Consider the following 72089-nt stretch of genomic DNA (forward strand, 5'->3'; position numbering starts at 1 on the left):
GCAAACCTGCCCCATGGAATAGGGTGTCCAAAAAATACAGAGTACGAGACGTGAGCATAAAACGCTCAGTGCGAGAGTATGAGTATACATGCATGCAAAGTGAACTCCCTATAGACTCGAGGTCAAGGATCAGATAACAGAGACAGACCGGGCCCTGGTATGTAGCACGCTGTGCCGTCGCTTCAGGAGGTGGCTCCCATACCGAGATAACTGTGGATACGCCGGACCCAAATCGATGGAAGTCCATCCACTAACAGGATAGGGTACAACCCTACTACAGACATCTCGAAGGAGATACAGCAAGATGCAAATGAATGCAGCATAATATCATGACATATAAATCATGCAGTCATATAATACATGCATACTCAGTCAGGATATCTCGAACAGTACTTTCGTACCTCAAATACCAGGTAGGCACTACCAGCTCTAAGTCCAAGCCTAAAGTCCGCCTACACAGCGAAATGATACTACTATCATTATAGCGCCCTAAAAGCCTTAACTAAGCTATTGCATACTCCTAAATATTTATAGGAAGCAAAAGCTATACCTTCGTCCGTCGTTAGCCCTTTGATGTCGATGCCTCCAGAACTTGGGCACAACTCCGCTACGACTATCGAACGCCTCTCCGACCTCCGGACCAAGCCTAAGAAGACTAGAACAGCTCGAATATGACTAGAAATAGGGAGGAAATCCGGAATTGGCAAGGAGAAATGAAGTCTCGGCCTTCTATTTATAGACAACGATCGGAGCCTCCGATCCTCGATCGGAACGTCCGAACCTGGATCGGAACGTCCGATCCTGCCATCGGAGCTTCCGAAGATCCTGATCTGCCACGTGTCAAAATATCACTTGATGACTCCGGATAGGGGTGATCGGAGCCTCCGGTCCTGATCGGAGCTTCCGATCCAGCCACACGTCATGGATGACGTAATATCATCGGTGCCTCCGATCCTCATCGGAGCTTCCGATCCCGATCGGAGCTTCCGATCGTCCCTTCGGAGCTTCCGATCCGTCCAATCCCCAATTTATTTAATTAGCATTAATCCTTTAATTACTCAATTAGGGTTCGGGCTACTACATTCTCCCCCACTTAAGATATTTCGTCCTCGAAATCAGATCTTAAGTACCGAATGCAAATACAGAAATCAGAAACATTCTTTATTCAAACAAACGTTTACAGAGTTTGCAACTGAATACAACTTAAAGAATGAAATCAAAACAACTCAGGATGGTCTTTACGCATCCTGTCCTCAAGCTCCCAAGTAGCTTCCTTAGTGCCTCGGCGCTGCCACTGAACTAAAACCAAAGGAATGACTTTGTTTCGTAAAACCTTATCCTTAAAATCAAGGATGCGAAGAGGTTTCTCAACATAAGTCAAATCCTTGTCTACCTGAACCTCAGACCGCTGCAGAATATGAGATTCATCCGCCACATACCGTCGCAACAGAGATACGTGGAACACGTCGTGAATACTGGATAGATGCGGTGGCAATGCTAGTCGATAAGCCAAATCGCCAATACTCTCCAAGATCTCAAACGGACCGATAAATCTGGGAGACAACTTGCCCTTAAGGCCAAATCTGAGAATCTTGCGGAAAGGTGACACTCTCAGAAACACTTTCTCCCCGACCTCGAACTGCAAAGGCCTACGCTTGATATTAGCATAGCTGGCCTGACGATCCTGTGCAGTCTTAATCCGTTTCTTGATTTGATCAACAATATCTATCGCCTGCTGGATAAACTCCGGTCCCTCAGCCTGTCTCTCCCCCACTTCTTCCCAGAAGAGTGGAGTACGACAACGTCGCCCATACAACGCCTCAAAAGGTGCCATCCCAATACTAGTGTGATAGCTGTTGTTGTAAGCGAACTCGATCAACGGCAAATGATCCTGCCAGGCTGAACCAAAATCCATGACGCACGCTCTAAGCATATCCTCTAACGTACGGATAGTGCGCTCGGACTGACCATCAGTCTCTGGATGATAGGCTGTACTCAAACTGAGAGTAGTACCCATCGCACGCTGAACACTCCCCCAGAATCTAGAAGTAAACCTGGGGTCCCGATCGCTGACAATGCTCACAGGCACTCCATGAAGTCGAACGATCTCCTGAATGTACAACCGAGCCATACGATCCACATTGTACTCCCGACTATAGGCAATGAAATGCGCTGACTTGGTGAGTCGGTCCACCACAACCCAGATAGCATCACAGTTCCTCGGGGATACCGGCAAATGGGTCACAAAGTCCATAGTGATAAACTCCCATTTCCATTCAGGAATAGGCAGACTGTGAAGCAATCCTCCAGGTCGTCGGTGCTCTGCCTTGACCTGTTGACACACCAAACATCTCGAAACAAACTGATAGACACTGCGTTTCATTCCCTTCCACCAGAAACGAGTACGTAGATCCTTGTACATCTTGTTGCTCCCAGGATGAATACTCAACTTAGTGCGATGTGCCTGAGATAAAATCTCCTCTCGCAACTCTTCATCCTGTGGAATCACAAGCCTACCAGACAAACACAGAAAGCCATCTGACTGATAATGAAATCCAGACGAGCTACCCTCGTTAGCTAGACGAGCTAAACGCTGGGTCTTCGAATCAGACATCTGAGCATCTCGGATCCGCGAGTACAAGGCTGGCTCAGATAATATCGCAAACATCTGGATACTCTGCATACCTTTCTTATGCTTGAAGGTATAACCTGAAGTACAACAGTCACTGATCGCACTAGACATCGAACAAGTCTGAAGTGCGGATAGTCGCACCTTGCGACTCAAAGCATCAGCGGTGAGATTAGCAGCTCCCGGATGGTACTTAATCTCGCAATCATAGTCCTTAAGCAAGTCCATCCAACGTCTCTGTCTCATGTTCAATTCTGCCTGAGTGAACAAATACTTGAGACTCTTATGGTCGGTGAAGATCTCAAATTTCTCGCCATATAGATAATGACGCCAGATCTTCAAAGCGAACACAATGGCTGCCAACTCCAAATCATGGACTGGGTAGTTGTCCTCGTGAAGCTTCAGCTGTCTAGAAGCGTATGCGATCACATGCCCATTCTGAGTCAGGACACAACCTAACCCCTGAAGAGAAGCATCCGTGTAAACTACATACCCTCCAGATCCTGACGGTAATGCTAACACCGGCGCAGAAGTCAATCGCCGTCGAAGCTCACGGAAATTCTCCTCACACTCGGAGGACCACTCGAAATCCATACCCTTGCGGGTAAGCTGCGTCAACGGTCGAGCTAACTGAGAGAAATTCAGAATGAAGCGACGATAATACCCTGCTAGACCCAGAAAACTACGGATCTCAGCAACCGTCGTCGGACGCGACCAATTAAGTACCGCTTCAATCTTGCTTGGATCAACAGAAATCCCCTCCCTGGATATGATATGGCCAAGAAAGACCACTCTATCCATCCAGAACTCACACTTGCTCAGCTTGGCGTACAATTGCTCGTCTCGAAGAGTCTGCAGTACCAACCGCAAGTGAGAAACATGCTCTTCCGTATTACGCGAATACACCAAGATGTCGTCAATAAAGACCACGACAAACTTGTCCAAATACTCCCTGAATACACGGTTCATCAGATCCATGAATATAGCCGGCGCATTGGTCAAACCGAATGGCATCACTAGGAACTCGTAATGCCCATAGCGAGTACGGAATGCAGTCTTGGCTACGTCCTGATCACGGACTCTCAACTGATGATACCCAGATCTCAAGTCAATCTTGGAGTAAATTGATATGCCCTGCAGCTGATCAAACAAGTCATCAATGCGAGGCAACGGATACTTGTTCTTCACAGTGACTCGATTCAGCTGCCGATAGTCAATGCACAGCCGCATCGACCCATCCTTCTTCTTTACGAAGAGAACAGGAGCTCCCCAAGGAGATACACTAGGACGAATGTACCCCTTGTCCAAAAGATCCTGTAGCTGATTCTTCAACTCACGCATCTCTGACGGAGCCAGACGATACGGTGTTCTAGAGATAGGCGAAGTACCCGGCATCAACTCTATGCCAAACTCGACTTCCCTAGCAGGAGGAAAACCCGGAATCTCATCAGGAAACACATCTGGAAATTCATCCACAACAGGAATGCTCTCTATCCCAATACTCTCAGCGGACAAATCAACTGCATAGATAAGGTAGCCTTCCCCGCCAGACTCTAGAGCTCGACAGGCTCTCAAAGCTGATACCAAAGGCATCGGGGGTCGCGCTCCCTCACCATAGAAAAACCAACTCTCACTCCCTTCCGGATGAAAGCGTACTAATCTCTGATAGCAGTCCACTGAAGCTCGATAGGTAGTCAGCACATCTATTCCCAGAATACAATCAAAGTCGTCCATCGCCAGGACCATGAGATTCGCTAACAGAATGTTCCCTTCGAACTCTAAAGGGCAACCCATCACTAGACGCTTAGCCAAAGCAGATTGGCCCGTCGGAGTAGAAACAGACATCACTACGTCTAGTGCAATGCATGGTAACTTATGCCTCTTAACAAAACGTGCAGAAATGAAGGAATGAGATGCACCAGTGTCAATAAGTACAAGAGAAGGTATACCATAAAGCATAAATGTACCTGCGATGACTTTCTCATTCTCCTCCACAGCCTGATCATGTCTCAGGGCAAACACCTGGCCAGAAGCTCGTGGCCTCAAATGAGAACTCCCAGCAGACTGTCCCTGCGACCTCTGCTGAACGGTGGCCTGAGAACCCGATCCTGAACCAAAACCAGAACCGCCTCCCCCAGACAGTGGACAATCCCTCCGGATATGACCAGTCTCTCCACAACGGAAACAAGCTCCAGAAGCTCTGCGGCACTTGTCGGATGGATGGTTCTTCCCACAGTGATCACACTTGTCCTTCTTACCGAAACGGACAACACCTCCAGAACCAGAGGAAGAAGTAGACCCGGACTTCTTGAAAGTTTGGGCACGGGGACCCAAAGAACTAGCAGGTCTCGACTGAGAGAAAGACCTGTTCCGCCGAATGCTGTCCTCCGCCTGGTGACAACGGCTCACCAAACCCTCGTAGGACATGTCGTCACCAACCGCCACACGGTCATGGATCTCAGGGTTAAGGCCCTGAAGGAACAGATTATACTTCATCTCTGAGCTATCAGCAATCTCGGGGCAATAGGATAGCAGATCAAAGAACCTCTGCTGATACTCATCAATAGACATAGTTCCCTGTCGCAGACTCAGTAGCTCGCCTGCCTTCGACTGTCGGAGTGCAGGAGGAAAATACCGCTTTTGGAAAGCTGTGCGAAACTCGGCCCAGGTGGCCACTCCTCTCGCCGCAACAAAAGGTGCAGAAGTAAACCTCCACCACCTGCGCGCACGCCCATCCAGAAGATAGCCAAGGGTCTCCACCTTCTGCTCATCGGTGCATTGGAAAGTCTGAAAAGTCGTCTCCATGCGGTCTAACCAGTTCTCCGCATCCTCCGGAGACTCACCTCCAACTAAGGGCTTAGGACCCATAGCTAAGAATCGACGCACAGTGAAACGCTCGTCGTCATGGTGACGATGACGCCGTTCTCGACGGGGCTCCCGGTCGGCATCACCCCAACGCCCACCAACACTGCCATGAGAACTCTGGTCGTCACGATTTGACATCTACAAAAATACCTCAAGATGAGACTAAATCCCAAGAAATCTTTTGCATGCTCTGATACCATAAATGTAGTGACCCTTACCCGGATCATCTACTAAACAGAACTTATGCATGCAATTTACTTAATAAAACAGATATCAGAATAAAACTGCGGAAACCAATAACATTATACAATCCCAAGTAAAGGAATCTGTAATTATCCAAAATTATACAACCAAATCGAATAGCTGTATAAACCCAAACAACAGTAATAAAGCCTAGACGAAGCTCCAGCTGGCCAACCACTGACTAGCCTCTCCTGGATCCACCCTCCTCGTCCAATCGCAAACCTGCCCCATGGAATAGGGTGTCCAGAAAATACAGAGTACGATACGTGAGCATAAAACGCTAAGTGCGAGAGTATGAGTATACATGCATGCAAAGTGAACTCCCTATAGACTCGAGGTCAAGGATCAGATAACAGAGACAGACCGGGCCTGGTATGTAGCACGCTGTGCCGTCGCTTCAGGAGGTGGCTCCCATACCGAGATAACTGTGGATACGCCGGACCCAAATCGATGGAAGTTCATCCACTAACAGGATAGGGTACAACCCTACTACAGACATCTCAAAGGAGATACAGCAAGATGCAAATGAATGCAGCATAATATCATGGCATATAAATCATGCAGTCATATAATACATGCATACTCAGTCAGGATATCTCGAACAGTACTTTCGTACCTCAAATACCAGGTAGGCACTACCAGCTCTAAGTCCAAGCCTAAAGTCCGCCTACACAGCGAAATGATACTACTATCATTATAGAGCCCTAAAAGCCTTAACTAAGCTATTGCATACTCCTAAATATTTATAGGAAGCAAAAGCTATACCTTCGTCCGTCGTTAGCCCTTTGATGTCGATGCCTCCAGAACTTGGGCACAACTCCGCTACGACTATCGAACGCCTCTCCGACCTCCGGACCAAGCCTAAGAAGACTAGAACAGCTCGAATATGACTAGAAATAGGGAGGAAATCCGGAATTGGCAAGGAGAAATGAAGTCTCGGCCTTCTATTTATAGACAACGATCGGAGCCTCCGATCCTCGATCGGAACGTCCGAACCTGGATCGGAACGTCCGATCCTGCCATCGGAGCTTCCGAAGATCCTGATCTGCCACGTGTCAAAATATCACTTGATGACTCCGGATAGGGGTGATCGGAGCCTCCGGTCCTGATCGGAGCTTCCGATCCAGCCACACGTCATGAATGACGTAATATCATCGGTGCCTCCGATCCTCATCGGAGCTTCCGATCCCGATCGGAGCTTCCGATCGTCCCTTCGGAGCTTCCGATCCGTCCAATCCCCAATTTATTTAATTAGCATTAATCCTTTAATTACTCAATTAGGGTTCGGGCTACTACAGCAGTAGCAGTGGCAAGAAGAAATTTTGGCAAGCTCGAGGAAAGTAGTTTAAGAGGTCTGGGAGCAGTTCTTCGAGTTCGAGTGGGTCAAAACCGAAGTCTGGCATGGTTTGTAATAGTTGTGGTGGAAGTCATCCGACTGATCAGTGCCGAGGCGTATTTGGGAGTTGCCATATATGCCATCAGCCGGGACATTTTGCGAGAGTGTGCCCTCAAAGGGGTTCCGGACAGTCACGAGGTACAAAGTCATCACGATCAGTGGCTCAACCTGCGAGGCAAGCCTCATCTGTCCATTCCTTCCAACCACCACACCCACAGCAACAACCAAGGCCAGGAGGGAGTCAGACAGGTAGCCAGCCTTCGAGACAACAGGCTTATGTCTTTGCACTGACAGAGGAACAGGAACAGGGAGCACCGGATGATGTTATTGCAGGTAACTGTTCTCTTTATGGTTATCATGCCTATGTATTGATAGATACAGGTGCATCCCATACATTTATCTCTGAACGGTTTGTGTCATTACATGTTTTGCATGCTGAATCTTTACCTGTTGTTGTATCTGTCTCTTCTCCTTTGGGGAGAGGTTTTATATCAATTCAGACAATTAAGAATTGTTTATTACAGTATGACGGTAGTGAAATAGAGATAGATTGTATTGTGCTTGGTTTGTTTGATTTTGACTGCATTATCGGAATTGATATGCTAACCAAGTACAGAGCTACCGTAGACTGTTTTCAGAAAATGGTGAGGTTCAGACCTGAGATGGCTGGAGAATGGAAGTTTTATGGTAAGGGTTCTCGTGCTATGATTCCTCTGATTTCTGTATTATCTATGACCCGACTTTTGCAGAAAGGAGCGGAGGGATTTATTGTTTATACAGTTGATGTTTTAAAAGCTAGCCCGAATCTGGCTGATTTGCCAGTGGTTAGTGAATTTGCGGATGTTTTTCCTGATGAGATTCCAGGACTACCTCCGTACCGTGAGATTGATTTCAACATAGAACTGATGCCAGGTACTGCATCGATTTCTAAAGCACCTTATCGAATGGCACCAGTTGAATTGAAGGAGTTGAAAGATCAGTTGGAAGATTTACTGGCCAAGGGATACATTCGACCTAGTGTTTCTCCTTGGGGAGCTCCAGTACTGTTTGTTAGGAAGAAAGACGGTTCAATGAGATTGTGTATCGATTACCGGCAACTGAACAAGGCAACGGTAAAGAACAAATACCCTTTGCCTTGTATTGATGATTTATTTGATCAGTTGCAGGGTTTTTCGGTGTATTCCAAGATCGATCTGAGATCTGGGTACCATCAGCTGAGAGTTAGAGATTCTGATATTTCGAAAACTGCTTTCAGAACCAGGTATGGCCACTATGAGTTTATAGTTCTGCCGTTTGGTCTGACAAATGCTCCAGATGTGTTTATGGCTTTGATGAACCGTGTGTTTCAGAAATATCTCGATGACTTCGTGATTATTTTTATTGATGATATTCTGATTTATTCGAAGAATTTAATTGATCATTCTGAGCATTTGAGAACAGTGTTGAAGACTTTAAGAGCTGAGAAACTGTATGCTAAACTGTCGAAATGTGAGTTTTGGCTGAAACAGGTTGTTTTTCTTGGACATATCATATCCGAAAATGGTATAGCTGTTGATCCAAGTAAAGTCGAGGCAGTGATCAATTGGTCGAGACCAACATCTGTTCCTGAGATACGTAGTTTCATGGGTTTGGCTGGGTATTATCGTCGGTTCTTTAAAGATTTTTCCAGTATTGCGAAGCCGATTACTCAGTTGACTCAAAAAAATGCTCCATTTATCTGGCCTGAAGCTTGTGAATCCAGTTTTTTTGAGTTGAAGAAACGACTGACCAGTGCACCAGTCTTGACAATTCCTTCAGGTACTGGTGGTTTCACTGTTTATTGTGATGCATCTCATCGAGGTTTGGGATGTGTATTGATGCAGCTAGGGCATGTGATTGCTTATGCCTCACGACAGTTGAAGCCTCAAGAGACCAGATATCCGATTCATGATCTTGAATTGGCCGCCATTGTATTTGCTTTGAAGATTTGGCGACATTATCTGTACGGGGAACAGTTTGAAATCTATTCTGATCACAAGAGTCTGAAATATTTGTTTTCACAGTCAGAACTGAATATGAGACAGCGGAGATGGCTTGATTTGCTGAAAGATTTTGATTGTGAGATTAGATACTATCCGGGGAAATCGAATGCAGCAGCTGATGCATTGAGTCGAAAGGTATGTTCTTTATCTCTATCGACGATTGGTGTATCTCATTTGATTGAAGACTGTTGTTGTTCTGGATTAGTATTTGATACAAATTATCAGCCTCTGCGACTTTATCAAATTCGAGTTGAACCAGAGTTACTTTTGAGAATTAAAGATGCTCAGAAACTTGATCAGAATGTGCAGAATTCGATTGAGAAAGTCCGATCAGGGCATGTGTCCGAATACCGGGTTAGAGATGATCTTTTATATGTAAACAATCGCCTTGTAGTGCCTGATATTTCTGATGTGCGACAACAACTACTGACAGAGGCGCATTGTAGTCGTTATAGCATTCATCCTGGTGGTAGGAAGATGTATAATGATCTGAAAGCTCATTATTGGTGGAAGCAAATAAAGACAGATATCACTGATTTTGTAGCTCGATGTCTGAATTGCCAATAGGTGAAAGCTGAGAGGAATAAACCGCATGGTTTGTTACAGAGTTTGTCTGTGCCTGAATGAAAATGGGATCATATTTCCATGGACTTCGTGACGAGATTACCTCGATCTTCTAGAGGTTGTGATGCTATCTGGGTGATTATCGATAGATTGACGAAATCAGCGTGTTTCATTCCTTATCGCATGACGTATAGACACGACCAGATGACAGAGATTTATGTCCGAGAAGTTGTCAGATTGCATGGAGTGCCGAAATCTATTGTATCATATCGTGATCCTCGGTTTACATCACATTTCTGGCACAGCTTACAGAATGCTTTGGGTACTCAGCTACATTTGAGCACAGCATATCATCCACAGACCGACGGACAGTCTGAACGTACCATTCAGACCTTGGAGGACATGTTGAGAGCTGTAGTGCTTGATTTTGGCACTAGTTGGCAAGAATCACTACCACTTTGTGAATTCTCGTACAACAACAGCTATCAATCGAGTATTGAAATGGCTCCGTTTGAAGCTTTATATGGAAGAAAGTGTCGATCTCCTCTGTACTGGGATGATATTTCTTATGTACCTGACACTGGACCTGATATGATTCGAGATATGACTGAACAAGTGAAGCTTATTCAGAAAAGAATGAAGACAGCTCAAGACAAACAAGCGAAGTATGCCAATGTTCGACGCCGACCTTTGTCTTTTGAACAGGGGAATATGATGTTTTTGAAGATTTCTCCATTCAGAGGCACTGTACGTTTTGGCAAGCGAGGGAAGTTGTCTCCACGATATATCGGTCCGTATGAAATTCTGGAGAAAATAGGCAATCTCGCCTATCGATTAGCTCTTCCTCCGGCTTTATCTGGAATACATGATGTCTTTCATGTATCGATACTTCGAAAATATCTTGCTGATGAATCTTATGTGCTTCAATCTGATGAGGCTGAACTCGACAAGACTTTGAGTTATTTCGAAAAGCCAATTCAGATTCTTGATCGTAAGGAGAAGCAACTTCGAACGAAGACTATTCCACTTGTGAAAGTCCAGTGGAGTCGTCATGGTATTGAAGAAGCAACTTGAGAGACGGAATCAGATATGAGGCAACGATTTCCAGAGATGTTTCAATGATGTGAGTCTCATTTAGTTTTCTGTTATCTGATATACATTATGTGTTGTTTATACTTGAGATTTCGAGGACGAAATCGTGTCTTAGTGGGGGAGAATTGTAACGCCCGGAATTATTTAATTTTGATCCGAAAATATTTAATTTGAGAATATTTGGAGTTTTGATTTAAATTCTAATATTCTTAAATTATTTAGGATTGAAATTGAATGAAAAGAGAAATTGAGGACTGAATTGCAATTATTGAAGACTTGAGGGGCCAAAATGCAAATAGTTGAAAATGAGCTGGACACTTGTTATATTTCTGATTATTCACGTGTAATATCAGTATTTTCCATCAAATCTTCAGCAAAAGAATCGAGAGAAAGAACAGGGGAAAACTTCACAATTTTCTTCATCTTCCAATTCACATATCTTGAGTTCCGGATATCCGATTTCGATTCCGAAAGATGTTCTGGAATCCTTGCAAGGAGACCTTCGATTTGATGTAAGTTTTATCTTAGTTCATCATGATTTGAGAATTCGAAATTGACAGAGATCAGAACTTTGTATGGAATTGTTGTTGATGAGCTTCTATACTTTGTTATGTTGAAGTTGGGTTGAAGAATGGATTGTTGGATTAGTTCTTATGATTTCCCAGCTATGATTCAACTTATATGTTTGCTGATATGTTGAGTTTGGATTGATATACAACTGATATGATTATAGAATTGTTATAGTTGCATTCGGGATTGCCGAGTTTATACCGATATGCCGTCGAACTTTTGATTTGAGGTGTTTTACTATCTTATGCTTGAGATGCTATTGAGATGAGCTTAAGCTGATGTTCTTTGGCAATGATGTTGTGGTTTCAGCTTATAAACAAGAGCCATCGAGCTTGAGAACATCGACTTCGAACCGGTAGAGAATTGAAGCAAGGTTTGAAGCTATGCTACAATAGAGTTGTATGGTTTTGAGCAGATTTTGAGTCAAGGCTTATATTGGTTTATTGTACAGCTTTGGACAGTTAGAAGACACCATAAACATCACATTTAAAAGGTAAAAGTGGACTACTATTTGAATGGAATTATAACTCGAGATGGTTTGTATCGAGTTCCTTAAATCACATACTTATTTGCTTATTTGCTTTTATATGTTTCCTATGAATGTTTGAATAAGTCTTGATGTTAATGAATGTGGTTTGATTGATATATATTGCATTCATCTTGAAAGACTTGTTCTTTGATTTCGAAATGAACGAAAATGTTCGATTAGACGATTTGAAGGATTGTATATGTATGACCTGGGTGGTTGTTTTAGCCTAGCGTCTGATTTACATATATAATGGCTTCAAAGTCTAGAGAAGCAAGATAAGTAGCCCCACCTCGATTGGGAGAGTCGGTGTTTAGTTATGATATCTTCTTCTCGGGATCCCAACCGACGAGATAAGAGATGAACCTTGTTTTAAAACATGCATGGAAGTTATGATCTTTTATATCATGAGTTTGATATATGTTTTATATGCATGTTTAGTTGCTTTTACTGGGAAATATATTTCTCACCGGAGTTATCCGGCTATTGTTGTGTTGTATGTGTCATGGTAATAGGCGGGAGTGGAACAGGGCAAAAGCGATCTTGAAGAACAAGGGATGAAAGAGATGAGAGAATAGCATGATGATCCGAGTTTAGGTGGTTTATTGAGCTGCCAATGCTAGAGTTGAGTCCAAATCATGATCTTGTTAGAGCTATTTGTACCAAGACTTGTTGGTGATTAAGTTGTTGTCTTGTTGATGTATATAGGATTTGAGATGATGTGTAAATCCTTGAGACAACATGTTGTTGTAGCTTAATGCCTTTTCTATAACAATGAATCTTGTATGTTATATGAGTTTATATGGAGATAATTTTAAGGTCTTGTGATGATCTATTCCTATCAACTTTATTATGTTTAAGAATGCATGCTAGCTTATAGTGTGGAATAGGCTTTGTATAAGTTGATAGTAGATGAAAAAAGCATGGAAGAACACATTTTGACAGCAAAAGTTTATGTTCCTTTTTCTGGAAATGTGCTCGCTCGATCGGTGAAATATCACGGATCGAGCGAGGCCATCGTTGCAGGGACAGAAAGCTTGGAGATTGTGGCTCGCTCGATCGGTGAAATATTGCAGATCAAGCGAGGCCACCTATTGATTGCACCCGAGAGTTGGGCCAAGGTGCTCGCTCGATCGGCAGCTTTTCACCGATCGAGCGAGGTGCTCAAATTTTAAATTTTTTTTTTATTTTGTTTAGACTTTGATTCTTGTCTATTAATTATGATGATTTGATTAAATGAGAGATTAGAACTCGGGTCGTCACATAGATTGATCAATCGCTTAGTATGATGTCACCGACATGGATACGACCTATTGAGAACTAAGAAATCATGATAAGTTATTTTATGAGATTTATTAAATATGATGATATATGTTTAGCATTATGATAAATCAGTATAATTATTTTATTTTAAGTTTATATGCATATAATTTTAAGATCATGCACGTATAATTATTATTCATGTATTTTATATGATGTGTGCTTGTGTGTGGTTTTATTTTGTTATATAAGGATAGAACGTGCTGAGCCTCTAGGCTCACTAGATTTAAATGGTGCAGGTGAGCGGAATGTTAATGAAGTTAATGTGTTCCTGACTGGCGACGAGGGCGTATGAGTATCCAGGCGGCTAGAACCCGTGACCATAGCTTTATCACGATATTTATGTTGAGATATAAAATATGTATTTCCGCACATGTTTTATTATTTTGGATTGTTAGTATATGCATGGATTTTAGATTTAAGTATTTATTTTCTATGTTTTCATGAATTTTTGTGAAAGAAATATTATTTAGGAATTTTATTATGACATTCTTATAAATTATTATTTAGTAATTAATTTAAAGTATTTAATTGCATGTGTGTTCTATTATTGTACTTATTGTGTTTATGTATATTAACTTAAGAAAAATTATTTTTAAGTATGATATATATATGTATGGGCATATATATATTTATATTCATTAATTATTATATACGCTTTTGTGAAACATTTATATATATATCTTTACTATTTTATAATAGTTTAGTAGGTTAGAATAATTGTTGCTTTGAGGACACCAACTTTCTTTCCCATTTTACCCTATCTTCACATTTCTACCTTAATAATTTTTATACATCAATCCTCACTCTCACAACTTTGCAATTACGTGAGTCATGATCACCCAATCCATAACCTCCCCACTATCCCACTAAATCTTCCACTTATTTCATGTTTAAAAATAACTTTTATTTTATACATGCATAGCGTGTGCATTTTTTTACTAATATATATAAAAGTGCCCCTCAAAGTTCTAAGTTCCCTAAGATGCACATCGGTTTTTGTTTTAAAATCATAATGAACTTCTATTTAATTATATACGCTTTTGTGAAACATTTTATTCATTCTTCAAATTACATTTAAATAAACTCGTTGTTCCAAAAAATATTTATGTTTTCATTCATCCAATGATCTGAGCTTTTCCATAGCCGTCGAACGGCAAGTGGGATACCACATTTTTAATTGCTCATTTGGTTATTTCCTCTCGATTCCCGAATGTTTGTGAATAAGAGATTTTTTTTTTGGTAAATATTTTATTCATTATTATTGATTAATAAAATTACCATAATTAAAAAAATTAAAATAAATCGCTCATTCAAACATTCCTTTCTCTCATTCAATTTTTTTTAGAAAAAAGCAAACAAACATTTCCTACTTTTCCATGACATCACCGCTTCCGGCCACAGGTCACATATTCTTCCTTTAAATTCTCGCATTTTATTGTTGGTCATTGGAGCAAATATTTTGTAACCTACTATTTTCTTGTTTTTTTTCCCCTCCCGAATCCATAAAATTTTGGGCGATTAATTATTTGATAAATAAATAACTGTATCTGAATGGATCGATGGAAAAAAAAATGGAAAGTAGGATATAATTTGTGAAAATATTTGTATCGACTTATTTAACATACAATGCCGTGAAATGAAGTGCTGAAACGTCGATAAAGTAACTTAAATATGAACTGTTAAATGCACAACTGAGTTATTAATGTTTGAGAGAGGTTCTTTGAGATAGGTTCTTTGAAGCACTTCTCAACTTTTTCGTTAATAAAAATTTGAAATTTTGTGAATTTTTGTTAACGAAAAATTGAAACCCAAATACTATATAAATATAGCTTAAAATACAAACATTGTCTTTGTGCTGACAAGTTGTACCATCTCAAACAACTATTCATTCGATCCTAGTATAAAGACAATGTTTGTATATAGATCCAAAGATCTCCTTTTATTTGGGGTCACGAGTCCACAACTCTAAATATATTGGGCTCGTTGAATCTGGTCCCAAACACAAGAGAAACTATAAACTCCAAGAATGAAAAATTATAATAAAATTTTTCAAGAATTTGATTCAAATTACCAAGTAGATTTTACGCTCCGTGCCTAAAATCGATGTGTGAAATGAGTATGAAATAACCCAGAATTAAAAACGAGGGTATGCATAAGAAGGGTTAATATGCAAATTTCACCTCAAGAGTCAACTTAGAATAATTGGCGCAATAGTCCAATAATCAAGTCACGAATGACCAACGATGGACAAGACCACCTTCTTCACACTCTTTTTTGTGTAGAAATAACCCCTGAACCTCCTCAAACCCACGTTTATAGGACCAAAACACGTTGTTGAGCTAGAAGAAATCTTCCTCGAGTAGTCATGTCCAATGTCATGTAACTCGTTACCCGCGGTCGAGCTCGGACTAGTGGCTGAGCACACAAGATGCGAGCATGCAGACGATGATGATGATGATAATAATGATAACGACGAAGATGACGACGAGGGCGAGGGCGAGGGCGATCCGTTGACTTTCTTGGATGGGATTCTTGAGAGAATTGAGTTCGAAAAATGGGAATTCTTTGAGTTGTTTTTATGGGAAGTGATATTCATGTTTGTCCGAGGGCTGGTGATGAATTGGTGGGATGGTGGCGGAGTGAGTGGCGGCGGAAGACTTGGGGTGTGGCTGGATTTGTGCTTAGGGGTACCCGGCTGAGACTCCCACACAAATGGCACGGTACCCGTGGCTCCGCCGTAGTACACTGCCGGAGAATCATCACCGCCATGGTCGTCGGCGGAGATGCGATCTTCATTTGTCAAGATTTTGATTTGTTGAGATTTAGGAGGGAAATGTGGAGAACCACTTGCATTTGCCATTTCTCTCGGGATATTATTAATGTTGGAAAACAAAGAATTCTAGCTAGTTCAAGGTACTTGGGATTACAATATATAAGATAGATAGATAGTGAAGTAGGGTGGTTAAGATCATTTTCAACCATATCTAGTTCCATTATTTTAATTTAAAATTTACTTTGAAAGCCATGTTCACATAATATTTTTTTTATTTCTTTTATAATATTAAATATTGAGTAGGTCTAATAGACATGTCAACAATACTCATATTTATAATAAATAATAATATTTTAATATCAAAAGTAATACTTAATTTATCATAGATGAATCGATTAAGAGACTCGTATCACAAATTAATTTACCTGGAGACCGTCACTGGAAATTTTGTTTACGTTTTAGTTTTTTAAAAAATTTCCGTGAAATGTATTGAGTTATACCAAAGAAACGTATAAACGTTTAGCCAAATTGTGTAGGTTCTTGTCATTAATAATTGTCCTCATAAATTTGATCTTCTGATCAGTTATAAAAAAATTTAAAATCATTTTTTTTAAAAAAAATTAAAAGTTTATTCTTAATACCATCTCATGATTTAAATTTTATGACGGATATTTGACCGACCAGATCACTTATAAAAAAATATTATTTTTTATGTCAAATATATTATTATTTAATTTTTCACTACAAATATAGATTGGATTGACTTATTTATATGTGCAAGACTGACTGTGCCTAGCTACTCTGGGCTTAATATGAAGTCGACTTACTATTCCAAGTTCCTAATACATAATATGTATAGATTAATATTATTGATATAATGATTAATAAAGTGATATTTTATGAACACAAAATAATGTTGGAGACTTGGAGTGCGTGACTTGGGGACACATATAGGTATTTAATTTATTAATTAAGATGACTAAATTAGGTTGGGCCAAACCAAATGTAAGTAAAAATAAGATTAAAAAAATTGTGAGTAGTGGTGAACGACTCAGATTGTGTAACATTAATTAAACGTGAAATTCACAATTTTAATAGTAAAAACTGAAATGCCGAAACGCATTAAAAAAATAAAATATAAACATGGTTACATTAATTTTGCCTAAGTCTTCACTGGGAACTTGAGTAAGGAGTAGATCTTTTTGTTTTTGAGCTAGTGGATCTCGAACTTGTTGATATGATGAACTAGCTGGAAGCGAAGTCAATTTGCATTTGGATGAAAAGAATTAATTTGAAAAATAATATAAGAACTAGATTTCAAGTTATAAAGAGAGATATATGAAAAATTTTTGAAGCAAAAATAATGTTCGTCCATCTCACTCCACTAAAATTCACCTTGAAATCACGTGGCACATTAGATTATAGGTAACCAATCATGTACATATAAATAAAAGAATGAAACACTTCATGAGTGGGATTTTTAATATTTGTGAAATTAATTATTGAATCAATATTTTTTTAAACCATGATTGAATCAATCACGATGATGAAGATTGGGGTGACAAATTTTGGAATGTGACTGCATGTGATTACCCTAAATCCAGGAGGCAAAATATATAACTCCCTTTGCTAAGTCATGTGCGTTTCAAGTTTCAACAAATTAATTCTATGCTCTTTTTTTTTTTTTTTTTTTTTACTCGATTTTTAGACGATTCTATACTCGAACTATTTCATAATAGGAATCATATATGAACCATCATATTTTAACTTCAATTCAAGGTCCTGTTTTAATTAATTTCAATTAACACGAAACCAGTACTTTTTGGATCAATCGATTTTGGCGATCCGCCTCATTAAATTGTAGGGATACGGTGATAGAATGTGAAGAATAATCTGTTTTCCGGTGGAGTAAACCATGTGCTGGGATTTTAAGATTTTTAATTAAAAATCGTAAAAAAAAAAAAAATTTAAATTAAAATGGAAATCTATAAATCAATTATTTCAATAGAAGGGCACTATGTGTCTATGTCAATATGACGTTTTATAATATGTGAAATATATTAAATGATTTGTTACCGATGGACCATTTGAAATTTTTTGTATTGATTCCAAATAAATAAATAAATATCATGTTTACATCTTCTCAAAAAAAAAAAAAAATCATGTTTACATGAATTTTTCCTTGCCCAATATTTTTTAATAAATGTATTGAAAAAACATTTGTTTCAAATTCTATGTTTTATTTATTTTGTTGATGAAGACCACCTTCGCGACTATGATATAATAATAATAATAATAATAATAATAATAATAATAACTATGTTTTATTTATTTTGATGATGACGACCATCTTCGCGACAATAATAATAATAATAATAATAATAATTTAATAACTATGTTTTATTTATTTTGATGATGACGATCACCTTCGCGACTATGATATATATTAAAATTATTAAAATTATTATTATTATCGTAGAAAAATGAGAATCATATGATCGGATTTTGATCCCAAATTAAACATATGATCCAGTCCATTTACAAGAATAAAAAAATATTTGATCGGGTCTTCAATCTTGGTGTTCACAGGCCCAATATTTCAACGAGACTGGCCCAAATTTTGATCCCAAATTAAACATAAGAGGGAAGTTTTTTTCAATGTAAAGCTCAGAGCGATTTGAGGTGGAATGAGTATGGAAGATAATTATAAAATATAATATTTCGATGTTTTTAATCTTTTATAAAATAGAATGCATTATATCAAACAATTATAGAATATAATATTTCGATGTTTTCAATCTTTTATAAAATAGAATGCATTATATCAAACAATTGGCAATGTGAGAACCTATGAGTAATATTAATCCAAAGGTATATATATTTTATATACATACACAAACATAATATGTTGAGAGCTTGTCGAAAAGATAAAGATTGGCTTTATTGTGAATGTCAAAGACAATATCATAAGCATGTCGAATTTGTCAAATGTCAACAAATTAAAGGTATATATATATATATATACACACATTTAAAAACAAGTCAACTATTAACCGACGACCGGCTATTGTAATGAAGAGGGAAAAATTATTTTTCGATTTCTATGAAAATTTTGAATCTGACAATTGTCCTAACCTGTGTCCACATATTCCATTATGACAAAAGAGGGGATAATGTCTAAAAAAAAATATTTGAATTGGTAGAGTATGTGAACGTTTGAGTGATGATTATGAACTCGATTTTACTTACCAATATCTATATCTTGAGTGAGTTTGTAGTGCAGTTTATGTGACTACCTTAGTTTGCGTAATAACCCGAATGTTTATTCAGGACGAACAGATAAGTAAGGGCCTAATGGGAAATCTACAAGTTGTACAGGACAAAAGTAATTCGGGTTGGCTGATATTGCATTCCCTTTTTTTGCCATGTGCTCCTGCAATCACGCAAAAGGTTTCGGGCATCAATTGTGTACCAAATAATGTGTTCGCAAAGTGAAATGAGTGTTTGTGTTGGTGTGCTTTATTTTGGTGAAAAAGAATGTTAATTAATATATAGTTGGTGGTGTGTTTTGCCTTTTTGGGCATGGCATCTATACACCCATACCAACCTTGTTATTACATATGTATAGGTGAAAGTAAGTAAATGGGTTAATGGAATGGATACCCCAAAAACAAAATGATTCATTGGGTCTCCACAACACGGCATCACCTGTGAAAGCTGGTTGGTCGAAACCTTCCATTTCATTCCTTTTGAATCAAAGTTAGCAAATAATCTATAGTTTTAAATGCTATAAAATTGATGAACTTTATGATAATCTTGCTTAGCACTTAGTTGGGGTTACGTTCGGGAGTTACGAATCTATTATGTAAAAATGTCTCAATCCGATCCCGACTCGAACCCGAATCAATCCTAAAATGATCAACTCGAACCCGAACTCGACTAACACGAACAACCCGATTTTTTTAAAATTTCTTTAAAAACATAATTAAATTAAAATTAAAATACACAATAATAATAGTAATATTTAATTTAAATACATAATAACAAATTAAGCTTATATATACTTTAAATTTGAAAGTCTAGTGGTAAAAAATTTAAAGTATACTTACTAAAAAATAAAAAAATATTTTTAAAAAAATAAAATTGTACAAAATAAATATTAAATGAGAAAAATCTATTATATCAATACACAATAATTTTTTTTCAAACATACAAAATATAAAAATATAACAAATTTTTCTTAATTTTATAATAATAATAATAATAATAATAATAATAATAGTTTTCTGCTCAACCTTGGGTTTAACCCGAACCCAACCTGAACCAGATTAATTTTTTCGGGTTACACCAATTCGACATGAACCAAAAAACTCTCAACCCTAACCTGATATTTTTCGGATCAATTCGTGTCGGATTGACGAGTTGAGTTCATTTTGACACACGTAACGTTCATCGCTTCGTGACACCAAGAACAGATGGATGATATTATACACCAAAATAATGCTAAATGTACATTTAAATTGACATGACACACAAGATTACGTACACATACACTAGTATTGTATTTTCAGTAGCAGCATGAAATTTCCCAGAAATCGAGATTAAAAGGGGACCGCTGTGCGGCATGCATGCTCCGGGGTACAAATCATACTTTGAACTTTAATAAAACAATACAAATAGCTGGTCGATCTGTGTATATATATAACTAGAACTCATGTAAATGGTCCTTATAAGTTATATCTCCCGGCCATTTCACATTACAACCCAACCAGCAGTGCATACAGTATTCACATTAAACATCATCATTATATATCAAATTTCAATTTCTAAACTCACCAAGTTTCTATTTATGCACCACTCAACCAATCAACACTCTGAAACAGAGCAAAGTTCACCCTCATATTGAGCTAGTTTTTTTATTTATTTTTTTCTTGAACCCTTTTGGTAGTAATAACATAATCAATGGAGGAAACAGCAGAATCTGCTGGCGTGAGTGAAACGAAAAAGATCCTGGATAACCCGAGAGTGGAGATCGACACTTCGCCGCCGTTTGAGTCGGTGAAGGAGGCGGTGGACTGGTTCAGTGGCAGTGGCCCCTGGATGCAACATCACCTGCTTCGTTTTGCTGCTGCTCATCACCGTGTAGTAAGTTTTCTCCATCACTCTCTTTGCATGTTATAACTTATATATATATTCTGGTACGTACCTTATAAGTTGTATCTATACATTATATTATATCATTTGTCATTTAAATGTGAGAAATAGTGTTGTTGATGTAATTAGAAAAATGGGGATTTCTTGTTTTTGTGAAGTAAAGTAATTATAGCAGAGATAGTATAGAATGATGCAATTAATATATATATATATATTTCAAGATTTTGATGATACATATGAATGTGTGATTGCAGCATGAAACGGAGCCTCTGGGGAAAATGGAGGAACAGGCTGTACAACTGGAGAGGGATTTAATGTTGAAAGAACAAGAAACACTCAATCTATTGAAACAGCTGGAGGCAGCGAAGAGATTAGTGGAGACTTTGAAGTGTCACTTGATGCCTGAATTCTCTCCATTCTTGCCAAGTCCTCGTCAAAATATGGAAACAGCTCGTGCCAATGATTCCACAGAAGATTTGAGCAGCTGGTTCCCTGTCCTGTCTCCTGGTTTGATGTTCATGGAGCTGAATCGTGCGAAAACGAACCTGAACAAAACGTCGGTAGACCTTGCTGCGATTCAGGAATCCGTGGAGTCGTTAAACCAGAAAATGAGAAGAGACAAGGCTTTGCTGGAGAGGAGAATGGAAATGGAAGAAGCACCCGACTGCGCGAAAGGGGAAGCAAAGGGGAGGTTGGAGAATTGTGCTAACATTAGTTTGGGGTACTTGGAAAGGTCTGGTTTTGAAACAGAGCAGTTCAAGAAAATGACAGAGGCTTCTAGGTATGAAGTGATGAAGGCGATGGCGGAGATAGAACGTACCAAGAACAGCATCAAGATGGCGGAAATGAGGCTAAATGCAGCCAAGAAAATGGAGGAAGCAGCTAAAGCAGTTGAAGAAATTGCACTTGCCGAAAGGAATATTTTTACTTCATCAGATGTTTTCTTGGATGATCATAAGCGTGATGGGATCACTCTTTCGTTTGAGGAGTACCGTTCGCTCACTCAGAAGGCGCATCAAGTCGAAGAGATTTGCAAGACTAAATTCATAGATGCAAACACCATCCAAACAAGAAGCAAAGAATATCATAAACCAGAAGTGTCAGTCACAGAAAAATTTGAGGAGATGGAACAAGAAAACCAGCAATATTCGCGAGTGGCGGATGTAAGGACCAGAGAGGAGGGTCCTTTGCCAAATTACCAAGATCGTTACTCTAAGTTCAAGTTCAGGAATTCGCGCTCCGGTGGACATAGGACTGCACATGTTGCAAATGGGAACGGATCGAATGGAACAACTTCGATGGGAGACATACTAGGTAGGAAGTTGGTTTTGCAAGATGATATAATTGTAGGGAAGCATGTGGAGAATCATCACCATGGTGAAAGGGGACATGTTTCTTTGAGCCAAATGTTGCGTGAGCAGAGTCGAACCATCTTGCATCCCGGTGAGACTGCCGGAGACGAGCAAGGGCCGGTCGAAAGGTCGTTCTTTGTGCAGAGGAAGAAGTTTGGATTCATTCAAGTGCCACTCTCCATCAAGAAAACCAAAAAGAAAGTTCAAACTAATTAATGAATGTGTAGTCATTATGCTCTTAATTGGTGTATGATGATTTGAAATTTGAGTTATTATCATGCAGTTTGGTATTTTCTATTGGCTTGGGAGTTGGGAGTATGATTTGCCTATGTTGGCTTTGTACAAGGTTTAGCAATGATTTGTTGTGAAATTTGTGATTTCTTGTGTGAGAACATGTGAAGTTGTTTTATCTATTCCTGAAAAAATTGAAAATATGGTAAAATTTATTTTGGTACATGAATTATTGATTAATTGTTGAATTGATATATGAACTGTTAAAATGGCTTAACTAATATATGATGAAGTTATAAAATCAATTTTACTTTTTTCTTAAATTATTTTTTAAGTCCACTATTATTATTAAATTCAACCAAATATCTATTTTATTTTTAAAAAGTATTTTACTTATCAAAAATTTTAAAAATGTATATTTATTAAAAATGTATATTATAAAACTACATACTCATTATATAAAAATGTTATATAATTTACCAGTTGTTATGGTATAATAAATATAATTTTATTTGTACAATTGTAATTAGTAAAATAATATTGAAAATTAAAAAGTGTATCTAATTGAATTTAATTAATATTGGACATAAAAATAATTTAATTAAAAGTTAAAATTGAATTTTTATTTAATTATGTATCAATTAAGTTATTTTCAATAGTTCATATACCAATTTGACATTTATCTATAGTTCATGCACCAAAATAATTTTTACTCATATTTTTATAAATTCTTTCGCATCTAAATTTCTAAATTTGATAATGAAGTGATTAGACACAAATCACGAACTTATTAATTGATCATCAAATCTTGAAAAGCGATTTCACTTGAAAAATGAGATGGGCTGACCAAATAATTTTTGGGATTGAACTAAATTGGACCAACTACTAACAAAGAAGCCCAATATGTTGCAAGCCCATAAGTAACATGTGTCATTATGTGAATTTGGCTAACTAGGTCCTTGCCCTCGGTGATGGAAGGTACGATACAAACTAAAAAGTGATTAATGTTCACAATCACAATTCCCAACTACAAGCTCTAATATAATAAATTACAAAAAAATAAAATAAAATAAAATTCGTCTCCCAGCTTATATGAATTAGAATTTTCTTAGAATAGTGACATGGGATTAAATTTCCTGAATTGCAAGAAGATATTTTAGTTTTTACTCAAAATTTTAATTTCCAATCGAGAGAGCATTTTAGCTTAAAATTTATTTTAATTTGTACCAATTATTTAAGTAATTACTTAAAAACATGATCAATCAATTGTTTTAAAATAATAATATGCATGGTCTCTCTCTTTTTTTTAGAAACCGTAGTCACTATTTTTTTGAATGCATATAGAGTAAATTTTTTCATGTATAATAGCGGCTAACGCTTGCAAATCTTACACGATAATCACAAAGAACAATATAAGACTACACACATGCATGCTCAAGTAGACAAAATTTTGCGAGATTCATACTCGAAACCTTCACTTCAAACTCCAAACTTCATTCACTCAACCAACTATAGTTTATTATACATTAATTATTTATTTTTTCTGAAGCATGCATGGAATCTTTATTAAATACGGAAGTAGCTGGTCTCTTTGTAGGAAAAACCAACAAAATGATTGGATCTCGAAATAAAAATCTGTTTTAAAATGAGAATCGACTCCATATTTTGGTTACTTCCTGCTTTACAGTCTGTGAATGACAAGTTATATATATAATTTTATTTACCTGATTGCAAGATATGATATGTAAGTATGATATTTTGGAGCAAGTGGAGGGACATTGTCTCAACTTTTGGCATTTGCTATGCTCTCAAATAATAAATATGCAAAAACATGGCCCAGAAGTTATTTTAATGGTGTATATATACAATGTGGTTGGTAAATCAAAATGAAAATATGACATCTTCCGCCAACTTGGAGTTGAATATAATGGACAGGACAGAAATAAAACGAAGATGATTTAGATATTGTTTCAAAAAGCTTCTAGAAAGCACTCTTTCGATTCTCTTTCACAAAATTTTACAATTTTACAAAATTTTAAAATTTTATGAAAAAAAAAACTGACTAATATTTTTTAAAACCTCTCCCAAATAATACCTTATTATTGTCTATATATTTGACTATTTTCTGATCATTTTACAACAAAGTTTGAATTTGAATTCAATTAAAATTCATGGATATGAAATTATTCCGTTCAAACATAATATAATTAAAATTATCAAGTCCAAATTTTAAATTTTACATGGACGGCGTTTTTAGTGGCCAATGGAATTAATTAAATAAATAAATCATTTATTCTTTTTTTATATACGAAATTATTTTTTTACGTGCCCTTGATTGACTAAGTTGCGTCCATACAAGTGTTGAGATTTGATTGGTCCAAGAAAGCAAGCAATGTTGCATCACACTTGTAATTCATCTCGTAGATTCTTCTCCCCACATGGTCATGATTCATGAATATATCACACGCAAATCCAAAATTTTAACGGACAAAATCCATCTTGAGTTCTCCGCATTCACGTCGGGGTCGGATGAATGAGACGAGACGAGTCGATTTGTTATAATTGAGTTTTGATTAGTAAATCTTGTCTAATTTATAGATGAATAGGTGATGATATTAGAATTTATGGGTAGAAGAAAAGTTAATTAATTGGTGGTTTTTTTAATGATTTTTTGATAATCCAATCATATTATCTCAATCTTGAAATTTTTAAGAACGATTTTTTTAAAGAGGAAGATAAGTGCCCGATTTGACTTATATGTATCTAGTATCTACTATGATGCTTTAATTGATTTTTATGAATAAAATTGTCTTTTTATAATAATTTTAATATTATCACAAGAACTCAACATTTTTTTACTATTTTCGACGTGGATTGAATAAAAATTTTCAAATAACATAATATATTTTAAATCAGATTAGTCAAATAATACTACAAAGTTGATGTTTGTAGAGAAATGGAACTTTTATGCTGCCAAGTGCCAACTCATCGCTATTTGGACCACATTAAACTCCACTTTAATTTCATCGCATAATAATTAATTTAAAACATCAAACGAACGTCAGAATCAGCTAATACCTCAAACACAGCCGATCTAAAACATAACGGCAAAGACATTCGTACCAAAAATAGCCAATTCTAAATTTGGAGATTCTTGGCATTTTTTGAAGCATATACGCGCAAATCGTGCTTCTCAACACCTCTATTTGTTCCTTCTTCTACCCCAGAGACTTCGGTTTGTGTTCAAACCCGAAGCTTTTCTCTTCACCAAGGTATGATTTTTTGCACGAACCCATTTCCATTTTTGATGTTTCTTGTTCGATTTAGACGAAATAAACTGGTTCTGGGATCTGATTTATCACCATCAATTCAATGGTTTCTGTCTCTATCTCTCTCTCTTTATTGCGGTATTTGTGCAGCTCTTGGATTTTGTGAGTTTTTGAATCACAAGATTCTGTATGAGCATGGAATTGTGCGTGTGGATTTGCATTGTTACCATGATACTGCCCCTTGTTTTTGCGATTTGTTGTTTTGTTTTCCTGTTGTTGTGTTGTGGCTGACTCGCGAATGTTGATTCATGATGCGATTTAGTATATCTTGAGGGGCCACAATTTATCGTTGCAGAAAAATTATATCTGGAGCCTTTAGGATTTTCTTTGCCGAACGCCGATTGCGCTTGGTTTTATTTGGTGTTGATACTTTGATTCGATAAGACTGATATGATAACTATGGTATGTAAAGGTATTGGTCAAATTTTAGATTTTGTAGACGAAACAATGAAAGTTAAGGGGAATGAATCAATACGAAGCAAGATCTTTAGTTTCAATTAAATATATTGGTAGATCAAGTTAATGATCGAGCCTGACGTGAAACTTCTGATAAAGATTTTATCATTTATGTGTTTAACTTTGTGGGATCTTCTTCTGGAACTAATATTGGTTTCACATATTCAATATTGTTCCAAGATTTAAAAAATGTGGAACGATATGAAAAAGAATCCAAATTTTTAGCTGAATTGAAATCGTTCTGTCGAACCTAAGTTTATTAAATTTATGTGTGGTCTGATAATAATATACTGAAATCAAGAGCTGTGAAAGGGGTTTTTTTTAAATCATTCATTAGTTCAATTGTGTATCATTCATTAGTTCAATTGTCTATGCTTGAGCAACTATTGATTTGGTTTGGTATTATTACCTGCAGATCTTCCTCACATATTGGTGATATTCCAAGTTTTCGGGAATGCGGAAAGATGTGTTTCAAAGCTAAGCCTTCAGTCTCCGGTGTCTGCAAGATCGTGCCTAGATCGCGGTCAATCTTCTTCGATTTTTATAATGATGGCGAGTGTGAATACGACTGCACAATTAATTCTTGCAGCCAAATGCACAGGAAAGTTGCAACCTACCCACTTCACGTTGTGCTGAAGCACAACGTTGTGGAAGACGGTTGAATTCATAACAACAAAGACTCCTGCCTTTGTGAACACCATATCTTGCAGGAGAAGAACTTAGGATTAGTGTTAGGATTGTGCTTTCTTTGACATGGAGAATAATAAGAAAAACATATTGATGAAGAAATATGATGTCGGAAGGTTGTTAGGACAAGGTAGTTTTGCCAAAGTTTACTATGGTAGGAACGTTAAAACAGGACAGAGTGTGGCGATTAAGGTTATCGATAAAGAAAAGGTGTTGAAAATTGGACTAATGAATCAGACCAAGAGAGAGATATCTGTTATGGGATTGCTCAAACATGAAAATATAGTTCAGTTTTACGAAGTAATGGCTACAAAAACAAAGATTTTCTTCGTGATGGAATACGCTAAAGGTGGGGAGCTTTTTCACAAGGTTTCCAAGGGGAAACTCAAGGAGGACATTGCAAGGAAATACTTTCAGCAACTGATATGTGCTGTCCACTTCTGTCACCGCAGGGGTGTTTATCATCGTGATCTGAAACCTGAAAATCTTTTAGTGGATGAAAATGGGAATCTTAAAGTATCGGATTTTGGGTTGAATGCACTTTCAGAATCCAAGAGACGGGATGGTTTGCTCCACACAACTTGTGGAACTCCAGCATATGTTGCACCTGAAGTGATCAGCAGAAAAGGTTATGATGGAGCAAAAGCTGATGTTTGGTCGTGTGGGGTGATTTTATTCGTAATGCTAGCTGGTTATCTTCCATTCCACGACTCGAATATCATAGAGATGTATAGGAAGATATCAACGGCTGAGTATAAATGTCCTCATTGGTTCCCTCCTGAAGCACGGAGGCTACTTTCGAGGATCCTTGATCCAAATCCCAACACTAGGATTTCCATAGGTAAAATCATGGAAAACACGTGGTTTCGAAAGGGTTTGAATTCCAACTATGTAAGGACTCAAGTCGGGGATCGCGAGAAGCCTCTTGTCGAAACTGATGCAGTTCTTGGGCCTTCTTGCTGTGATACTCGTCCTGAAAAGAAAATGGAGTTAGCAAGACCTTTTATTTTAAATGCATTTGATATCATCTCTCTCTCCACAGGATTTGACTTGTCTGGTTTGTTTGTGGACGATGACAAAAAGGATGAAGTTCAATTTACATCAGCGAAACCAGCGCCTGATATCATGTCAAAACTCGAGGAAATTGCATGTCATCTAAATTTGAAGGTGAAGAAGGATGAAGGGTCGATGAGATTAGAGATGTCTAAGGAGGGAAGAAATGGTACTTTAACCATCGATGCCGAAATATTTGAAATCACTTCATCCTTCCATTACGTCGAGGTGAAGAAGTGTGATGGTGATACTATGGAGTATAGAAAAATGCTGAAGAAGACTATAAAACCGGCTCTTAAAGAAGTTGTTTGGGCGTGGCAAGGTGAGCAACATCACTAATCCCAAACTAGTTGGGGTCTCATGGGAAAAATCGTTGCCAAGTTTTTTTTTTTGTTTTTTTGTTTTTTTTAGTATGTTTCCAAGTTTTAAATTGTCACTTCCGTACGTTATTGATACTTATCACATGCTATCGATTTTCTTGGCATTGTAATCTTTCTTCATCAGTTGTTTTAATCCAGATAACCCAATTCTAAACGTTGTTCAAGTCCATTTTGCATAATTGGTATATTTGGATTGCTAGTGCTGATTTGGTTGTAACTTGTTAATAATCCCGCTTTTCTGACATTGCAAACTATTTGACGTCTGCTTTGGAGAAAGAACTTTGGCATTGTCATACAATTCATGTGCATTTTTTACATTTGTATTTTGTTAGAAAATTATAATACATCATACGATTCATGCCTAAAAAATAAATAAATAAATAAATAAATAAAATCATATGATTCGGGCCAATGAATGAGTTCTTTTGAACCCCAGAATGCAGCTATGGTCAAAGAACCAACAACTGCTAGAACATTGTTTTACCGAAGCACTTCATTTAGTACACGGATAAAAATACACTACAAACAACCAAATCCTTCTTATGATTGAAGAATAGTTTATTTACAATCAATAATTCGTTTTCTCAAATCTCCTGGAGTCTCTCCTTCCTGATTGTCTCTAGCTCCTTCACCATCTGCCAATGTTCCTTTGACAAATGGCTTTCACCGAAACTTATTGACATCAGACGGCCCATTGTAAGCAATCTGAAAGACATAAATCCAGTTAAGAAAGAATGGAGACAGAATCAAACCAAATTTCTCAAAGCATTGCTAGAATAACCTGCTAAAGTCTAGACTTCCTAAGCTTCGATCAGCTCGTCTGGCAGCAACTAGATCATCTTCCACCACCTGAAAGACATCGAGATATGAGCTTTTTTTTTATCCCTTGCGAACCACATAACAGTGGATGCAACCAAGAGAAAAGGCATGTTCTAGTGAAATAAATAAAGTGAAGCTTTAATGCTAGATTTAGTTCTAAGTTCTAACCTTTTGCACATCAGGATCAATAGAATGAGATAAACATTTCATCATTCCCAAATACCATCGCCAAGCTTTTAGGGTTTCTTCATCCACTGTCAATGGGGCCTCGACAGAAGATGGGCGAAATGGGAGAACAAGGTCAGCAGGCAAAATGTGAGATTTACCTTCAGAAAGGATCAGCAGTTGAACATCTACAGGCATCTCCATCTTATAATATGTAAAATCGTACTCAACCTGGGCAAACCCAAAAAGAAAAAGACTAGAAATTAATGAGAAGACAGCAGTTAAGCAAACTGCAAATAGTAGCTTAGCCCATTTCCAACGATGACATGAAGCGTGGATATCTCATATTTTGTTTACCGTCTGTGACTCCATCAGGTTCTTTAATACCCTTGCGTTGTCAACCCCAGTTGAGTCAAGGGTCCCAGCTTGTAATTGAGTCTCGTCAATGGTTAAGTGCGAGCCTTCAGTCAATTGCAGAAATCCAAATACCAGCCTGCACAATGAAAAGTATATTTGCTTTTAAATATTATGCTTCTCCTATACAAAAACATAGATATTATTTATAGTACACATAAACAGAGATACTTAAATATTTGATTACCTGTTTGTATTGTAATCCTTCTTAGGGGTAAGTGAAATAGTGTTCAGATAATTTATAGTTATTGGCAAGGTTCTTGTGAAAGGGAGAAGGCACTCAATAGCGAATTTAAGATTACGGCCGAAAACAGACATGCTATCTTTGCCGAGGCAAGTAAGATTTAGAGACAACTTCCCAACAGCAACGGAATCAACTCTTGCGTGGACCTTCACATATCAAAATGCGATATCAAGCAAGGTGAAAGGAGTGGGGCGTGTTAATTTTGTGAAAATAAACCTCTAGAAGATGCAAGAAGCGCTATCCAAATCAACATGCAGTGCTTGGTGAGAAAATGAGGCGTGACTGACCCTGGATAATAGGTGCAGCAGCATGTATTGAGCAGCGACCCAGTCGTTTCCAAGAACAGTTGTTAAATGACCCACAAGAGCTTCCCTTAGGTCTTTTGCTGTATTAGGCATTAACTGTAGGATAATAAAGAGAAATCTTAGCCATCAGTATTGGCAAAAAATGGAACCAGATAAGAGTGCTGAAAAGCTTGTGCAGTTACCTCCAATGCAGGACCAGAAAGGAAATCATTTACTGCGAGCTTCCGGTGTATGATACAATGGATCCAAGATACCTATAATAGATAAATACAAATGTTGGATGTCCCATCGCCATAGTATTACTTACCAACCTAATGGCAATGCGCATGAAGTGCACTGGTGACATTGCAACACCTCTTGATTTTATTTTAAATTGTCGTTCAAAAATTCACCTTGCAAAAACTTTTTAATCCGGATGTGTCAATGAAGCTGAATTTTATCATAGTTACTAGACAGAATGTAAAATGTGCAGCTTCCCACTTCTATAAAGGTACCAATCAAGCTGCGAGAATAAATAAATCTGTAGCACTCCAAAAGCAACATCTCCACTTTGTTTATTATTTGGTATTGATTTGTGAGCACATTTCTATTTCAATTGATCAATGTAGTAGCCACATCTAGAGCGAAAAATCTCAAGTTTCAATTAAATTTTCGCACACAAGCCTAAACAGATTGCCACTGGGATAACAAACATTTGAATCGCTATCTGCATATTGTAACTCTTTCCAGTGGCAAATAGATCAGACATGCATGTAACTCAAATAATTATTGTATGAAAAATCCAAAGTTTACAGCCTAAAAATATAATGGACTTTATTTTAATCAACAAATGTAATCCTAAGTATGGAAGCCAACTGTTATTTATGTTACTTTGTACCAATTGGTTGTCTTTGACTGTAATGAACTTCTGAATCTTAAACAACTAAACATGGTTTTCATTCTTTGCCTCAAAAATGGTATCTATTTCAAATCAAACGAACCAACACGAAGTAACATATGGAGAAAAAAACCTTGGAAGAAGGCAAATGAACCAGTTCATCCTCACAAATACTTTGTGTGAATCCATCACAATCGACGCTGTCTACAGGAAATTCGGGATCAAAAGTCAAGACTCCAACAAATTCAAAGATATCATTTAACTTCATCTCAGACTCAGCAGTGTCATATATCTGCATAATTGGAAGAATAGAAATGAAACCGATCGAGTGTCAGATGAATCATAATAGTTGGCATTCTAAGGGAGTTGCAACTTAAGTTAATATCTTATTTAATCACCTTTATTCGACAGGAAAAATAATTTATTTCAGTGTCCGGGACCGAGCTGACATTAGAGAAGGTTCCCCCAGTCACAGTCTGTGGCATGGTTGTTAAAGGCTCCGAAGAAAGTCCATCTTCACGCTAGTTAGGATTAAAATTTGGAAGAATTAAGTTATTCACAAGTTTACCTACATCCACTACTCGTAGAGATAATTTTGAGCCAAACTTTAGGCAATTTATGCTAGTATGCCATACTAGGCACGAGAATCGACAAATGACTATAGTAAAAGGAACATGATCAAGTTAGTTCTACGGACCATCTTTTTAGAATTTGGAGAACCCTCAGTGGCATCAGATTCCTGTCAATAAACGTAATTAATCTCAACATCATGCCAAAATACAAATCCCAGCTAATTAAGCAGAAATAGTTAGCAGCCATGCAATGCACATTTTTACAGAAGATGATATCCATGTCAACAAAAAGTGAATGCAAAAAAATGAACTAGACGAAAGAATGTCATATCTCAGCTACAACAATGGTATTTTGGGGTGCTTTAAAGTTTCTAACGGGACAATTGGGATACAACATGATTCCTGCCTACAATAAGTAGGACATGCATAAAAACCAGGAGAACAAAAAGAAATATACCATCATATCAACATCACCCAAAATTGCTTCATCCTCCCTTGGTCGCTTCTCTCTCTTCGGAGATATTAAATTGGTGTGAGTATTTTTAACAGCCTCTTCAAGAGATTCAACCCAAAAATTTTGCCCCGGAACCTAAAATAGAGAGTGAAAGGACTGAATTTTAAACTGCCACAAACCATGCCGACAACCAAAACAGAGCAACAACTGTAGCTTTAAGAACCAGGTACAAAGCAAAATGAAAGAACTCACGGGAATGCAGTAAAGCAAACGACGCTCCCAAATTTGCATATCAAGTGAGGTATTGATAGGGGAATGAGAAGAATCGGCAAATTTGTTTGTTCTCCATGTATCACCATCCTGTAACATAAATATGAAAATGTTGATGATATTTAATCCTTGGTTCTCGCATTCCTAAGTGCGGAAGTGTATGCGTCAAACAAAATGATTGTACAAGACTGCAAAAAAGTGGTAAAATACCTTGTATGCGCCAACATAAAATTCATTGCCCAACATGTCTTGTATCATTCCTCTAAAGCGAACAAGAGTATTGGGTTGAACCCATTTTAAGGTAGAAGGACTAAGCATGGGCACCTAGTTAGATAAAACCACATACAAAATCAGCTGAAATTTCATTAAGAGCTTGCTACTTCGTTATAACATCTGAATGGCGAAATTATATACGAACTAACAGAACCCAGAAAATTTTCAACTTATTTGTCCGAGCATTAGCATCCAGTGCCAAAAATCAAGCTAACCTTCGATTAGCGCTCCTATACTCATTCACAAATTTAATAATTGTGATTTTCAAGATTTTGATTATGCATATGAATGTGTGATTGCAGCATGAAACGGAGCCTCTGGGGAAAATGGAGGAACAGGCTGTACAACTGGAGAGGGATTTAATGTTGAAAGAACAAGAAACACTCAATCTATTGAAACAGCTGGAGGCAGCGAAGAGATTAGTGGAGACTTTGAAGTGTCACTTGATGCCTGAATTCTCTACATTCTTGCCAAGTCCTCGTCAAAATATGGAAACTGCTCGTGCCAATGATTCCACTGAAGATTTGAGCTTGTTCCCTGTCCCGTCTCCTGGTTTGATGTTCATGGAGCTGAATCGTGCGAAAACGAACCTGAACAAAACGTCGGTAGACCTTGCTGCGATTCAGGAATCCGTGGAGTCGTTAACCAGAAAATGAGAAGAGACAAGGCTTTGCTGGAGAGGAGAATGGAAATGGAAGAAGCACCCGACTGCGGAAACCACACGAAAGGGGAAGCAAAGGGGAGGTTGGAGAATTGTGCTAACATTAGTGTGCGGTTGGAAAGGGTTGGTTTTGAAACAGAGCAGTTCAAGAAAATGACAGAGGCTTCTAGGTATGAAGTGATGGAAGCAGCTAAAGCAGTTGAAGAAATTGCACTTGCCGAAAGGAATATTTTGACTTCATCAGATGTTTTCTTGAATGATCATAAGCGTGATGGGATCACTCTTTCGTTTGAGGAGTACTGCTCGATCACTCAGATGGCGCATCAAGTCGAAGAGATTTGTAAGACTAAATTCATAGATGCAAACACCATCCAAACAAGAAGCAAAGATCATAAACCAGAAGTGGCAGTCACAGAAAAATTTGAGGAGATGGAACAAGAAAACCAGCATTCGCGAGTGGCGGATGTAAGGACCAGAGAGGAGGGTCCGTTGCCAAATTACCAAGATCGTTACTCTAAGTTCAAGTTCAGGAATTTGCGTTCCGGTGGGCATAGGACTAGTGCACATGTTGCAAACGGGAACGGATCGAATGGAACGACTTCGATGGGAGACATACTAGGTAGGAAGTTGGTTTTGCAATATGATATAATTGTGGGGAAGCATGTGGAGAATCATCACCATGGTGAAAGGGGACATGAAATTTCTTTGAGCCAAATGTTGCTTGAGCAGAGTCGAACCATCTTGCATCCCGGTGAGATGGCCGGAGACGAGCACGGACCGGTCGAAAGGTCGTTCTTTGTGCAGAGGAAGAAGTTTGGATTCATTCAAGTGCCACTCTCCATCAAGAAAACCAGAAAGAAAGTTCAAACTTGATGAAAGTGAAGTGATTAATTAGGCTCTTAATTGGTGTATAATGATTTAAAATTTGAGTTATTATCATGCAGTTTGGTATTTTCTATTGGATTGGGAGTTGGGAGTTGGGAGTTGGGAGTTGGGAGTGGAGTATATTTTGCCTACGTTGGCTTTGTTACAAGGTTTAGCAATGATTTGTGAAATTTGTGATTTTTTGTGTGAGCGCATGTGAAGTTGTTCTATCTATTCCCTTGCATGTATGAAAAAAGGAATTGTCTTTACTGAGTAAAAATTTATTTGATATACGAATTATTCATTAATTATGATCAAGTTATAAAATTAAATTTACTTTTTTCTTAAATTATTTTTTAAGTCATATATTATTATTAAATTCAACCAAATATCTATGTTATTTTTAAAAATTATTTTATTTATCAAAAAAATTTATAAAAATGTATATTTATTAAAAATGTATATTATAAAACTACATACTCATTATGTAAAAATGTATAAAAATTAATAAATAAGTATTAAAAAATACGACGCTTTAATCATACAATTACAAGTTATTATTTTTTAGCATATAATTTACCAGTTGTTGTGGTATAATAAATATAATTTTATTTTTACAATTGTAATTAGGAAAATAACATTGAAAAGTAAAAAGTGTAATGTAATTGAATTTAATTAACAATACTGGACAAAAAACAATTTAACTAAAAGTTAAAATAGATCACTTTCTATTTAATTATGTATCAATTAAGTTATTTTCAATAGTTCATGTATCAATTTGACATTTTATCAATAGTTCGTTAATGCACCAAAATAGTTTTTACTCGTATTTTTATCAATTTTATGTTTTAAAAAATATCTCAAGTTTCAATAAGTTCTCATCCAAATTTCTAAATTTGATAATGAATTTTAAGGTATAAATGATTAGACACAAATCACGAACTTGTTAATTTATGATCAAATCTTGAAAGCGATTTCACTTTAAAAACGAGATGGGCTGACCGAATAATTTTTGTTGATCGAACTAAATTGGGCCAACTACTAACAAAGAAGCCCAATACGTTGCAAGCCCATAAGTAACATGTGTCACTATGTGAATTTGGCTAAGTAGGCCTTGCCCATTGGTAATGGAAGGTACGATACAAACTAAAAAGTGATTAATATTATTCACAATCACAATTCCCTACTACAAGCTATTTTATAATAAATTACAAAATTTCTTTTTTGTCTCTGAGCTTATATAAATTAGAATTTTCTTAGAATAGTGACATGGGATTAAATTTTCTGAATTGCAAGAAGATATTTTAATTTGTACTCAAAATTTTTAATTTCCAATCGAGAGAGCATTTTAGCTTAAAATTTATTTTAATTTGTACCAATTATTTAAGTAATTACTTAAAAACATGGTCAAACAATTGTTTTAAAATAATAATATGATCTCTCTCTATTTTTTTTTAGAAACCGTAGTCACTGTTTTTCCTTTCATGTGTAAAAAAGGGCTTGCAAATCTTAGAAGTCATATGATCACACAGAACAATATAAGACAATACACATGCACAAGTAGACAAAATTTTGCCGTGAAACGATATTAATATTAGATTATCGACTAAAGAATTATTTTTTCTGATTACGAGAATATCACATCACAATTACTAAAATTTTGAATGGAAAATGGTTTCGATAACATGAATTAAAATCCAAATTCGGACATGAAAACCTCTTATCATAGTTAAATGACCAATCAAATATTGGAGTAAAAAAAAAACCTGAGAAAGGCAGTCATCATCGAAGAGGAATTGGCGGAACAATTCAGCTGTTCCCCAGTCCTTTCCTTGGAGCACCGCCGGATCGTATCCAGACGCCACCGCCTTCTCAAACGTCAAGCGCACCGCCCCCAGAGGGTTCGCAAGGCAATCGTGCGGCATCCCCACCATTGCAATTTCTGTTCTTTCTCAATTATCGTGCAAGGGACAAACAATTTTAGGGTTAGGGAGAGGGAGAAGCTGAGCAGTTATAAGTCCAGTTCCCGCCAAATGAAGTTATGTTCCCGCCATTTTGTTTTGGGCTTCTTGTTATATTGGGCCCCAACCATGTCCTTGTACATGTAAGCCTCATTGAACCAAAATTTTCGGCCTATCCATAATAAATTTTGGTTTTAAATAATTTTTAAATTTGTGGTTTGTCATATTTTATTTTCTCCGATAATAATTAATTAATTAATCTATACTATTATATAAAATTTGGTCACTCTTTAATAACTAATTTTGTTTTGTCAAGATGACACTAATTTTATTCTCCATTTTACCCCTGTTCATTGAGAGTTCTCTGGACAGCTTTTTTTTTTTTTGAAGACAAAGGGCAAAATAATATTTTGATAATTTTCATAATTCTAATTTCATCCCACGTCTCTATCACATGTCTTTCAAACGAACGTTCTTTTCTCCCAAACCAAAAATAAAAAAACAAATTTTATTAAAAAAAAACTGTAAAAGCACGCAACTCGTGCTTCGGATCACTAATTTATATAAAATGAGAAGAACTCTTATGAAACAAATTGATCCGATTTATTATAATAAATTTTTAAAATGGGATCGGCGTTTAATGAGATTTGATATAACTAAATAAAATCCTAATAAAAAAACTTTTGGATTTGGGTTATACGGACAAAATAACTTATTTTTTTCTTTTGAAAACTAATAAAAATATCATTTTCTCGAAAAAAAAATACACTTTAATTCAAATTCTTGAAAAAATTACATTTAATTCACAAATATTTCATGATACAATTGAAAATTTGTTTTTTAAATATTTTTATTTTTAAAAAAATTATGTAAATATTTCTTTTTTGCTACGATTATTTTTAATACTAACTCGATTATTTTTAAATACTAAAAACTTTTTGTTTTTAGGGAAAAACTCGTTGGTGACTTTATCTCCTGCATCCAAAGGCCCATGTTTTTTGGATTTGATTTGATCTTATTTAAAGATCAAATCAATTCCAAAAAACATGACTCATTGGATCCCCATTCGGGTACTACCCGGATGGGGTAGCATAAACAAAATCTCGATGATTTTTTTTTTCCATTATTGAAAACATTATTTAATAAAAAATAAATAATTTCCACAGATTTATTTTTCCCATTTACCATGTACAAACAATCCTGTTAACTTAAAATAAACAATCATTTTGTTTATTTATTTATTATTTATATAAACATTTTGTACACGTCCCACATGTATTGGATTGCATTGGCCATTTTTTAGGGTAGAGTTTAGCAAACATTTTTCAGTTTTTTCATAAAATTTCATAAAATTTCAAAATTTTATTACGAAAAAATCGAAAAATACTTTTTAAAAGTTCTTTTAAACACTAGCTAAATCATTTTAATAAATACTTTATCGTGCTCTTCTTCAAAACTTAATGATACGTTTCAAATCCACAATAACAAATTTTTTTACCTCATTTTTGTTGATAAATCCATTCGACAATAGATTTGTTTAAATCCTCAGACAAACCATTTTGGAATATTTTAGCAGATCTGAATATGAAGTGATCCCTTCTTTTAATTAAGTGCATTCTCAGATTGTTCTGATCCTGCTTAATTTCTCCATTGACGCTTATCTTGTGGCATCGTTTTGGAATTGGAGGTGAAGTTTCTACCTTATATTGTCATCGTGAGTCAAATGCAGTGGCACACCTTTTGGCCTCCAGGGGCTTATCTTCACATACTACTGTGGTTTACCGAGACTTTATTCTGGTGTTTTTGAAAGCCATAAAGACGATATTGTAGTTGGTGTTTGTTGTGAATATCATATTTTCCTATTAAAAAAAAAGAAGAAGAAGAATTTATATATCTCCGCTGATTGGAATGCTAATCGATAGGCCAAAAATTAAAAAAAAAATTCAACATTACTTCATTTCTGTTGAAAAAAATATTATTATTATTATATTGAATATTGAATATTGAGTTGTAAAATGTTGAAAATTAGTGTGTGATGATGTAGATGATGATGTTTTAATTTTTGGACTAATCTCCAAATGAGATCTATAAATAGGTCTCATTTGTGTAAATAATCACAATTGAGTTGAGAGAAAAATATTATAAAGTGTAGAGTTTGATATATTTTGAGTTTTGGAATTTTTATTTTATTTTTATTTTTTCACAACACGTTATCAGCACGATCGCTCGAAGGTTCTCTATAATTTCCGACGCTACAAAACATAAAGAGAAGACAAAAATATTCAACAAGTAAGTATATTTATTTTATTGTTTATATATTTTTTATGTATATATATTAATATATAATTTCATGTTATTATATAAAAGGTTGTCTATGACACCGACCTTATAATAATGTGATATGATATATATTTATTATATATATATTAACTATATTAATATATAATTTCATGTTATTATATAAAAGATTGTCTATGACACTGACCTTATTATAACGTGATATGATATATATTTATTATGTATATATACTAACTGTATTAATATATAATTTCATATTATTATATAACATACTGTATTTTTTATTATATTTGTATTATGAAACATGTTATATTTTTCATATAATGTTATTAATTTTTTTTATTCCATATTTTCTTTTGAAGTTCAAAATGAAAAACGGTATGTGCAAAGCTAAACAAGTAAATAATCTCATGGAAGTTTGCATACCCGATAGTGGTACAACGCACACTATTCTTCGAGATAAAAGATATTTTTTGGAATTAAAACCAACAAAAAAAATGGTGAATACAATATCAGGTCCTGTAGACTTGATTGAAGGTTGTGGAAAAACACATTTTTTGTTACCTAATGTTACAAAATTTTTTATAAATGATGCTTTATATTCACCAGAATAAAAAAGAAATTTGTTGAGTTTAATGACATATATTCTCATGGGTATGATACTGAGACGATAACTGATGGAAATCAGAAATATATGTGTCTTACCACATATAAATCAGGAAAAAATATGTGGTTGAAAAATTATCAATGCTCCTTACTGGATTGTATTAATACACATATAAGGCCAATCGAATCAAATATGGTGGTTAATAATTCTTCAATATTAACCAATTGTCATGATCGATTGGGACATCCTGGTTCAATAATGATGCGAAGAATTATTGAAAATACACATGGTCATCCATTGAAAGACCAGAAGATCTTTCAGATTAATAAGTTTCAATGTAAAACATGTTCTCTTGAAAAACTTATTATAAGACCATCACCAGCTAAAATCCAAACAGAATCACTCATTTTTCTTGAACGTATTTAGGGTGATATTTGTGGGCCAGTTCATCTACCATGTGGACTATTTCGATATTTTATGGTATTGATCGATGTCTCCAGCAGATGGTCACATGTATGTTTATTGTCAACTCGGAATGTGGCATTTGCAAGATTAATGGCTCAAATAATAAAATTGCGAAATCAATTTCTCGATTATACAATCAAGAAAATAAGACTTGATAATGCTGGAGAATTTACTTCCCAACCTTTTAATGGCTATTGTATGTCAATGAGAATTACTCTTGAACATCTTATTGCTCATGTTCATACACATAATGGATTAGCCGAATCATTGATTAAACGTCTACAACTGATTGTTAGACCAATGATTGTGAAAACAAAGCTCTCTATTTCTATATGGGGACATGCCATTTTACATGCTGCGGCATTAATTCGCATCAGACCAAGTGCATATCATAAATTCATTCCATTGCAGCTTGCATTTGGTAAAGAACCGAATACTTCTCATCTGAGAATTTTTTGATGTATGATGTATGTGCCTATTGCACCACCTCAACGATACAAACGGGTTCTCAAATAAAAATCGGTATTTATATCGGTTATGATAGTCCATCAATCATTCGATATCTTGAGCCTCAGACAGACGATGTGTTTACAGCACGTTTTTCTGATTGTCATTTTAATAAATAAATCCTCCCAATGTTAGGGGGAGAAAAGAAACACATCGAAAAAGAAATTACATAGTATGCACCATCATTGTTGCATTTGGATCCAATGACCAAATAATGCGAGAAAGATGTACAACAAATTGTGCACTTGCAAAAAATAGCAAATCAAATGCCAAATGCATTTGCAGACACAAAAGGGGTAACAAAATCATATATACATGTTGTAAATGTCTTTGCTCGAATTTAAATTCCAAATAAACAAATTGAAGATACTCATGGTGTCATAAAACGCTTGAATCGTGGAAGGCCAGTCGGTTTTAAGGATAAAAATCCTCGAAAAATAAAAGGTATAGAGAAACACGATGATCATAAAATAGAAAATGGTGTTTCAGAAGAAACACCTGATGATAAAAATGTTCTGTCAGAACCACAACCTGACGAAAATCGTAAAATCTCTATCAAATATATTAATACTGGAAAAATATGGAACCGAAAAGATATAGAAGATATTGATGAGATATTTTCTTATAATGTGGCATGTGACATCATAAATGAAAATGAGGATCATGAACCAAAATCTTCTGTTGAATGTAAAACTTATCATGATTGGGCCAAATGGAAAGATGTAATTCAGGTTGAATTGAATTCGCTAAATAAACGTAATATTTTTGGACATATAGCCCTCACACCTGAAGGTGTAAAACCTGTTAGATACAAATGAGTTTTTATTCGAAAGCGAAATGAAAAAAATAAAATAGTAAGATATAAATTTAGACTTGTTGCACAAGGTTTTTCTCAAAGACCTGGAATTGATTATGAAGAAACGTATTCTCCTGTTATAGATGCAATTACGTTTTGATATTTGATTAGTTTGACAGTATCTGAAATTTGAAAATGTGTCTTATGGATGTTGTTACAACTTACTTATACGGATCACTTGATAATGATATATACATGAAAATCCCTGAAGGATTTAAGATGCCTGAAGCACAAAGTTCAAAACCCAAATAATTTTATTCTGTAAAATTGCAAAGATCATTATATGGGTTGAATCAATCCGGCCGAATGTGGTATAATCGGCTAAGTAAGCACTTGATGAAAAAGGAATATGTAAATGATTCAATACGCTCTTGTGTTTTCATCAAGAAAACAACATCCGGATGTGTAATTATTGATGTATATGTTGATTATTTAAACATCATTGAAACGAATAAGAAAATTCAAGAAGTTATGATGTACTTGAAGGAAGAATTTGAAATGAAGGATCTTGAAAAAACCAAATACTGTCTGAGTTTGAAAATCGAACAAAAAGAATGTGAAATTTTTGTTCACGGGACAAATTATACAGAAAATATCCTTAAACATTTTAATATGGATAAATCAAATCCATTAAGTACTCCAATGGTTGTAAAATCATTAAACATAGAAAAAGATCCATTTCGTCCATGTGAAGATGATGAAGTTATTCTTGGTCCAGAAGTATCATATCTAAGTGTCATTGGTGCCCTTATGTATATTGCAAATTGCACTAGACCTGATATATCTTTTGCTGTAAATTTATTGGCAAGATTCAGTTCATATCCAACAAAAAGGAACTGGAACAAAATTAAACATATATTCCGTTATCTACGAGAAAAGACAGATTTGGAAATTTTGTACTCAAAAGACACCAATAAAAGTATCATTGGTTAGGCTGATGTTGAATATTTATCTGATCCACAAAAGACACGTTCCCAAACTGGATATGTATTTATTCGTGCAGGCACCGCAATTTCTTGGCGTTCACAGAAACAAATACTCGTAACAACTTCATCAAATCACGCTGAGATTATTGCGCTACATGAAGCAAGTCGTGAATGTGTTTGGCTAAAATCAATTACACAACATATCCAAACTTCTTGTGGATTATCAATAGACAAGAAGCCTGTGACGCTATATGAAGATAATGTTGCATGTATTGTTCAAATGAAAGAATGATACATAAAAAGTGACAGAACCAAACATATCCCCCCAAAATTCTTTGCCTACACTCAAGAGCTTGAGAAGAATAAATATATTGATATCTGTTACATTCAATCAAGTGAGAATTCATCAGATATTTTCACAAAGACACTTCCTACGTCAATATCCAGAAACCATATATATAATATTGGATGCACAATCTACGGAATATGTGATGAATCACTCATGTTAACATGAAGGGGAGTTTACGTGGCTGCACTCTTTTTTTCTTACTATGGTTTTTATCCCACTGGATTTTTTCTAGTAAGGTTTTTAATGAGGCAGTATAAAACACGTAATGAAGACAGTCATCATATCACGATCATCATCACAAGGGAGAGTGTTGAAAAATTTATTATTATTATTATTATTATTATTATTATTATTATTATTATTTTTATAACGTTGAATATTAAGTTGTAAAATCTTGAAAATTAGTGTGTGATTATATAAATGATAATGTTTTAATTTTTGAACTAATCTCCAAATTAGATCTATAGATAGATCTCTTTATTTGTGTAAAAAATCACAATTGAGTTGAGAGAAAAATATTATAAAATATAAAATTTAATATATTTTGAGTTTTAAAATTTTTATTTTTTATGTTCGCGCTTTAAAATATTGTTTGATTTGTGATATGATAAATAATATATGAATAAATAATAAAATATAATAACAAATAATAATTAATAAAATAATTGATTTGATTTTGATTGATTAAATTTTATATAAAAAATATAAATTACTATTTTATTCTTTTAAAAATAAATAAAATATAAATAATATTATTTATAGAGATAATATAATAATTTATATTTAATAATTTGATTTATAAAAAATAAATAATTAATGATTTGATTCATATAAAATAAATAATTAACATATAAACAAATAATATGTTAGAGAATAACTAATCATTAAATAGAATAAATTATACATGAATTATTTATAATTCAGGCAAACGATGCCTATTGTTCCACATGCTGGATGCATAATATTTATTTATCAAATATGCATCCGATAACAAACACTGACGGTTGTGCTATATTACCTCTTTATTTGCAACCCACGATCTCATCATCATATTATTACACAAACATGAAATCGTTTTTATTTAAGTAAAACCAAATTAACTATAAAATTTCACAACAAACAGCTTGATAATTATAATATACCAAAAGAGATTAAATCAAGGGCACTCTTTTTCATAAACTTGGCTAGCATATCTCCAGTTCATCACATTCCATATGTTCTTTAGGTAATCCGGTCTCGCGTTTTTGTACTGCACAATGTCGACCCAACAAAATTACTTCACAAACAAAATTATTAAGTAAAGAGGGCTGACACTGATCATATATATATATATGTATGATCTACCTGCAGATAGTATGCGTGCTCCCAGACATCAATCCCCAGCAGAGGAACCAAATTGGACCCTTTAGTAACCAGAGGATCCTGCCAAATTAAGTTAATTTGGATCGTAGCTATATATTAATTAATATACATTATGTTATCGAGTATATATAATTAATTTCGACATATATATACCTGATTCATAGTGGTGTCAACCACAAGTCGCTTCAATTCCTTGTCCACGCCAAGCCACTGAATATTTGTACATGATCATGATATTAATTTACATGCAAATTCAGTACTAATCTTTTCCATATATAGACTAAGGTACAAAATTTCAAAATTTTGCAAAAGATGAGCTGAATTAATTTTGTGAATGAAAAACATATAATGATCTATATATGGAACTGCTTAATTAATTATTAATTAATTAATTTACCACCCAACCGGAGCCCTGTACTGCAGCTCCTTCTGTGTTCATCTTCTGAATCAGAGCTTCCAATGACCCGAATTCATTATCGATAGCGGCGCTTAAAGGCCCCTTTGGAGGCTCACCACCACCTTCCTGCATCAATTTACATCATTGTAACTAAAGTAAGCTCCACATTTCAAACCAAGGCTAGGTAATGATTATTAGAGCAAAAAAGAAAAAAAAAACTGAGAAGTTCTTTCTGAAAGATTGTATATATACCTTGACGGGTGCAAGATTCTTCCAGAAAAGAGCGTGATTTACATGACCTGTACAGTACAGTACATATGAAATGAAAACACGAGAAAATTAATTAGAAAAACAATATAATAAGATGAAATGAAATGAAATAAAACTGGCCTCCGCCGTTGAACTTGATGGCGCTCTGCAACTTGACGACGGTGGCGGCGTCTCCGGTGGAAACAGCCTGGTCGAGGTGGTCGAGAGCCTTGTTGTAGTTAGTGACATAAGCCAGGTGGTGCTTCTGGTGGTGGAGGCGCATGATGTCGGCGCTGATGGTGGGTTCCAGCGCATCGTAAGGGTAAGGCAGATCGGGAAGCGATAGCTTGGGCAGTGCGCGAAACCCGTGGGATTCAGCCATTGTTGATTCTAAGATATAATTCCAGAGAAGAAACGGAAGAAGAAGGCAGATCACTGCAGATTTGGGAGACTGCTGCATGTTTAATATTGTATATGGGGATGGATGGATAGTACAAAGGAGGGAGGTGGATTTGTACTGCTACTGAGACCGCTGTACTTCAAACCTGTGTACTACTACTACTACTACTACAGAATTGTGTGTCATCTCCTGTTAGTTACGACGTTCTATGGAATCTTCTAAATTCAATAGGACAAATAATCATATGAGAAAATTATTAACTAAAAATATCTAAATTTTTTAAATAAAAAAAGTATCATATATCCTTGTTAAATTTTTTTAGTTATTAATAAATTATATGAAATTTTATTTTGAAAAATATTAGTGTTAATTTATACCCATAACAAAATAAAAAAAATAAATTGATTGCGTTTGGTTGGTTATTAATAAGGAATAAACTAAAAATAATATATGTATTATATATTATTAGAAATATTAATAAAGATATATATTAACAAAATAGGCAATAATAATAAGATATTTTGCCAAATTATTATTCTTAGTTTATTCCTTACTTATAGTCATAATGCAATCACTGAATTAATTATAAACTAATATTAACGGATTTTGTTAAAAACTAAAAAATATAATGATTTTCGATGAGTAAAAAAGATTAAAGTTAAGAAATTTCAAAAAATATTTAAATTCATACCTCGGCCCCTCATTTAAGTTTTTTCGAGGGGCCGGGTTCATAAATTTTTGTTTTTTTCTATTTTGGTAACTTTTGTTGTTATTTGTATCATTTAAAGAAAATGGAATTCTGTCGTATAAATTTCAACAAAAGATGAAAAATGGATTAGGGAAATGATGATATCTTAGATGCACAAAACTCATGTGAAATGGTCTAACGGATCAATTTTATGATATAAATCTCGTCTATGCCAGTATTATTTATATTGTAAATACGAGCAGAGATGATCTATTTCACGGGTAAAGATCCTTCCGTAAGGTTTCACTAACTCTCACCCGATGGACAATTGTCACCCGTTGCCTTTCCATTGAATGTGAAGGTTCATGTGAGAGATGAAAATGGAGAATGAATCTACTTAATAAAATGTTTAACAAATGAAATAATGTTGATTACAATGATTCATCTGGACGTTGAACACTGTCAGTTCTATGAACAAGTAAACAAATAGGCTTAAAACAGATAACAATTAAATGGGGTACAAAAACCCCGAATCACAATGTGTTGCTGCTTTCACTGGCAGAAAGAGAAGTGCCTTCAGATTTCACAAGATTCGAGCCTCTGCTACTGATATCGAGACCCTGGAAGCGACCTAAAGGATCCTGGTGCAGCCTGTCCAAAAAACCGGGTGCAGACGTTGTCATAGGATGCTGGTGAGTCGACATGGCAGCATGAATGGGATGAAATGGTGGGAGTTGTACGTTTTTCGAGTTGTTATGGGAAAAGAAGGCCTGATGGGCGTTGTATGGGACGTGCTGCATTGCAGTGCTGAAAATTGCATCCGAGGGGGCGGAAGATATATCTCCAGTGGCGGCCCTGAGTCGGTCTACTTCTTGCTTCAGTGCTTCGTTGAGTGCTACAAAACACACTGATATGTTATGTGGGATCAAACAAAGGAATCAAAACTAATTCCTTTGGCATTTGCACGATACAATTGCTTGGGAGTATATATGTAATCAAATTGAAATAGCAATTCGTTGAAAGATTTAAACTTTGTAATTCGCCAAATCGTTTAATCAAATCATAAGTACTTCACCAATCATGAAAGCATGCTGCTGACTGCTTACCATCGCGTAACCGTGCTTGCTGTTCCATGTGTTGTAGCTGAAGTTTGAGCTCTGTGTTTTCATTACTCAACCCGGTTGTGTCTCTCTGCAAGAACAAACATTTTCTCTTGAAGCCATCAAACAATATCCAACGGAAAAATGCACCCTATCGGTCCGTAGCAGCTTACATTCCCATAAAATTTACACAGAAGATTATACGACGTACAGTTTTCAGTACACAGAACGTCTCAGCAAGGGAACATTGGCGGTCATTTCAAAGAAGAAAACCATACTATATACTGGTAATTCTACAGAAAAAGATTTATACACTTGGTATTCTGCATAAATCCCAACAAAATTTTGATCATCCTGAGAAGATGAATTGAATCAAATTACATGACCTTTAAATGTTACCGAGAATAAGGGTAGGAACCAGAAGGACTACAAAACTAATTCTCAGAATCCTAGAACAAGCATATCATCAGATCATATATTTAAATTATTTGCACCAGTTTAATGTGATAACAAACATTTTAACGTTCCTTAGGACACAAACTCTACCATTAGTCCATAGCATAAATAAAACAAAAATAGTTCTAAGAGAAGCACTACCTGAAACAGTGTTAGTTGGGCAGAGAGAGTTGTGGCTTCGGTTTGAAGGTTCTGAACTTTTCTTTCGAGCTCAGACATATACCGTGCCTTTCTCTCCTTGGATCGAGCAGCAGATTGACGATTAGCCATAATCCTGCTCCATAGTAACGCCGATACAATAACAATGAACGTCGATTATATTCAATTAATTTGTACTAAATTCAAGAGAAATGTTTATCAGTTCAGAAAAAATATTTGAATGGAAAAAAGGTGGAAAACTATAGGATAGTAGATATCAGTTGTCCCCAGAATAAGAAATCTTTATCAACATCTTTTAATTAAAGAAGTCTCTTAAAATAAGCCAAAAATGTCATTTGACATTATCACTGTTGTTCTATGGGACAATATAGGATCATGAGTCATTGGTCCAATCAAACAGCTATCACTGATAATTGGCTGATCTACACTAACCACCATAAAATCGGAACTTGATTCTAAGTTTCATATGTATATATTTTATGTATTATTATACACGTAGATGTATATGATTTCAAGCAAATCTAAAGTCTTCGAACTTCAGTTTTATACAAAAACTATGATTATCCCACCTCTAATTTTTCCTTCCAAATTCTATATTATCGAAAACAACTGACCAGTTTCACTCCAACCCAGAAAAAGAAAACCATTGGATCTCTCTGTTTCGCAAGATTCTTATTATTTACAAGATTTGAAATCAATAAAACACACCCAAAAAAAAACCCACAAAAAAAGAGCGAAAAAGAAACAACCTTTTGGCACGTTTGGGGTCTAGAGTCCACAATTCAGCAAGCTTATCAGGAGCCATGGCTGTCTTTGCTTCAATATTACTCTCATACAGCATCACACTCGAACTATCCACAGAATTACTATACCTATGCCTCGGCCTAGCCACTCCACCAACACTCCTCCCTCCGTCGACGTCGTCTCCGCCTTCCGCCGCCGTCCCACCAGCATTGTACAAAGCAGCAGACTCCACAAGCCCAGATCCGCATCCGGCACCCACGCCTCCGCTGAACTTCTCTATATCCATATAAGTAGAGAACAGATCATCGACAGATCCCATTTCATCAAAGCTCCCCTCCGCCGCATCGAACTGGTCGGACACTAGATCCATGTGCTCTGGCAGCCGGAACTTCACCTCCGAGTGAGCCCTGCGGTGGTGGGCCGGCCTCATTGCGGCAGAGTGCGACGGCGTTTGGTTCAACTCAAAGTTTGGATCTTGCATTTCGTTGAATCGATTTAAACAGTACTCCTGCAGGTTGAGGAGTGGACATCCATTGGGGAGTGAGTGAGTGACTATTGTTTGTTCTTGGAAAAAAGTTGACAAGGCGAATAGGTATATATTGGGGTTGAAAATGGAGGAGTGGGGAAGGAGCTGGAGCGAGGAGTTTTCAAGGGCGGAGTCGATGAGGGTATAATCATTCGAGGATGTGGGGCACGCATGGGATCGCACCCCCCTGACAGAGGATATATGTAATAAAAGTTTGTTCATGTACTTGAGCTCTTGTTCATGTGTATAGGAGCCATGGGATTGGGGTACCATGTCGGAAACTCCTCTTTTTTTCTTTTCTTTTTTTTTTTAATAATGAGTAGGCGATATTCTATCCTGTAACGAGATCTTACACTATTGGTATAACTCGATTGTCAATATTTTTAGACATGAACATGACTAATGAGATATTGTTGATATGGCGAATCACGAGACATTATATTTATGGTTCGAGTAAAACCCTTAAGGTAGGTTGAACTCTACGGCTCTACCCTATCGATACATGTGGGTCTTACTATTTATCAATATATGTGGATCATACTGTTTTTTCAGTGGATCTCACAAATATTGGATAAGTGAGATCCTACCTATAAAGACATTGTTTCAATGCAAATTTAAGGGTTAAGATTTATCAATACGTGTGAGGTCTATATTTTTTCAATGGACCCTAAAAATATTGATAAATCTCTATCATTAAATACATCATTGGGGTAGTGTCTGTAAAGATACGATGAAATTATCTCAAATATTGATAAATCTGCACCCTTAAATACATCGTTGGGTATTGTCTGTAAATATAAAATGAAATTATCCGAGAAGTGGTTGTTATTTTTTACGGGTGTGTTTGATGTATCGGATAAATCTCTAATATATGTAGCAGCGTGTAAACACGCTAGCAAGTAGAAAATTGCAAACAAACTCAAAGAAAAGTTGACTTTGCTATGTTATATTGTTATGTGTGAAGTGCTTGGTAAAATTTTTAGTATTTGAATATGAAGTCATGATGCGAATTCAAATTGAAATCAATGAATTCTGGTGCGGGTGATTCTTCATTTTAAAAATAGAAAATGACGTTTTGTTAAGGAAAATAATTGAAATGAAAGTTACCGTTTTTAAAAATTGAAATAATAACGAAATATGAAATTGAGTGGTTATAAAATATTTTTAGATTGTTTAGAAACTTCACCAATATATCAAATATTAGTAATATAGTTTTCAACATATTGGTCAAATAAATGTGCGCTGTAAAAAATATTTTTCCATGGAAATATTTTATAAAAATATAATATTGGCAGAATTAGTAAGTTTTATTGCTAGATAACACGATATCGATGTATGATGTATCTTTGCAGAATAATTTGCATTCACTTTTTCTGTTTTTATTTTTTTATGTATTTGACATCCAACTTTTTTGGCGTTTATAGTTTGCAACTTATGAGTTATAAAAGTAGTAATGTTAGATACGTAAAATACAAAAGAGGTTAATGATATCTTATACTAAGGGTAATACATAAATCATGTATTAAATGATTCGTATTGTTACACATAGACGTAATTAAAAATATATTATTGACGTGACAAATAATGGGACATTAGATCTATCATTGTGATAATACTCATATGTTATGTTGAACTCAACCTATAAAAAAGGTGAACACAAAACACGATTTCCGCGGATAAATAATTTACAAATGATATATATTTAATCTCGTAGTGTTATGATTTCCATGAGCATGAGGAATTTTACGGTATATTGTCTTTAACATTAATTAATCGTCATCAAATTATTGAATCGTTAATGGATTTCATTAGCATTTCGAACTTTTTAATCCCTAATGATGATTAACAAAGTATATAAATCTACGTTGAAAAAACGAACCTTTTGACCTTTGGCCTCAATCTACGGGCATTCTTTTCACCTCTTAGAACCATGAATCTATTAAATGTGTAACAAATTAGGTGAAAGATATGACACATGAATATGCATTATTTGATTAATAATTACAAATACAGAATTAAGTTTTTATATATATAAAAAAAAATTGCACCACCATTCCCTTTAAATCGTAGTTTTGAATTTTTTAGGTTATGTTTTTTCAAATGATGAAAATTATAAATCGCAATCTATGTTCAGAAATTTTAGATATTTTTTGAAAATAATAAAAATATTCAATGATAAATTGATTAGATTTCTCATTTTCGACCTTATAGTATATATATTCTATTCATTTTTGGCAGGTATATGCACATGCAAATCTTGCTTTCTATATCCAAAAAAGTGACAACTTATTATGTGGTTGATATATTTATGAATATTTATTCCATAACACAAAAACTCTTATGAAAGTTGAGTAATTTTTTAAAGAAAAAAAATTTCATCCGATATTATTATTTAAAAAATATTATTTTTATGTCAAAAATATTATATTTCATTGTAGATATGCATTAAAACGGGGAATCCTACGGATATAAATTCATAACCATCTTCCTATATTTGCATAATATATTGATTTTTTTATTTTATTATTTTTAGATCGTAAAACATTGAATTTTGTAATAAAGATGCGAGATTACTATTCTTCCCTTTGCCTCCGAAGTGGGGTGCATAAGGAATCTAGCACTCGATTATTTAAAAGTGAAGCATTTTTAGAGTACAACATCCATTAATATGAACTAACCTTGCAAATCGAATCGAATGACTCGTGAGTTTATGTAATTTGTTTTGACTCAAATTTGAGCATGAGCGCTGTATTTGAGTTATCGAAAAAAAAAGTAACTCGTTAGATTTTGCATGTAATTTTTATAGTAATAACTATAATATAATAAATCTCAATTTTCATGAGCATGGGCTGTATTTACTATTTTAGTCGTTGAAAAAAAATAACTTGTCACATTTTACTTGTAAATTTATAGTAATATTCAATAAAATAATAAAATTTCAATTTCCGGCTTAATTAGGTGCAGTCCTAGCTCGTCGAATTTTACAAGTTCGATTCATCGATAGTGTTGGCAACATATTTTTTTAATTAGAAAAAAATATTATAAATATATTTGATAGAACTGGTAATTAGACACTCCCACGGAATTTTTTTTTAGACGAGTCAATTTTATTTAATTGTACAATTAAAAGTAATATTCTGGAATGAAAAAATTAAATTTTTTTTACATGAATGACTCAAATATGATATTCATCTCATAAAATTGATTCATTGAACTGTCTCGTAGAAATTTTTATGAATTTGAGAAAGCATGTAACTAAAATTATATGCCACGAAAAACTCAAGTTGATCTACTGACATGTCAAAAGCGGGAGCATGGATTTTCCATGACTAAATTATCGGGAACAACAATAATATCCATTTTGTTTATTATGTGTTTTTTTTCTTCCCTGATTTGGGAGTACGATTCTATCTGTTAATTAAAGTCAATACTCTTATAGAGACTAACTTTAAATTGATATAGCGAACTCTTATTATTTTATTTTATTTTTGACAGTGAAACTCTTGTAATTTATTAAATAAGAGATAAGTTTTTCAATATAAGATCATTTAGCTAAAAAAAATTTACAAGCTCACAAACAAATTATGATAAGAAAGAAATAACAAAAACAACGATCGAGTGAGCGATCGTCTTATTCGATCTCTTAACTTTTGTAATAGTGATATAATGAACTCTGTTAGGAATCCGCCGTCTTCATCGTTCGATCCGCCGTGCTTCTTTTCTTCTTCTCTGTTTCGTACCTGCACAGAAACAAAACACAAACAAACAAGCAAGAACAATAACTTAGAAGCACTCGGGGCTCAGACGCTACGCCTTCTCCTATTCTCCAGCAATCTACGACGAAGACCGAAGGATTCCCACTCCTGATGCTCACTGCCCTCCTAATCTCACTGCCCTCCTAATCTCACACAAATTTCACAGTAGAAGCTCAATCCCACGCTCGAGATAGGTTCACACAGAACCGCACAAAGCACAAAGCAAAGAGATGACACTCAGTCACCGAAAGAGGTAAGACACGCAGAAGCTCAATCTCTTTCTGTCTCCCTTGCTCTAGCAATCGACCGCTCTACCATATATATAGAAGAAGAGCTACTTACCAAGATTTCAGTCGCCCAAAATCATGGAGAAAATGGGTGCTATCGGCAGCCCCTTGTCTCACGCAGAAAGAAGACTTCTCAGCCCTAGAAGAAGAAAAGAGTACGCACAATAGTTATTAGGGTGGTGTAAGGACCCGATTTTAATATGTTAATTAATTTGTGTGTTACAAATATGTATTATTAAATATCAGTTTATAGACGATATTAAAATATATATTTTATTTATAGAGCACACAAGAGTTGAAATAACTTGAACCGAGTCAAATTCTAACCCCGAATGAATAAAACAAGATACACATTAAATTAATACATATCTATTAAACTAAATATGGATATACATATATACGACTCTCTCTCTCCTCATCTTTTCCACCGGCTTCTGCGTCTTCTTCTTCCTTTTCATTTCAAACTTTTCTCGTTGCTTCAAATCGCTGTATCTTTGCCGTCGGTAATCGATTTTCGAAAATAAATATAGTTTTGGAATCCTCGCGACGTAAGCTCTTTCTTTTGGTACCAATATTGTAAGGTTTTATCGCGTCGCTCGAAGCTCGAATTCCGACAGCCGCCGCCGTTCGCCGCCTGCTTCGTCGTCGATCGCCGCTTGCTGCAGGAGGAAGGTTATTCAGGCTAGTTGGAGCTTTATTTCTTAGCTTTGAGGTAGATTTCGAGATTAGAGTTTCAAATTTTGGGAATTTTGATTCAATTGACTTTCGATAATTGATATTTGATTTATTATTGGTTGTAGGTATTATATCGAAGTTGATTGAAGGTATTGACTATTTTTCAGAATTTATTTGGGATTAATTTCGAATTTCCAGATTTTTAATATTGGGAATTTTTGAATTTAAGTGTTGATTATTCATTAATGGAGTGTTTAAATTCTCTAAAAAATATAAATGCGAATTGTCGAAAGTTGTAGGAATTTTCGAAAAAATTCAGATTGTTCTAATTTCGGTATTTCGACGTTTAAGAGTCGTATATTCGACATTTGGACATTGATAGGATGCTTTGATATGAAATATGAAATTTTGAAATGTTAGTTTGTTTTTTAGATTTAGTTTCAATAATTCTCAGATTTGTACTAGGGATTAGGAATTAATATGCATAAATGATTTTTCACAGGATTGGAGTATTCGAATAATACTTGAGATATTTCTGTGGTAAATTAAGTGTTGGTTAAGGTACGTATAAGCTGCTTATATTACGACACCTAAAATGACATGTAATGATATTTAGTATTTTGTAATGAGTGATAACGTGCTTTATGTGCTTATGTGGATTATATGATTGCATTCACTCATTTATAATTTTTCATAGCACGTTGAGCCTTGACTCCTTTGATTGCTATTGATATTGAACTCTTGAGATATATTGAGTCATCGATGGAGCGAGTGACATTATTTCGTGCACTCCTGAGTTAGCACGAGACCGAGCGGGTAGCAACCGTGCTCTCGATGCTACGTACGACACTACTGATGATAGCATGAGGCCGGACGGGTAGCTCCTGTCGCCCTCGATGCTACGTGTGTGGATTAGCAGTGATGATTCGAGGTCTGCTACGTTCCTGGCACGGGTGGCCACTGAGGTTATTGTTATACGATTATTTGGACTCCATTTGGTATCCCTTATTCCATTGATACCTGTCACGCATTACATTGCATGTCATTGCATTGTACTTGATTTTATTCATGTCAGTTATATTTGTCGTAATTTTTTTAGTTCGTTGTACTGGGGTCCGACCCCTGTTTTCTTTTTATGTTGTGGTTGTTTGTGATTCCATAGCAGGTTATCCAGGGGGATTTGACGCATCTGGTGGAGCGTCATCTAGTGGTACCCAGTGAGTCGAGCGTGGAGTCGAGTTTCCAGATATATGTATATATCAGTTTAGCGAGTTTTATATTTGCCGGGGTGATGCCCTGTGTATCTGTATCGATAGTTTTGGACTTTGTTTTGAATTGATATTTGTGTGATCGAGCCTTGCCGGCTCTGCATGTGTTTAGTTCTGGCCAGTGCGGCTATAAGTTTGTGAATTGGAGTTGTGACTCTATTTTTGAATATATATTGTTGGTTGTGTTGTACAGGTTTTTGGGATGTCCTATTTACGAATAGGTTATGCCGAATTTTCTATAGGCCCAAAACGCAAATTTTTAACTCGTTTTCGCTGTTTACATTAATTAATCCTGGTTGTTTGTTCATTAAATATTAAATCAGGACACGGGCCCTTTCATTTGGTATCAGAGCATAAACTGGGATATGCTCGAATTAGAGTTTAGAACACTCGAGTTTAGACACTAACAAAATGGTTGCGTATGTGTGTGACTACTTGTTCTTACGTGACTTACTTGTTGTGTTGATTATTTGAACTTATCTGATAAAACCAATAGTTTTTGGCTTTAGAACTTAGTTTATGAATTCTTTAGAACTCTGAGTTCCTATCATAGTTTTCTGTTCGTTACATTCTTTCTGCCTGTATTTAAAGCCTTGTGTCTTGTAGAATGGAACCGGGAGGAAGAGGTAGAAAAGGGAAGGAAGTTGTAGAAGAGTCTGCAGCGGAAAATATTAGAAATCTTGATGATATTGTCAGGGGAAGACGTGGTCGACCAGCTGTTCAGCCTCCGAAGAATGTGGAATTAGAGGTGGAAAAACAGCCACGGGTAAATCCTGACAAAGGAAAATCGATTCAGGCTGAGGCTGATCCAGTAGCCCAATTGACAGAGAAAATGGGAGGAATACGATTAATAATTTCTCAATTCCAGGAATTGCATCCTCAAAAGTTCTTTGGCAATGAAAGAAGTGAGAAAGCTGCTAGTTGGTTGAAAAGTCTCGACAATATGTTTAATGGACTAGAATATCCTGATGAAATTCGCCTGAAATTAGTTCCTGTTCAACTTAAAGACCGAGCGCAACTTTGGTGGGAAACGACAGCAGAAACACTTTCTGATTCTGGTGAAAAGATTATATGGGAAGTATTTCGTAATCAGTTTGCACAAGAATATGCACCACCTTCCTATTATTCGGCTAAAGAAGATGAATTTAATATGTTGGTGCAAGGCAATAAATCTGTTGCTGAATATGCTTCTCAGTTTTCTGCTCTTTTGCCTTATGTCCCACATGTTGCAAAGAATGATCGGTCAAAGCTTTCACATTTTCTGAAGGGGCTTACACGAACGATCCAAACTTTGGTGACTACTGGAACTCCATCGACTTATATGAAAGCAGTAGAAAAGGCAAAGAAGATTGAAGTGAGTTTACTCAGAGGTGAACCGCAACCAATCCCAGCATCTGTTCCTCAAGGAGCTGGAAGCACTTCGCAAACACCGGTGGGTTTACCTTCATATCAGCCTACGCAATCTTCTCAGCAAGCGAAGAAGCTTTGGTTTAAAGCTAGAGGAAAGTCATTTAAAAAGAAGCCACAGTCCAGTTCCTCCAGTTCCAGTGGTAGTCGTGGTGGAAGTTCAGTTGGATCGTCCGGTAGGGTGTACTGTGATAGATGTGGTGGTAATCATTTGAGTGCACATTGTACAGGATTTTTAGGAACTTGTTATACTTGTGGGCAGGCTGGACATTCGTCTAGAGTATGTCCAAATGCTGGAAGACAGCAAGTGCAACCACAACAGTTTGGTCAATTTCCTGGAAGACCATCGTTTAGGCCATATGCTCCTGTACCGCAATTTACTCCTACATAGCCTTATGTTCCGGTACAGCCAATGCAGCAGCCTTGGTACTCATCTCCTCAGAGTCAGCAACGTTTTCCAGGGCCACAGCAGGCTCAAGTCCATGCTATGACTCAAGATCAGGCACAAGATGCACCTGGGGGAGTTATTGCAGGTATTTGTTATATTTTTGATTATCCTGCACGTATCTTGATAGACACAGGAGCATCTCATTCATTTTTATCTGTTACATTTGCTGATGAGCATGAGATTGTTTTTACTCCGTTGTTGGATACTGTGTCTGTAGCTACTCCTGCTGGTGTTTTTTCTTGATGTCTAATGAGATAGTTTTGAATTGTGTGATTAGATTTGAGGATAAGATCATGATAACCAATCTAATCAAATTAGCTTTGTCTGATTTTGATTGTATTCTGGGTATGGATACACTGATGAATTATAGAGCTACTGTTGATTGTTTTCATGGAATTGTGAGATTTAGACCGTATTATGGCAATAAATGGAATTTTTATGGTAATGATTCACAATCCCGCATTCCATTAGTATCGGCAATGAAAATGTTTAGATTATTGTCGATAGGACATAAAGGATTTATGATTTATGCTCTTGATGCGACGAAGGAAGAGAAATTGAAAGTTTCAGATATTCCTGTCGTCAAGGATTTTCCTGATGTATTTTCTGATGAGATTTCGGGTTTTCCGCCTCAGGGGGAAGTAGATCTTAGCATTGAGTTGATGTCAGGGACAAGTCCAATTTTTCGAGCTCCATATCGATTAGCTCTAGCAGAATTGAAAGAACTCAAGGCACAATTGCATGATTTGCTGGAAAAAAGTTATATTAGACCAAGTGTGTCGCCTTGGGGTGCTCCAGTCTTGTTTGTGAAGAAGAAATATGGAACGATGAGAATGTGCATCGATTATCGGCAATTGAATCAGGCTACTGTGAAGAATAAGTATCCTTTGCCATGAATTGATGACTTGTTTGATCAGTTGCAGGGTACATCTGTATATTCTAAAATTGATCTTTGTTCCGGATACCATCAACTTAGAGTTCGAGAGGAAGATGTTCCCAAGACAGCATTTCGAACGCATTACGGACATTATGAATTTTTAGTTGTGCCTTTCGGGTTGACTAATGCTCCAGCGGTTTTCATGAATTTAATGAATCGTGTGTTTCAAGAATTCATAGATCGATTTGTTATCGTGTTTATTGATGACATTTTGATTTATTCTAAGTCAAGGAAAGAGCATAAAGAACATTTGACATTAGTACTTCAGAAACTCAGAACATCACAATTATATGCTAAGTTTTCTAAGTGCGAATTTTGGTTGGACAGAGTATTATTTCTAGGACATGTGATATCAGCACAGGGGTATCTGTCGATCCTAGTAAAGTTGAAGCTGTTCTTAATTTGTATAGACCAACCAATGTCTTTGAGATTCGTAGCTGTTTGGGTTTGGCTGGCTATTACATGCGTTTCATCAAGGGATTTTCCGAAATAGCTAGGCCTATGACTATATTGACTCAAAAAGATCGACGTTTTGTGTGGACTGAGGAATGTGAAGCTAGTTTCCATACTTTGAAAGAAAAACTGACTACGGCTCCAGTACTAGCATTACCTTTAGGCTCAGGTGGCTTTGTTGTTTGTACAGATGCTTCTTTGAATGGACTGGGTTGTGTTTTGATGCAAAATGGACGCGTGATTGTGTATGCATCTCGTCAATTGAAACCACATGAGACTCGTTATCCAGTTCATGATTTAGAATTGGCTGCCATTGTGCATGCATTGAAAATATGGCGTCATTATCTGTACGGTGAACAGTTTGTGATTTATTCCGATCATAAGAGTCTGAAATATTTATTCACACAGTCTGATTTGAATATGAGACAATGTCGATGGTTGGAATTACTTAAGGATTTTGACTGTGATATTCAATACCAGCCAGGAAATGTGAATCAAGTTGCAGATGATTTGAGCAGAAAAGTTCATACTAAGATGTTAGCATCTTTAACTATTTCTAAAGTTCATGAGCATTTGGGAACTTCAGGATGGACTTATCGAGCTAAAGGTAATCATTTCATAGTTTCATGTATTCAAGTTGAACCACGAATAATTTCAAAAATCAAAGCAGCACAAAAGACTGATCCATATATTCATCACTTGAAAGAATTAACTCCAGCTGGTCAGTCAGGGAAATTCCTTGTTGCTTCTGATGGATGTTTGCGTAATAATGGTAGACTTGTGGTTCCGAATTTGATAGATTTGAAAGAAGATATACTACGTGAAGCTCATTGTAGTCGACATAGTGTACATCCTGGAATTAGAAAGATGTATCATATTTTGAAAGCCCATTACTGGTGGAAAGGTATGAAAAAAGATATTTCTGACTTTTTGGCTAAGTGCCTGATGTGTCAACAAGTGAAGGCTGAAAGAATGAGACCAGGTGGTATGTTACTTAGTCTTGAAGTACCACAGTGGAATTGGGAACACATTACTATGGATTTTGTGACACACCTACCTCGATCTAATCGTGGTTGTGATACCATTTGGGTTATTGTGGATAGATTGTCTAAATCTGCCCATTTTATTCTATATGATCGTACTTGGACATATACAAAAATGGCGAAAATGTACATTGATCAGATAGTGTGATTGCATGGTGTGCCAGTTACTATAGTATCAGACCGTGATCCCAGATTTACTTCTAAGTTTTGGTCTAGTTTGCAATCAGCTTTGGGTTCTAAATTGGCCATGAGTACTGCCTATCATCCACAGACAGATGGTCAATCTGAAAGAACTATTCAGACATTGGAAGATTTATTACGAGCTGTTGTGATGGATTTCAGTGGTGGTTGGCAAGAATCTTTAGCTTTGGTGGAATTCTCTTACAATAATAGTTATCAAGTATCTATCGGGATGACACCATTTGAAGCCTTGTATGGCAGAAAATGTAGATCTCCGATATGTTGGGAAGAAGTAGGAGAACGACAATTGTCGGGACCAGAGTTTATTCAAGAGATGAAAGAAAAAGTTGAACTGATCAGGAAAAGAATGAAAGCAGCCCAGGATCGTCAAGCTAGCTATGCTAATAACAAGCGTAGACCTTTAGAATTCCAGGTTGGCAATTTTGTTTTCTTGAAAGTATCACCATTTCGTGGTACTATGAGATTTGGGCGTAAAGGGAAATTAGCTCCTCGTTATATAGGTCCGTACGAGATTGTTGAGAAGATTGGTATTTTGGCGTATCGTTTGAACTTGCCGCAGAGTTTGTCTGTGATACATGATGTATTTCACGTATCAATGCTGCGGAAGTATGAACCAGATCCTTCTCATATCTTGAGGGCTGATGATGTGGAGTTGGATAGTTCCCTTAGCTATATTGAGTATCCAGTGCAGATTCTTGATCGTAAAGAAAAGCAACTTAAGAATAAGACGATTCCTTTGGTTATGGTGGAATGGAGTAGACATGGAAGAGAAGAAGCTACGTGGGAATTGGAGTCTAGAATGCGTCAAGAATGACCTCATTTGTTTGACAATGTGATGAATTATGCCTTGTACTCTGATTTTCCTATGTACTATCAGTAGTAGATCTTTGACTACTTGTATATAAGTTTGATGTGTGTTAATTTCGAGAACGAAATCTTCTTTTTAGAGGAGGAGAACTGTAATGTAGTAGCCCGTACCCGAAATCAGTGATTAAGTGTTAATCAATTCATTAATCCTACTAATTAAGAGTAAACATGATTAAGGGAACTCTTAATGGGTTAACGGAGTCCGGAATTGGATTCAGAACACTTGAAAATGGTTTGAGGGTCATCGAGTTCGGAGGCTCCGAAGTCAAGGTTCGGACGGTTCGAAGTCAGGGTTCGGACGATCCGAAGAGGGTTCGGACGCTCCGAACGTGTTGCCGATAGTCTTCATGGATGATGTCATCATGCTGACGTAAGCAATGACGTAATATCGGGTTCGGACGACCCGAACATGTTCGGACGACCCAAAGTCCAGTTCGGACGATCCGAACTCCGTCTATAAATAGGAGGGCCGAGATTCAGATTTAGACGCATCAATCACCTCTTCTCTCTCGATTCCTTAGCCTTCTAACTCCGATCTAGGGAATTCTAGGCGTCCCATCGGGAATACGATAGTGGCATAGCGATCCAGGCGTCGTAGCGGAGCTGTGGCCTAGTTTTGAGGCACTCGACAGCAAAGGGCTAACGACGAACGAAGGTATAGCTTTTGCTTCCTAAAATTATTTAAGAGTATTCTTTAGCTTAGTTAAGGCTTTTAGAGCATTATAATGATAGTAGTATCATTTGGCAGTGTAGAGCAGATTATAGGCGTGGATCTAGGGCTGATAGCACTTGCCTAGTATTTGAGGTACGAAAGTACTGTTCGAGATATCCTGACTGAGTATGCATGTATTATGTGACTGCATGATTTATATGTCATTGATTTATGCTGCATTCATTTGCATACTGAGCTATCTCCTTCGAGATGTCTGTTAGTAGGGTTTTTCCCTATCCTGTTAGTGGTTGGACTTTCATCGATTTGGGTCCGGCATATCCACTGGTATTATGGTATGGGAGCCACCTCCTGAAGCGACGGCACAGCATGCTACATACCAGGGCCCGGTCTGTCTCTGTTATCTGATCATTGACCTCGAGTTTATAGGGAGTTCACTTTGAATGCATGTATACGCATACTCTCGTACTGAGCATTTTATGCTCATGTCTCGTACTCTGTGTTTCTGGACACCCTATTCCATGGGGCAGGTTTGCGATTGGACGAGGCGGGTGGATCCAAGAGGGGCTAGGCAGTGGTTGGCCAGCTGGAGCTTCGTCTAGGTTTTATTTCTGTTGTTTTGGGTTGATACAGCTATTCGATTTGGTTGTATAATATTTGGATAAATTACAGATTCCTTTCCTTGGGATTGTATTTATTTATGGTTTCCGCCAGTTTATTCTGATATCTGTTTTATTAAGTTAATTGCATGCCTAAGTTCTGCTAGTAGGTGATCTGGGTAAGGGTCACTACATTTATGGTATCAGAGCATGCAAAAGTATTCTTGGGATTTAGTCTCATCATGAGGTATTTTTTGTAGATGGCAAACTACGATGATGAGAGTAGCCACGAAAGTGGAGGCGTTCGTTGGGGCGATGTCGACCGAGAGCGTCGTCGAGAACGGCGTCATTGTCATCATGACGACGAGCGTTTCACTGTGCGTCGATTCTTAGCTATGGGTCCTAAGTCCTTAGTTGGAGATGAGTCTCCGGAGGATGCGGAGAACTGGTTAGACCGCATGGAGATGACTTTTCAGACTTTCCACTGCACCGAGGAGCAGAAGATGGAGACCCTAGGTTATTTTCTGGATGGACGTGCGCGCAGGTGGTGGAGATTTACTTCTGCACCTTTTGTTGCGGCGAGAGGAGTGGCCACTTGGGCCGAGTTTCGCACAGCTTTTCAGAAGCTGTATTTTCCTCCTACACTCCGTCAGTCGAAGGCAGGCGAGCTACTGAGTCTGCGACAGGGAGCCATGTCTATCGATGAGTATCAGCAGAAGTTCTTTGATCTGCTATCCTATTGCCCCGAGATTGCCGACAGTTCCAAGATGAAGTATAATATGTTCCTTCAGGGCCTTAACCCTGAGATCCATGACCATGTGGCGGTTGGCGACGACATGTCCTACGAGGGTTTGGTGAGCCGTTGTCACCAGGCGGAGGACAGCATTCGGCGGAACAGGTCTTTCTCTCAGTCGAGATCTGCTAGTTCTTTGGGTCCCCGTGCCCAATCTTTCAAGAAGTCTGGATCTACTTCTTCTTCCTCTAGCTCTGCTGGTGTTGTCCGTTTCAGTAAAAAAGACAAGTGTGATCACTGTGGGAAGAACCATCCATCCGACAAGTGCCGTAGAGCTTCTGGAGCTTGTTTTCGTTGTGGAGAGACTGGTCATATCCGGAGAGATTGTCCACTATTTGGGGGATGCGGTTTTGGTTCTGGTTCAGGATCTGGTTCTCAGGCCACCATTCAGAAGAGGTCGCAGGGACAGCCTGCTGGGAGTTCTCATTTGAGGCCACGAGCTTCTGGCCAGGTGTTTTCCCTGAGACATGATCAGGCAGTGGAGGAGAATGAGAAAGTCATCGCAGGTACATTTCTGCTTTATGGTATACCTGCTCTTGTACTTATTGACACTGGTGCATCTCATTCCTTCATTTCTGCACATTTTGTTAAGAGGCATAAGTTACCATGCATTACACTAGATGTAGTGATGTCTGTTTCTACTCCGACGGGCCAATCTGCTTTGGCTAAGCGTCTAGTGATGGGTTGCCCTTTAGAGTTCGAAGGGAACATTCTGCCAGCAAATCTCATGGTCCTGGCGATGGACAACTTTGATTGCATTCTAGGAATAGATATGTTGACTACCTATCGAGCTTCAGTGGACTGCTATCAGAGATTAGTACGCTTTCATTCGGAGGGGAGTGAGAGCTGGTTTTTCTATGGTGAGGGAGCGCGACCCCCGATGCCTTTGGTATCAGCTTTGAGAGCCTGTCGAGCTCTAGTGTGGGGACCCGGGTTTCTAATCTTATATTAGGGTAATTTATTGTAATTAACAATTAACCAAGTATTTAAAAGAATTAAAGAAACAAGAGCTAAAATTTTTTTTTTTTTAAAAGGCTACAGTGTCTCGCTCGATCGGGTAAACTTGACCGATCGAGCGAGCATAAATGCTCAAAGGCTCTGTTTCTCATTTTTGTGCCTCGCTCGATCGGTAAATTTCTACCGATCGAGCGAGCAACACAACTCGATCCTCTGTTTTGCAAAAACGCTGCCTCGCTCGATCGGTGAATTTCTACCGATCGAGCGAGAACAATACTCGATTCTTCTGCCTAGCCAAATAATGGCCTCGCTCGATCGGTGCATTTCTACCAATCGAGCGGGCTCTACATACAACAAATTCTGCTGTAAAAAATCTTCTACCAAAGAATGGAGTAACAATTTATACTCTTTTATACATGCTACAAAATCAAATACATGCCATCTTATAACTTCTTACAAGCTTCTAAACATAATAAACATAAACTAGCATGTATTCAAGCCACAATATACAAAGTTCTTGTATCACTTCTAGCATAGTTCAACAACATAAAGTACAAGTCTTGCTACTTAAGCCCGTGTCCTCACTTGCTATGCTTCTACTTTGAGCTATCCTTGTCTTTTCTGACTAGCTCCTGCCCCACCTATTGCCATGCACACATACAAAACAAAGCAATAGCCGAACAACTCCGGTGAGAATAAAATCCCAGTATAAACAACTTAAAACGCAAGATAATAAACGTGAATGCAATGCAAATGGCAAAGGAAGGCTATCAAGCTGATATCAATAAAGTTTAGTTCTTTGGGATCCCGAGGAATAAAATAACTATCAAACCACCGACACTCCCATTCGAGGCGGCATCAAGTATTTTAGTCCTCTGACCTTGGTACAATTATAGAGAGTCTTCTGGTTCTGAAAGCGAAGGCTGCAATCCATGCCACTCAACTATAATTCACCAAACGTCATATGCACTCTAGGCTTTTAACCCTCTGTGCTTTGTAGGCTGGAGTTCAAGATGAATGCAACATATTCTGTATGCATTAAAAGCTGTAAAACATCTTGAACAATTGATCATATAAGCAAGTAAAGCAATACAAGCAAGTAATCACATAAGAAACATAAATAAACAAGTATGTGATTGACATGGGAATACTTGAAATGAAAGCTATTTCAAGCGTTCTATCCCATCTGGATTCGCTGTCATTTATACCTTTCGATTTCGTGTCTGACAATGCTTCAAATCTGAAAAGATAACAATGATATATCACAATCTGCTCGAATTCGTTGCAAATCAATCAATCAAACTACTTCAAACCTTCTTCAATCTTCCTTGGTTCGAAAACTATCGTCTCGGTTGCAATACACTTTGATACCAAGCTGAAAATAGAATATGAATGAGCCAAAAACTCAGTTGTACATTCAATCTAAGCTTCAATAATTCAATAAACTCGAAAGTGTAGTAATTCTGAAACCGACGGCGTAACGGCTAAACACCGGCGATCCAAACAATATCCAAATCAATATATCAAGCAATATAACTCAATATAACAACTCAATCCCATCACAAACATCATATTCAGATAGGGTAGGATTCGAATTATGCTTCACAAAATCATATAAAATCCGAACGATAGTCTTTTTCCGAACCGTCTGCGAATACACGATCGGTACAGCTGATATACGCATATATGGTACAATCATAATTTTCCATCTTTCACATAAAAATAAAATCTGAGGAAAGTGAATGAAACTTGTACCAAATCGAAGGTCTCGGAGCTGTGATCGCAGATATATATTTCTTTCGAATTTCTGACAACCGGAACGCAAGATATCGGAGCTTTTGCGGATAAAAATGGCTTGGGAAGGTTTCAGCTTTTCTTTCGGCCTTTATTTCTTTTTGGATTCTGATGATACACGTGACAATGATATATATATTAAGTGTAAGTTGAGATAAATATAGCCAAATTGCAGTTTAGTCCCTGAACTTTTGGTTATTTACAATTCAGTCCCCGAAAAAGCGATTTAATTCAATTTCAACCCTTTTAAATTTAAAAATATTAAAATTTAATTCTAAACTCTAAATATTCCCAAATTAAATATTCTCGGATTAAAATTAAATAATCCCGGGCCTTACATTTCTCCCCCACTAAGACATGAGTTCGTCCTCGAAATCATAAGCAAGCTGTATAAACAATCTGTATACACATAAGATAAGGAAATAACATAAAGCAGAATAAGAACTCACATCAATGAAACAACTCTGGAAATCTCTGTCTCATGTCTGATTCAGTCTCCCAAGTCGCTTCTTCAGTGCCATGCCGACTCCACTGAATCTTGACTAGCTGAATTGTCTTGTTTCTGAGCTATTTATCTTTGCGATCAAGAATCTGAATAGGCTGCTCAAAATAACTGAGAGTCTCGTCAAGTTCAGCTTCATCAGGCTGAAGAATATGGGAAGGATCAGGCTGATACTTCCGCAGCATAGAGACATGGAATACGTCATGAATACCAGACAAAGATGGAGGAAGAGCGAGTCGATAATCAAGATTGCCTATCTTCTCGATAATCATGTCTGTACGTCATTCTGTATGGAATAAAACATGCTGATTTCGTCAAACGATCAATAATCACCCAAATGGCATCGCACCCTCTGGATGAACGTGGTAGCTGTGTAACTAAATCCATAGAAATGTGATCCCATTTCCATTCTGTAACTGATAGACTCTGCAATAGACCACCTGGTTTCTTTCTTTTTGCTTTCACCTGTTTGCAATTCAAGCATTTAGACACAAAATCTGTGACATTTGCTTTCATCTGTTTCCACCAATACTGTGTCTTCAGATCATTATACATTTTCCTGCCACCAGGATGAATACTGAATCGACTGCTGTGAGCCTCTTTCAATATCTGCTGTTTCAAGTCTGAAACATCTGGAACAACAAGTCTGTTATTCACGTATAAAACATCATCAGCACTGACCTGATATTCAGATTTATGTCCAGATCTGACCATAACAATAGAATTCTGAATATTCTGATCCTCTTTCTGTGCTTCTTTGATTCGTATCAAAAGTTCTGGCTCAGCTCGTATAGCACAAACACGGATAGGTTGCATATCTGTTTCAAATATTAATCCATAAATACAACAATCTTCCACCATTTGAGATACACCTATCGTAGACAAGGATAAAGAACATACCTTTCTACTTAAGGCGTCTGCAGCTGCATTAGACTTTCCTGGATAATATTTGATCTCGCAATCGAAATCTTTCAATAAATCAAGCCATCTACGCTGTCTCATATTCAATTCTGATTGCGAAAACAGATATTTCAAACTTTTGTGATCCGAAAATATTTCAAACTTCTCACCATAAAGATAATGTCGCCATATCTTCAATGCAAAGACAATAGCGGTAAGTTCCAGATCATGGATAGGATATCGAGTCTCGTGTGGCTTTAACTGTCTCGAAGCATAAGCAATAACATGCCCTCTCTGCATAAGCACACAACCCAGACCCTTGTGAGAAGCATCACAATATACTACAAAATCACCCATACCTGATGGAATCGTCAAGACAGGTGCACTGGTAAGCCTCTTCTTCAACTCCAAGAAACTAGTTTCACAGGCTTCAGTCCAGACATACGGCTTATTTTTCTGAGTCAGTTGCGTAATAGGCTTTGCAATGCTGGAAAAATCTCTGATAAAGCATCGATAATAACCTGCCAAGCCCATAAAACTCCGTATTTCTGGCACTGATGTAGGTCTAGGCCAATTCAATACAGCCTCGACCTTGCTTGGATCCACTGAAATCCCATCACCTGAAATAATATGCCCAAGAAACACAACTTTCTGCAACCAAAATTCACATTTCGATAACTTGGCATATAATTTCTCATTTCTCAAAGTCTGTAAAATGAGTCGGAGATGTTCAGCATGCTCATGTACATTCTTGGAATAGATCAAGATATCATCGATAAAAATAATGACAAAGTCATCCAAATATTTCTGAAATACCCGATTCATCAATCCCATAAATACTGCAGGAGCATTGGTTAAACCAAAAGGCATGACGATGAATTCATAATGTCCATACCTTGTTCTAAAAGCAGTTTTAGGAATATCTTCATCTCGTACTCTCAGCTGATGATATCCAGATCGCAAATCAATTTTAGAATAGATAGCTTAACCCTGTAGCTGATCAAACAAATCATCTATTCTAGGCAGTGGGTATTTATTCTTGACTGTTACCTTGTTCAGTTGACGATAATCGATGCATAATCGCATTGAACCATCTTTCTTTCGTACATATAGTACCGGAGCGCCCCAAGGTAAAACACTCGGTCTAATGTACCCCTTGGCTAACAAATCTTCCAGTTGATCCTTCAACTCCTTCAATTCAATAGGTGCCATTCTGTAAGGAGCTTTGGATATTGGTTGTGTACCTGGCATTATATCAATGCTGAAATCTATCTCTCGTACTGGAGGTAAACCAGGAATTTCATCAGGAAATACATCAGCAAATTCATGCACAACTGGAATATCTGTTACTGCTGGACTGGATTTCAATACATCTACTGCATAAATCAGAAATTCTTCCACCCCTCTCTGCAATAAACGGGTCATAGATAACACAGATATCAAAGGGATCTTGGCTCGAGAACCCTTACCGTAGAATTTCCATTCTGATGCCATTTCTGGTCTAAATCGAACCACTTTCTGGAAACAACCCACAGTTTCCCTGTACTTGGTTAACATGTCGATACCTACAATACAATCAAAATCTGATAATCCAAGTACTATACAATCTATATCAATCACATTCCCGTCATATTGCAACGCACAATTTCGAATCATTCGAACAGATATAATACCTTCACCCAAAGGTGAAGAAATAGAAACAACAGTAGGCAAGGGCTAAGACGATAAAGAATGCCTCATAACAAATTTTTCAGAGATGAATGTATGAGATGCACCTGTATCTATCAAAACATAGGCAGGATAACCATAAATAAAGCAGTTACCTGCTATGACATCATCAGGTGCCGCCTGTGCCTGTTCCTCAGTAAGTGCAAAAACTCGAGCCTGTTGTCTAGGAGGTTAAGTCACAGTCTGGCTTCCTCCTGCTCTGGGCTGTTGCTGCGGCTGGAATGAATGCACTGATTGCCTTTCTGTATGAGGTGCTGGTCGAGAAGAACTTTCACCAATAGCTCGTTGGGGACATACTTTGGCATAGTGACCAGGTTGGCGACAAATATTGCAATTACCTAACACACCTTTGCACTGATCGATATCATGTCGTCCACCACACTTACCACAAAACATTCCTGTTTCACCAGTTCTCTGACCTGTAGCAAACTGTCTCTGTCCACTAGAACTGGAAGAACTACTACCTGCCCGCTTAAACTGTTTCCCTTTAGGCTTGAAACGAGAATCCTTTCTGCCACTGCTTCCTCCCTCAAATCTGAGAGATGGTTGCTGAAACTGTGGCGGATTCTGTGGAAGTGATGCTGTTACAGACTGTGGTAATGGCTGTGGAATAAACGGTGCTCCTCTTTGTCACAATAACCCCGCTTCTGCTCCCTTAGCTTTATTCAAGGCGTCAGCAAAAGTATTAGGTCGTCCACTGTTCACCAAGGTAAACACATCGGGATTAAGGCCATTGATAAACTGATCTGCCATTGCTTCATCAGTAGCTGCTATATGTGGTGAAAACTTCAAAAGACTTGAAAATTTGGCCACATATTCCTCAATATTCAAGTTACCTTGCCTTAGATTGGCAAATTCAGCACCCTTATCCTTCCTGTAGGAGACTGGAAAAAAACGTTGATAGAACTCAGTTTTAAAGACAGTCCAGAAGATAATCGTACCTCGTTGTTCCAATGCCCGTTTTGTTGTAATCCACCAACTTTTGGCAACATCGTGAAGTTGATGTATTACCAATCTGATACGACGATCATCAATATAATCAAGTGATTCAAATAGCTGTTCTATATCTTCAAACCAATTTTCACAATCAACTGAGTTTTCTGTTCCTTTCAGTTTTGGCGGTTTGAATGACTGAAATCGCTTTAACAAAGTCTCCATTGGAGTAGCAGTAGGATCCAAAGGGTCAGTAGATGTACTACCCTGTGCATTCTGGGTTTCAACAATTGGCGGTGGTACTTGTGCTGGTTCAGCTGGAGGAACCACTAATGGCTGTCTAATGGCCGGTGCTTTACTGGGAGGCATATCTGATTGTCAAACAGATTAGTGCATAAACAATATCATATGCAACAATTTATTCCATCCTTCTCTGATAAGCATTCTCATGCATTCTCATGAGAATTCAGGTTCTGACTGAGGATAATCTGGAATACAAGTGCATATATAGCATGCAATAGCACTTAAAGCACATAATCATGCAATCACATAATTATTGCAATATAAAGCATGCTAGCAATTAATGCACATAATCAGATACAACATGTAATCTCATGCAATATCAAACAATCATACAGACTCAATCTACCCCGCTTATCAACTTCTAACTCAATCCAGAAACTTATACTCTGATACCACCTGTTGTGGGGACCCGGGTTGCTAATCTTATATTAGGGCAATTTATTGTAATTAACAATTAACCAAGTATTTAAAAGAATTAAAGAAACAAGAGCTAAATTTTTTTTTTTTAAAAGGCTACAGTGTCTCGCTCGATCGGGTAAACTTGACCGATCGAGCGAGCATAAATGCTCAAAGGCTCTGTTTCTCATTTTTGTGCCTCGCTCGATCGGTAAATTTCTACCGATCGAGCGAGCAACACAACTCGATCCTCTGTTTTGCAAAAACGCTGCCTCGCTCGATCGGTGAATTTCTACCGATCGAGCGAGAACAATACTCGATTCTTATGCCTAGCCAAATAATGGCCTCGCTCGATCGGTGCATTTCTACCGATCGAGCGGGCTCTACATACAGCAAATTCTGCTGTAAAAAATATGCTACCAAAGAATGGAGAAACAAGTTATACTCTTTTATACATGCTACAAAATCAAATACATGCCATCTTATAACTTCTTACAAGCTTCTAAACATAATAAACATAAACTAGCATGTATTCAAGCCACAATATACAAAGTTCTTGTATCACTTCTAGAATAGTTCAACAACATAAAGTACAAGTCTTGCTACTTAAGCCCATGTCCTCACTTGCTATGCTTCTACTTCGAGCTATCCTTGTCTTTTCTGACTAGCTCCTGCCCCACCTATTGCCATGCACACATACAAAACAAAGCAATAGCCGGACAACTCCGGTGAGAATAAAATCCCAGTATAAACAACTTAAAACGCAAGATAATAAACGTGAATGCAATGCAAATGGCAAAGGAAGGCTATCAAGCTGATATCAATAAAGTTTAGTTCTTTGGGATCCCGAGGAATAAAATAACTATCAAACCACCGACACTCCCATTCGAGGCGACATCAAGTATTTTAGTCCTCTGACCTTGGTACAATTATAGAGAGTCTTCTGGCTCTGAAAGCGAAGGCTGCAATCCATGCCACTTAACTATAATTCACCAAACGTCATATGCACTCTAGGCTTTTAACCCTCTGTGCTTTGTAGGCTGGAGTTCAAGATGAATGCAACATATTCTGTATGCATTAAAAGCTGTAAAACATCTTGAAAAACTGATCATATAAGCAAGTAAAGCAATACAAGCAAGTAATCACATAAGAAACATAAATAAGCAAGTATGTGATTGACATGGGAATACTTGAAATGAAAGCTATTTCAAGCGTTCTATCCCATCTGGATTCGCTGTCATTTATACCTTTCGATGTCGTGTCTGACAATGCTTCAAATCTGAAAACATAACAACGATATATCACAATCTGCTCGAAGTCGTTGCAAATCAATCAATCAAACTACTTCAAACCTTCTTCAATCTTCCTTGGTTCGAAAACTATCGTCTCGGTTGCAATACACTTTGATACCAAGCTGAAAATAGAATATTAATGAGCCAAAAACTCAGCTGTACATTCAATCTAAGCTTCACTAATTCAATAAACTCGAAAGTGTAGTAATTTTGAAACCGACGGCGTAACGGCTAAACACCGGCGATCCAAACAATATCCAAATCAATATATCAAGCAATATAACTCAATATAACAACTCAATCCCATCACAAACATCATATTCAGATAGGGTAGGATTCGAATTATGCTTCACAAAATCATATAAATTCCGAACGATAGTCTTTTTCCGAACCGTCTGCGAATACACGATCGGTACAGCTGATATACGCATATATGATAAAATCATAATTTTCCATATTTCACATAAAAATAAAATCAGAGGAAAGTGAATGAAACTTGTACCAAATCGAAGGTTTCGGAGCTGTGATCACAGATATATATTTCTTTCGAATTTTTGACAACCGAAACGCAAGATATCGGAGCTTTTGCGGATAAAAATGGCTTGGGAAGGTTTCAGCTTTTCTTTCGGCCTTTCTTTCTTTTTGGATTCTGATGATACACGTGACAATGATATATATATTAAGTGTAAGTTGAGATAAATATATCCAAATTGCAGTTTAGTCCCTGAACTTTTGGCTATTTACAATTCAGTCCCCGGAAAAGCGATTTAATTCAATTTCAACCCTTTTCAATTTAAGAATATTAGAATTTAATTCTAAACTCTAAATATTCCCAAATTAAATATTCTCGGATTAAAATTAAATAATCCCGGGCCTTACATCTAGAGTTTGGTGGGGAAGGCTACCTTATCTATGCAGTTGATTTGTCCGCTGAGAGTATTGGGATAGAGAGCATTCCTGTTGTGGATGAATTCTCAGATGTATTTCCGGATGAGATTCTGGGTTTTCCTCCTGCTAGGGAAGTCGAGTTTGGCATAGAGTTGATGCCGGGTACTTCACCTATTTCTCGAGCACCGTATCGTCTGGCTCCGTCAGAGATGCGTGAATTGAAGAATCAGCTACAGGATCTTTTGGACAAGGGGTACATTCGTCCTAGTGTATCTCTTTGGGGAGCTCCTGTTCTTTTTGTAAAGAAGAAGGATGGGTCGATGCGGCTGTGCATTGACTATCGGCAGCTGAATCGAGTCACTGTGAAGAACAAGTATCTGT

At 36.7% G+C, this 72089-nt stretch overlaps 5 protein-coding genes and 1 pseudogene across 8 annotated transcripts; 3 read left to right on the plus strand and 3 right to left on the minus strand.

Annotated features, from left to right (window-relative positions):
* The first annotated feature begins 20753 nt into the window (after window positions 1-20753).
* On the plus strand, window positions 20754-22902 carry LOC140871753 (WEB family protein At2g40480-like). Its single transcript, XM_073274438.1, has 2 exons — window positions 20754-21147; window positions 21411-22902. The coding sequence occupies exons 1-2, from the start codon at window positions 20965-20967 to the stop codon at window positions 22722-22724; spliced, it is 1497 nt and encodes a 498-aa protein (XP_073130539.1). The 5' UTR covers window positions 20754-20964; the 3' UTR covers window positions 22725-22902.
* A 2932-nt stretch (window positions 22903-25834) lies between these two features.
* On the plus strand, window positions 25835-28831 carry LOC140871755 (CBL-interacting protein kinase 2-like). The gene is made up of 2 exons (XM_073274439.1): window positions 25835-26011; window positions 26940-28831. Exon 2 carries the CDS (start codon window positions 27278-27280, stop codon window positions 28601-28603), a length of 1326 nt encoding a protein of 441 aa, XP_073130540.1. The 5' UTR covers window positions 25835-26011; window positions 26940-27277; the 3' UTR covers window positions 28604-28831.
* Window positions 28832-29035: 204 nt separating this feature from the next.
* On the minus strand, window positions 29036-36532 carry LOC140871752 (mini-chromosome maintenance complex-binding protein). 3 transcript variants are annotated; one of them, XM_073274435.1, is made up of 14 exons: window positions 36329-36532; window positions 32975-33088; window positions 32747-32854; window positions 32498-32629; window positions 32166-32207; window positions 31867-31989; window positions 31602-31760; window positions 30774-30845; window positions 30574-30687; window positions 30230-30432; window positions 29986-30121; window positions 29632-29859; window positions 29426-29493; window positions 29036-29349 (listed from the first exon to the last, which is right to left on the minus strand). In XM_073274435.1, exons 1-14 carry the CDS (start codon window positions 36494-36496, stop codon window positions 29229-29231), a joined length of 1788 nt encoding a protein of 595 aa, XP_073130536.1. In that variant the 5' UTR covers window positions 36497-36532; the 3' UTR covers window positions 29036-29228. The 3 variants fall into 3 exon arrangements, with proteins under 3 accessions (XP_073130536.1, XP_073130538.1, XP_073130537.1); XM_073274437.1 differs by lacking the exon at window positions 36329-36532 and adding an exon at window positions 33253-33392; XM_073274436.1 differs by lacking the exon at window positions 32166-32207.
* LOC140871756 (WEB family protein At2g40480-like) lies at window positions 33257-34581 on the plus strand (annotated as a pseudogene).
* A 6929-nt stretch (window positions 36533-43461) lies between the features above and the next one.
* LOC140872180 (superoxide dismutase [Mn], mitochondrial-like) lies at window positions 43462-45000 on the minus strand. Of its 2 annotated transcripts, none has more exons than XM_073274967.1 (6): window positions 44681-45000; window positions 44543-44589; window positions 44291-44416; window positions 44047-44103; window positions 43876-43934; window positions 43462-43780 (listed from the first exon to the last, which is right to left on the minus strand). In XM_073274967.1, the coding sequence occupies exons 1-6, from the start codon at window positions 44997-44999 to the stop codon at window positions 43753-43755; spliced, it is 636 nt and encodes a 211-aa protein (XP_073131068.1). In that variant the 5' UTR covers window position 45000; the 3' UTR covers window positions 43462-43752. The 2 variants fall into 2 exon arrangements, with proteins under 2 accessions (XP_073131068.1, XP_073131067.1); XM_073274966.1 differs by having other exon boundaries at window positions 43876-43953; window positions 44681-44998.
* Window positions 45001-46014: 1014 nt separating this feature from the next.
* Window positions 46015-48802, minus strand: LOC140871838 (transcription factor RF2b-like). The gene is made up of 4 exons (XM_073274577.1): window positions 48092-48802; window positions 47325-47457; window positions 46734-46818; window positions 46015-46522 (listed from the first exon to the last, which is right to left on the minus strand). Exons 1-4 carry the CDS (start codon window positions 48565-48567, stop codon window positions 46161-46163), a joined length of 1056 nt encoding a protein of 351 aa, XP_073130678.1. The 5' UTR covers window positions 48568-48802; the 3' UTR covers window positions 46015-46160.
* Window positions 48803-72089: the final 23287 nt, after the last annotated feature.

Source organism: Henckelia pumila, unplaced genomic scaffold (assembly GCF_033568475.1).
Source record: "Henckelia pumila isolate YLH828 unplaced genomic scaffold, ASM3356847v2 CTG_461:::fragment_3, whole genome shotgun sequence".
NCBI lineage: Eukaryota > Viridiplantae > Streptophyta > Magnoliopsida > Lamiales > Gesneriaceae > Henckelia > Henckelia pumila.

What these genes read in the sequence shown, in the direction of transcription:
- LOC140871838 (XM_073274577.1), bottom strand. Translation starts at nt 48,567, where the DNA reads ATGCAAGATCCAAACTTTGAGTTGAACCAAACGCCGTCGCACTCTGCC. An exon ending in CCCAACTAACACTGTTTCAG is followed by an intron (nt 46,819 to 47,324) that starts GTAGTGCTTCTC and finishes TTGTTCTTGCAG; the next exon opens with AGAGACACAACCGGGTTGAG. An exon ending in GCAAGCACGGTTACGCGATG is followed by an intron (nt 46,523 to 46,733) that starts GTAAGCAGTCAG and finishes TGTGTTTTGTAG; the next exon opens with CACTCAACGAAGCACTGAAG.
- LOC140871753 (XM_073274438.1), top strand. Translation starts at nt 20,965, where the DNA reads ATGGAGGAAACAGCAGAATCTGCTGGCGTGAGTGAAACGAAAAAGATC. An exon ending in CTGCTGCTCATCACCGTGTA is followed by an intron (nt 21,148 to 21,410) that starts GTAAGTTTTCTC and finishes GTGTGATTGCAG; the next exon opens with CATGAAACGGAGCCTCTGGG.
- LOC140871755 (XM_073274439.1), top strand. Translation starts at nt 27,278, where the DNA reads ATGGAGAATAATAAGAAAAACATATTGATGAAGAAATATGATGTCGGA.
- LOC140871752 (XM_073274435.1), bottom strand. Translation starts at nt 36,496, where the DNA reads ATGGTGGGGATGCCGCACGATTGCCTTGCGAACCCTCTGGGGGCGGTG. An exon ending in TTTATGTTGGCGCATACAAG is followed by an intron (nt 32,855 to 32,974) that starts GTATTTTACCAC and finishes TTTATGTTACAG; the next exon opens with GATGGTGATACATGGAGAAC. An exon ending in TTTCTGGTCCTGCATTGGAG is followed by an intron (nt 30,688 to 30,773) that starts GTAACTGCACAA and finishes ATTATCCTACAG; the next exon opens with TTAATGCCTAATACAGCAAA.
- LOC140872180 (XM_073274966.1), bottom strand. Translation starts at nt 44,921, where the DNA reads ATGGCTGAATCCCACGGGTTTCGCGCACTGCCCAAGCTATCGCTTCCC. An exon ending in CATCAAGTTCAACGGCGGAG is followed by an intron (nt 44,590 to 44,680) that starts GCCAGTTTTATT and finishes TGTACTGTACAG; the next exon opens with GTCATGTAAATCACGCTCTT. An exon ending in AGCACGCATACTATCTGCAG is followed by an intron (nt 43,781 to 43,875) that starts GTAGATCATACA and finishes GACATTGTGCAG; the next exon opens with TACAAAAACGCGAGACCGGA.